Source organism: Copidosoma floridanum, unplaced genomic scaffold, assembly GCF_036245765.1.
Source record: "Copidosoma floridanum isolate Cflo_tuat_1 unplaced genomic scaffold, Cflo_Japanese_pri ptg000006l, whole genome shotgun sequence".
Classification (NCBI taxonomy): Eukaryota; Metazoa; Arthropoda; class Insecta; order Hymenoptera; family Encyrtidae; genus Copidosoma; species Copidosoma floridanum.
Window position 1 is genome coordinate 13,587,359 of NW_028321883.1, and position 66,675 is coordinate 13,654,033.

General features: G+C 32.7%; 3 protein-coding genes across 4 annotated transcripts; 1 reads left to right on the forward strand and 2 right to left on the reverse strand.

Moving 5' to 3' along the window:
- Nucleotides 1-37,908: 37,908 nt before the first annotated feature.
- Nucleotides 37,909-39,632, forward strand: LOC106645336 (uncharacterized protein CG1161). The gene is made up of 5 exons (XM_014361180.2): nt 37,909-38,131; nt 38,327-38,448; nt 38,532-38,646; nt 38,724-38,864; nt 39,236-39,632. Exons 1-5 carry the CDS (start codon nt 38,066-38,068, stop codon nt 39,383-39,385), a joined length of 594 nt encoding a protein of 197 aa, XP_014216666.2. The 5' UTR covers nt 37,909-38,065; the 3' UTR covers nt 39,386-39,632.
- A 33-nt stretch (nt 39,633-39,665) lies between these two features.
- On the reverse strand, nt 39,666-40,918 carry LOC106645334 (ADP/ATP translocase 3-like). The gene is made up of 4 exons (XM_089598720.1): nt 40,720-40,918; nt 40,361-40,619; nt 40,008-40,242; nt 39,666-39,926 (listed from the first exon to the last, which is right to left on the reverse strand). The coding sequence occupies exons 1-4, from the start codon at nt 40,916-40,918 to the stop codon at nt 39,666-39,668; spliced, it is 954 nt and encodes a 317-aa protein (XP_089454846.1).
- A 1,752-nt stretch (nt 40,919-42,670) lies between these two features.
- LOC106645337 (flotillin-1) lies at nt 42,671-47,646 on the reverse strand. 2 transcript variants are annotated; one of them, XM_089598195.1, is made up of 11 exons: nt 47,079-47,646; nt 46,209-46,284; nt 45,966-46,056; nt 45,720-45,863; nt 45,489-45,608; nt 45,193-45,201; nt 44,295-44,510; nt 44,034-44,221; nt 43,726-43,936; nt 43,497-43,661; nt 42,671-43,359 (listed from the first exon to the last, which is right to left on the reverse strand). In XM_089598195.1, the coding sequence occupies exons 1-11, from the start codon at nt 47,131-47,133 to the stop codon at nt 43,342-43,344; spliced, it is 1,293 nt and encodes a 430-aa protein (XP_089454321.1). In that variant the 5' UTR covers nt 47,134-47,646; the 3' UTR covers nt 42,671-43,341. The 2 variants fall into 2 exon arrangements, with proteins under 2 accessions (XP_089454321.1, XP_089454320.1); XM_089598194.1 differs by lacking the exons at nt 42,671-43,359; nt 45,193-45,201 and having other exon boundaries at nt 43,476-43,661.
- Between the last annotated feature and the right edge of the window lie 19,029 nt (nt 47,647-66,675).

Genomic DNA, 66,675 nt, shown 5'->3' on the forward strand with positions numbered 1-66,675 from the left:
TTGGCAACAAGCAGATCTACTTCTGCTTCTGCATCCATCGGTGGGTCTAATCGACGCAACATCGCCGTAAGTTGCGTTAGATAGCCCCGTACTGGCTCGCCGTCGTATTGTCGGCGCATTAACGTGTCCTGCTTCAGCTTGTGCTGCAAACCCTTGCCGATGTCAAACCATTTCCTTGCTGCGGTCACGAATTCTGCCCAGGTTCTCCATCTCCATTTCTCGTTGCGAAACCAGAGGAGCGCATTGTCGCTTAGGAGCGCGGGCACCGCTCGGAGCATTTCGTCGTCCGAAAGGTTGACAAACTCTCGGCATTCCTGTACTTTTGTGTAAAAGCCGTCGAAGCTCTCTTTGCCTTCCCCTCTGAACTTGAGATCCCACTTACGCACTACTTGGCCCAGATCGCGAATTTGTTCTCTGTTGTTGAAGCTGCCGGCCGCTTGAGCACTACCTGTAGTCATCTCCCCCCCCCCCCCAGGCTGGACGGAAGTCCGATGCCAATGGAGTGGAGCGGCCAGAAGGCTTCTGTTTGCCTAAGTCTGCTGTTTGATGACCAAAACCCTCGCTATTAAAATAGTGCTGTGTAAAGGTGTCCTGAAACTGTACTTTATTGCTTTCGCAATTTGTGAGGCACGCTTGATTTGCACCTAATATCGACGAATTTCTAACAGGCCTGGTGCTACTCTGCAACTCTTTGTATCTTTTCAACTCTCTTTCTTGGTATTCCCGGTTGAGATGCAAATCATCAATTTGCTTCCTCATCTGTAGAACTTCGTTGGCAAATTCCACAGGCACAACAAACGGTTTGCCACTGCTGGTCGTGAGTTTAAAGACTTCTTCATTTTCTTCTTCTACTGAACTTACGTAGGGCGTATCTTTTAGGGGATGGCCTGGAGCTCGCACAGCTGGTGTCTTCCCTTGTTTTCTTGTTTTGTCGTAGACGTCGGCCGATTCCTCGTCGTTGTCTCTTTCAGACTCCTCGGAGTGATTCTCTTCTATTAAGCAGGTGCGGTGTAGATTTTGTTGCACTGCTTTTTCGTCTAAAAGTTGCAGCGGGTGGACATCTTCGCCGTTCTCTCCCTCGCTTTCTTGAGGCATTTTGAGCTCTTCATCCACTGCAGTCTCAATGAATGAAGAGCGAGTGGCACAGCGTCTAGTCCTGTCTTCGACTGGATTGATTTCCCTAGTAAAATCTTGGGGAATATATTTTCCGGACAACCAGCGTGCAAGTCTGGCAGCTTTATCAATCCTCGATCCGTCCGAACGCAGTTCTAAATTCTTCATTATCCCTTCGCAGGTTAGTCGACCTGCGACATCTAGGCAATAATTTTCTATGATCTCTTCGGCCTGTGGCCCGAGTTCGCTCATCTTCCTGTAAAACGGCGGCGCAACAAATATATACAAAAAAAAAATTGGACGTGTAGCTGAGTGTAACTCGCTCTGAGAAGAGAAAAGGATCGGGGAGCTACAATTAGGGCTGACTCTACGCTCAACTGTTAGTTTAACGTAATTGAGAGCTCTTTTAAGCTTTACAGCTTGTCGTAAAAAAAAAACAAAAGATTTCAGAAAGAAAAAAAAAATTTAATAGAAATTACTTCATCAAAGAAAAAAAATTTTAATCCAAACTTGAGCACGACAACTGTAACTCCCTACTAGTGTAAAGTGTATGTAGTACAGGAACAGATAAATACAACTATGTTTTTGTGTACCTGCCTACACACAGCTACTCGTCTCCGCTTTTACGCACACGGTCAACAAGGCGTTCAGCCAAGCGCTATGTTGCTTGAAGCCGAAAAGCAAGCTTGTACGCCTTGACTTGGGCTTTGTCAACAAATCAAATGTAGTATTCTAAGTATTTATCGAAAGACACACGTAATGCAAGATAACTTCTAAAGATATAATCTATAAGAAAATCAAAACAATCTATTGCTACAAAAAGCCCAAGCCGAGGAACTATCCACGGATTATGTGTGTTCACAATACATGTAAGTCCTCATTGACTGACAACAACGTGACACGCTCTCGTGCCCTTAGCGACCTATCGACTCTCTCTCTGGCCACGCGCGAGTCGAGGCACAAATGTAAACACACGCAGTCTTGAAAAATCCGAAGCGCACACACACTACACTAAACTGCATTAAGTTGTAACTAACACGATAAAATAAAACGCTGATTTACATAAATATCACCTAGGGAGTGTAAGGCCTCTGCCGAGCATCTCATGCAAACCACAAGGTCGGGCGCCAGTTGTAACGGGGTGTCCGTGTTCACTTATGGCCTTGATAGCCACAAATTATTACGAGGGATACTCTGACCGGGACTGTGTTTCCCGGGCACCCACGGAGACACACTCGCGTTACAACGCGGACAGCGAGTCCGCTTTTCCTCGTTCACGTCTGCTTGCTGAGGGGCCAACTCAGCTCTAGCTCAGCTCAGGACGCTCGCGCGTTGGTGTTCACGCGCGAGCCCGCGGAGGCGGCAGGATAAGGCCGATGCCCGGCTTACAGCTCCCTTCTGGACGCCAAGATTGCTATAGATAAAACCTGTAAGGAAAGAGTAGCCGAAAGGGCTTCGTGCAGGGAAAGGCTCACGCAAAGCAAAACAAACATTTAATGAACAAAAGAATGGAAACTATATTGTCTGCACTAGTACAAAAGCATACGCGTGTGTGTGTGTGTGTATTTCGCTCGATCGCGTTGACGGCAAAGCCTGTACGGTCGAGGAAGGCTTTCCTCTCGGGGCCGACGGCCTGCGATAATTCGACCGGGCACAGAGAGAGATTACGCGGCTATTATGATTCTCGCGCACGCACTGCGCTTACCTGGCTTTTCGCAGCCTCTTATTTGCACCTACTCGCCTAGCAGTTGGCCTCTCAGCAGGAATATTCGACCTGGTGTCTAGCCGGTAAGCCTTCTCGTCGACGGTACGTGGCTGCAGGGGCGGGCGAGGCGATGGCGAGGTTGTCCTCTCGTGGTTTGACAAACGTAGCGGGTGAGAGACGCACACGTGTTTTCCCTACCTATACCTAATCCCTTCTGCCCTCATGGCCCAGAGCGTCCCTCGCTAATACTCATATCAAGACGCTTGTCCCTCCTTTCTCTCTCTCTTTCGCACGCATTATCGCGCTCCCTTCCCATCTCGCTCTTTCTCTGGCCTTTCTTCCTCGCGCAGTCTAGATGAGTGTAAACGGCGTTTGAGTATTAACCGCCCGTTACAAAACATACTCTAAGCGAAAAAAAAGTTGTTTACTTATTAAACAACAACTAAAAATTCATAGATTTTATTAATTATACTATCTGAAATCAGCATGAATTTTTTTACTATTTTTTGTTGAGTGTTTTTAGGGTACATACAGGAAAATATTGAGAAATTGCAGCATGAGCTTTTATGGCAATCCATATTTTTCGACGAGACGTATTTCCAAGAATAAATACTTGTAGCGAAGTAAGTTATTAATGATACACCAATCAAAAAAAAAGTTCGTGCAATTCGGGACAGATTAATGTATTAAACAGTGTTGCTTACCGACTATAATAATGTAATAGTGAATTGCATTAACAATGATCAAGACGTGTCGTTTGGTAATTTTTAAATACTAAATAATACTTTAATTATCATTGCTCGACGCTTAACTCACTAAATATTAATGTTTTGATTTCCTTAATAAGTGACGAATATTTTGTTTTATAATTTTACTTACCTTGTCTTGTAGATAGTATTTTTAAAAATTATGTCTTAGTATTATAATCGAGTATGCAATAGTATAATATTGAAAATTATGTAAATATAGTGTGCCTAATTAATTTGCAATGAAAAAATACTAGGGTCGATAATTTTATTTTTCAGAAAATTGCTACTGAAGATTCGCCAATTCAACACGTAGTCTTATGGGATTTATGACTAAAATAATGACAACTGCAATAGTAAATAACAAACCTCTACAGATAAAAATTGAATTTGTACCTTTTTTTTATAAAGAATCTTTTAGAATTGTGAAAATTTTATGTAAACCACTTAGATTCCAAACAAATTAAGAGGTAAGTAATTTGTCGTCTTCTGCGCATGCACAGATTAAAATGCTGAGTTTTTATTACTTTTTTTATCGATTTTTATAAATTTTTAGGCAAATAAAACTTTTAATACTATTGTGAAGGTATGTAAAAATAAAATTAAATAAAGTTAAATAAAATCATGTCTTACGTAAAATCTTTTTTGCTATTAAGTTAGTTTGTCATGATTTCACCTTTCTTGCTTGAACTTATTTCATAGTAAAAGTTTTGAGATCATCGCTTTGATATTAGACAAAACCACTCTTGTAAAATGCAAATGAGTGACAATTAAGAACAATTCAAACTAAAATTAATCAATTAAGCAATAACCCAATAACCCTGCTAATATATGAATCAAACAACTTATTAATACGCAATTAAGTATACCTCACAGCAAATGAGACAAAGTTTTGTATAAAAATTAATAAAAGTTAATAAAATGTCCCGTCATCTCATAATGAGTGACTACTAGATAAGATACTTAACACTTAAGAATTTAAGGGTCACAATAATAACACAGGTAAACAATATGAGTAAATAATAAATAGTTACTTATATAATAAACTTTTTTTTTCATAATGCGAAATAGGTTGTTCAGCAGCAATGTCTGCTTTCTCAATAGTTTTAATTTTCCAATGCATGAAGATGATACTGTGAGATCACATATCGTTTATCGTAGAGGCTTCATTTCACTCATTTATTTTATTAGAGGAGATAGTGCATTCTAACGCTGTAGTGGGTATACCTTATATTTATCTTACAAAGTTTTCTTATCCCTCGAAAAATATGTGTTCCTTATTCTCTTGCGTTCCAGATTATTGCCTCAAGATTGACTCGAAGCATATTGCAGTTCTTTACGTATAATAATTACTTTTTTTGGAATTTTTAATTCCTATGCGATGAACAGTCTGTTAAGTTGTAAGCCAATGATTATTAGAGTTTTTTTTTTGGTAATATTTAATTAACGTATAGTACCACCAAAACTTTAAAAAATAACTTATTTTAAGTAACTGTCCTATATTATATGTCAATTCACTGCGATAATTATGAGTCTATTAGTCATAATTCACGTTTCATTTATAGTATGCAAGGAGTTTCGCAAGGAGTAGTTAATGCTCAAAGACAGTGCACTGGCCGATCGCCTTCAAGATAAAAAAAATAAGAAATCATACGCATTTTTCTTAATCTTTTTTTTTTTTACTATTAATATGTAAAAATTTTATACTTTAAGTTAAACATCACTATACACTTAATAGAGTCAGAAATGTACAAGTGACAGAAGCCTTCCAAAGGCCAAGGTTGAATAATAATTAGCTAAAGATGTTGAGGTTTGTTGACGATCTCCATGAGTTTCACGAGTTTCTTTTACTTCGTCTGATCTTTTCAATGTTAAAAGGATTTAGGAGGTTCCTTATAAATTACTGGACTCATATTTTTATTAAATTACCATGGTATATTTATACATTATTTACAAAAGTATTTTACAAATGGCTTTTTTGTCATAAATAATAAATAATTTATATCAAACATTTTTTCAAAGCCCTTAGTAGTGTGTACTTACTTATAATAAACTATTTTGAACAACATAATTTACTTAGAATATTTTATTGTAATTAAACTACTACACAAAAAATAACTTTTCTGATCATTTTCCTTGCTGGATTTACTTAAAAAAATTTTTAAAAACCTATGAAAGACAAATTTAGGCATTCAAATAATCTAAAGATCTATAGAACTAACCGCAATGGTTATTGCAATTGTCATAATAGTTTAATTACAAAATCCGAGGAACCAACGAAATGACAGTGTTTTAAACTTGGTTATTAATAGAAGAATGCGAAAAACCGACAATGTAGCACAATTTTTCATAATTAACAAATAAATGATCTAGATCTATAATAAGCATGCCTAACTTTTTCTTTTTTTGCCAGCTTGCATTGATTTTCTGTGTAGAATGGTACTTTTAGCTGAAGTTTATCTACAATTTTTATAATTTTTTTCCCTTAGTGTGGCTCTTGCATGGTAGAACATTGTATCCCTAAAGGTGACCTCTGCATGTTGAGCTGTTTTCGCACAATTGTGGTTGTTTATAAACACAGGAATGTTATTGAAAATTCATTTTATATGCCTGTGGCCTGAAAAATGAACATTTCCGTCCACTACGCAACCAACAATATTCACTTTCCGGCCGCTGAGGCATTGAAAATCTTAAAAACCCGAAAAAAAGTCTCATATCGTCCAATTGTCATCGTCGGCTCTGCCTTGAACGTCAATACACAGACGATCTGAGACTTCTTTTACTTTTCCAGCCTAGGATCGTAATAAACTATTCCTACTTAAGGGTGTTATTCATGAAGTTTGGACATTGAGAGCACCCTTGGTAGGAAAAAAAGTATTCGTCGCACAATCACCATGCAACTGGGGCTACCCTATGGACCACAAGATGGCCCCTATGATGATGGCACTTGTAGGACGAAAACTACTTTTTTCTACCTCGGGCGTTTTTGAGAGGCTGGTGTGCCCTTGGTAGGAGAAATAGCATTCGCCTCATGAGCGCCATCGCACCCTGGCAACCTTCCCTGCTTCGCGAGTCCCTTGGGTCGCAAAATAGCCCCGAGACGATAGCACTTATCCGACGAAAACTACTATTCTTACCGTGAGTGCAAAGCGATTAGCGGGCGCAAAGTGTGCTCACAGGCACCAAGTGCAACTTAGCGCCTTCAGAAAGAAAAACGACGTTCGCAATTTGGTCACAAACTTACAGAAGCCCAGCCTTTTGGTCAAGATTTTCTTAGTTTACGCCCATGATACGAAAACTACTATTTTTGCCCGAGAAAGCCCTACTAAAAGTAAAGATATCTTTAAAAGTGTCTCTGATAACGTCACCAAAGACGTTCGTACCTAACAACGTAGCTATCTACGTCTCTTGTAGGTTGTCAGAGACGCTGATAGCTACGTCTTTAGAGCTGTTATTTGAGACATCTTTAAAGGCATCCAAGTATGATCAGAGATGTCTTTTAAGACGGCTCTAATAATGTCACCAAAGATGTCACAAAAGACGTCTTTACTTTTGGCAGGGCAGGTCTCGAAATTCTCTAAATAATCTAACTATCTCTTTATGTTCATTAGAAGTTGTACTTTTTTTATTTTATTTTTTTCTGGATTACCAGGACAGCTTAGTCACCGGGGCCCTCGCCGGGGCCACCCTCTCAACAACTAAGTGTAGGGATGTATTGCCACACTAATTTCTACTGATCTCTGCACCCATTTATGCAATAACTTAATTGTCACCATCCCTGTCTACGAGCATCAGGTGGCATCTATCTTAGTTAAGACCTAGGTGACGCCAAAAACTCACCTGAGATTTCTTAAAAAATATTCTTTCTAAAATAAAAATAAAAATAATAATTTTACAGTATTCAAGGCTGCCCCGTCTATATTATCATTTAAATGGCACATGAAAAATACATCTTTTAAAATGTTTTATGTCAATTTATTTAGTCCTTAAAAAATTAACATTATACACTTTTATAGACGTGTTTTTGATACACCATTAAAATGATGACGCCAACGAGGTGAACTTGAAAACTGTTAAATTAATTTTAATGTTTTTGTTTTAGTAAGAATACTTTTTAAGATATCTCAGCTAAGATCTCAGGTAAGTTTTTGTCATGAAATAGTTACTTGAAATCTCGAATAAGATTTCACCTGATGTGAACATAAATTTGCTAGTTAGGCTGGTACTCACTACACGAATGGTGAATTGAGTCAATTAATCACTGTGAAGGTATTCTCTACGAAGAATACTCTAGATCACAGGTGATCACATTCTTTGCCAGTTACACCGGTGCTCTCTACCGAAGCATCCCGGTTGCTGAGCGTCAGATGATAATCACCTGATATTTTGGCATGATATTCACCTGATATTCACTCGATTTTCTCAGAATAATCACCTGATTATCAGCTAATTTTCATCTGATGTGTAATTAGTGATAATCAGCTGATTATCAGGTAAAAATCAACTGAATATCATGAAATTATCAGGTGAGTTTTGGCTTGAAGCTTACTGAACAGAGTTTAACCGATATTTACATGATGTTTACATAATATTCAGCTGATTTTTACCTAATAATCAGCTGATTTCACCTAATAATCAGCTGATTATCACCAATTATACATCAAGTGAGAATCAGCTAATAATCAGATGATTATCATGAGAAAGTCGGGTGAATGTCAGGTGATTATCAGCTGATTATCATCTGACGCTCAACAACCGGGATCAGATTCAGGCTGTTTAACATCACCAGAAAAAATTTCACGTTTCAGAGATCACTTCCGACTCCATACTTATGAGGTCCACACTCCCGGTACTACCTGGTCGGCGCCTTGCATCGGATCCACTAATTTCTACACTAAAAAGCCCTGACACTGTTTTGCATTCACCCTAGCTCAAAGTCCCGTGAGGCAAGTATTCAAATCCTGGAACTACACTGAAGAAAAATCCACGAGAAACCCTCTCTAAAATAGCCGGGATTCATAGGAGCTTTTTCCGATGAAAACAGCTTTTTGAAAAAATCTGCACTAATTAAAAATCAAGTTCATGCCCCCTAGTAAATACGATGTTGTATCTGTACCAGAGATGACTATAGACTACTCATCTCTGTCAGTACCAAGCACGCTTACCACCGAACCAAACACCGCTCCTTGTTAAAAGTTGTACTTGAAATCTCTGATTTGAAATAAATGAATTTTTGCAAAAGACGACATGTTAACCTGTATTTTACGAAAAAAATTATTCGACGATTTATAATTTTTTTTTTTCTTGTTAGTTGATAACTTTATGACAAACATGTTTGATTTCAACGTAAATCCGTTTGACGTAACATAGTAAAAAAAAAGTCAAAAACGGTCCATTGCATTTTACAAGAAAACTTTAAATCGTATAAAAAAAGAATTAATGTACAAAAAATGCATGCTTATTGATAACGTTTCCACGAACGTATTTGCGTTGAAATAAAATGTGTCAATCGTGACGTTGTCAGATAACAGTTAAAAAAAATTAAAGTTTTCAAATTTATGATCTATAGACCTATTTTTCACGACTTCTATCCAACTATAAAAGAGTAACTATGTATTAAGTACACGCACACACACACAGAGAGAGAGAGAGAGTCTTAACAACAGCCTCAGCGCATCCATGGTGTAAAATATGTTGCATACGGCTAACCAGGATTGTCTTAGCCTTTGTCTTTGTGGTTGGCCTTATGTCACTAAACTGTGACTACGGTTTGTCGTATTAAATATGTTTTTTTATTTTGTGTTTTTGAATCTGTATACTCGAGAACTGATGATTTGAGGTACTGTTGAAAAAACCACAGAGGTACTCGCGAAAAAATGACGGAGAGGGGTCTTAAACTCGAGCCCTTCAGACGGAAGGCCAGCACTCCATCACCACTTAGAGTGCAGACACATGAAACCGCGAAAAGCGTAAAGCGTATCAAATATCGCGTAAAAGTAAGGAAGGTTAGGTATTGGGATTCCAAAAGGTCACGTGACTCTCACGGTATATATAGTCACTTGGGGAAAAAATAACACAGGCTTTATGGGTGCAATTCTATTTTTATTTTTTGTACACAGTCAACAATTGTAATACGATGAAAGCAATTCAATTACATATTTTTGAGGAGATGACAGTACCTTAGCTATTTTTTCCTAACTCAATTAGTTTTTTGCAGCTTACAACTTTCCTTTGAGAGTGTGAAAACGCACATTTAACCTGTACAAATTTCTCCCACCGCTGCTTGTACATAGGTGTATAAACATGACTTTTGTGCAGGTTAAATGTGCGTTTTCGTACTTTCAAACGAAAGTTTTAAGCTGCAAACGACTAATTGAGTAGAGAAAAAATAGCTAAGGTATTGTCATCTCCTCAAAAACATGTTATTGAAAGGCTTTAATCGTATTACAATCGTTGAATGTGTAAAAAAAAGTAAAAATAGAATGGCATCCATAAGGCTTGTGTTATTTTTCCCTCAAGTGACTATATATACCACGAGAGTCACGTGACCTTTTGGAATCCCAATACGCCAGTATGTGGTCATATAAAAAAGCATAAAAGCCTTTGCATATGTCTTGAAAATTTTCCACAACTTGCATAAAGTTCTTACAATTTGGTTTTCTATCCATGTTAAAAATCCAATTAATTGTACAATTAACACTTTATTTGTTACTGTCGACATCAGGTGCTGACTGTATTCACAGGTTCATTATCTTACTGTACGCTCTACGCGAAATAATTTATCATCAGGCACATGGGTAAAAGAATATAATTTTCTGCGATACGCTTTACGCAGTTCCACGTGCCCACACCCTTTAGCCAATGCAGGGAGCTCTCCTACCAGGTTTTTCATCTTAAATGATGCCATGTTGTAAATCTACCAAATATAACAACCAAAGGAGTATTTAAAAATTCAAATAAATTCAAGTCAAAAAATTAAAAAATAATCATTTTTATTAGTAACTTATTGAAAAAAAAAAAAAAAAAAAAAAAAAAGAATTATAATAATTCAACATAAAAAAGGGTTTTTAATTTTTTTGAATCATTGATTATCAATAAATGTATGTAGTTTTATTTATGAGACTGTATGAGGCTTCGTTTCATTTCACGTTTGGAAATTTGTATGTTCTTGTACTTATAATCTTCATTAATCATAACATGACGTCATTTTGGATGTGTGTTGAACAGGACAAAAATTAAACGTTACATTGACACACCTTATGGTTTTACACCATGATTATAGCCAAAAAAACTGGTATCGATTGTAAATATAATAAAACCAATAAACTGACATGATATTACAAGCTCTTAAGCCTTGAACTCTTTACTGCCCTTATCCTTTAAACCCTGTATTTTAAACAATTTAAGCCCATTGACCTGAGGCATGAAGTTTAATGATAAAGTTGTTAAATTTTCTCATTAACAATAAATCAGCTAATTAGTTAAAAAAATATACATGGATTAGCTGTTACAAAATAATGATCAACACATTGAATTGCTTATTCTTCTACTTTTAAGGTAGAAAATCTGTGGACCGAGTTAATCAAGCGAGAGAAGTTCGTCATTTATCGTATTGTGACAGTTTTACAGGTTATGGCCGTATGCTTTTGTAATGGGAAAAATATTAATCAATAAACTGATTTTTATTTAGTGCCGTCACACCATAATTTCAAAAAACTAAAATAAAGTACAAATTTTTAAGATTTGCACAGTATTTTTTATAAAAACAGTTTGATTTGTTACGTGTGCCTTCAAAGCTGTTATTGGCATAACCCATTTAACCTATGTTAAAAAAGGCACTTTTTTTAACTTAACTCTTTAAACTTAAATATCTCAAAAATTAGTCCCGATACCCAAGCTTTAAAAAATTTTTGATAACATGAAATAATTTGATGTACAACAAACTTTAAATTCAAGAAAAGTTTGATTTGTTAGTGACAACGAATTTTCTACCTAAAGCTCTTTAACCCTTTAACCCAAAGGGTCTCACCCCATAACTGTACGTTGTAAGGGATTCGAAGAAAATCATCCAAGGCTGGGACTTATATTGCTTGTTAATTTAATATTATAGTAACGATTGAAAAACAAATTATAGCAATAAAACTTTTAATTACTCTTGTAACATAAAATTATCCCAAAACATGATTGCGTTAAATGTTTATCGTTATTTGGAATATACGACTTTCAGTGTTTAACTCCGTAAACTTTCAATACTGTAAGTAACTAGAATTTTTCACAAAAAATTTGTTAAATTAATTATTTTTATTAAAATCTATACCTATACAGTGGCTGTCATACGGGCTAAGTATGGCTAGTATCCCTGATACAGCTAAGGTACTATCAGATAAATTATGAGTACTGACACAAAACGTCGCTAGATCTCTTCGAATTTCGAAGTTCGAAATCTTAAAAAAAAAAAGTAGTAAAATAACATAAGTATATATATATATATATATATATATATATATATATATATATTTCATTATAGTGCTCTACGTCCGGCTCCTTTAATAAGGGCACTACTATGGGCACTTAGCACTTGGGAAAGGGACAAGAAAAGGGATGGGAGGCCTCCCATTACTGGGAGGGGGGTAGGGGGAAATTAGGCAATTTTTCTGCGAGAAGGTCACCTAAACCCTCCTCGAGAAGCATTGCGTGGTGAAAAAGCACCTGTGAGAATCACAGAGGTACTTGCTCGAAAAGTCGCACTGGCCGGGAATCGAACCACGGTCTCCCGCGTGCCAATCCACGACCTAGCCGACCGAGCCAGCGCGCGCTCAACATAAGTATATATATATATATATATATATATGTATGTACGTAAATAAACGTGCATAATGTATTACATATGTATAATACGATAACCTAACCACTTTCATCGTGGTGACTCTGGAGAACCGAAATAATTTTATCGTAGGGTAACTTTCTATGAAAATGATTTTCACAAAATATATTCAATTTTTTTTCTTCTTAAACTTTATGACATTGTGATGTTAAATCGCAGAGTGTGCTGACGTGATTAAAAATCGCTAATAATGAAGGATCTACATATGAACTATAAACGAGCTAAGTGTTACAATAGCATCACCTACATTTCAAATTTATAGCAAAAATATAATTTTTATACTTTTTGAGAACGATATTTCTAGTTATAAGTAGAAGAAATAAAGAAACATATACAAAAACTTTGAGACCTACATCACACGTGCTGCATACGTTACATTAAGGGGATCTCCAAGTATTTGAAAGTCGAGCGAATTGAGTAGAGAAAAAATAGCTAAGGTATTGTCATCTCCTCAAAAACATGTTATTGAAAGGCTTTAATCGTATTACAATCGTTGAATGTGTAAAAAAAAGTAAAAATAGAATGGCATCCATAAGGCTTGTGTTATTTTTCCCTCAAGTGACTATATATACCACGAGAGTCACGTGACCTTTTGGAATCCCAATACGCCAGTATGTGGTCATATAAAAAAGCATAAAAGCCTTTGCATATGTCTTGAAAATTTTCCACAACTTGCATAAAGTTCTTACAATTTGGTTTTCTATCCATGTTAAAAATCCAATTAATTGTACAATTAACACTTTATTTGTTACTGTCGACATCAGGTGCTGACTGTATTCACAGGTTCATTATCTTACTGTACGCTCTACGCGAATTAATTTATCATCAGGCACATGGGTAAAAGAATATAATTTTCTGCGATACGCTTTACGCAGTTCCACGTGCCCACACCCTTTAGCCAATGCAGGGAGCTCTCCTACCAGGTTTTTCATCTTAAATGATGCCATGTTGTAAATCTACCAAATATAACAACCAAAGGAGTATTTAAAAATTCAAATAAATTCAAGTCAAAAAATTAAAAAATAATCATTTTTATTAGTAACTTATTGAAAAAAAAAAAAAAAAAAAAAAAAAAGAATTATAATAATTCAACATAAAAAAGGGTTTTTAATTTTTTTGAATCATTGATTATCAATAAATGTATGTAGTTTTATTTATGAGACTGTATGAGGCTTCGTTTCATTTCACGTTTGGAAATTTGTATGTTCTTGTACTTATAATCTTCATTAATCATAACATGACGTCATTTTGGATGTGTGTTGAACAGGACAAAAATTAAACGTTACATTGACACACCTTATGGTTTTACACCATGATTATAGCCAAAAAAACTGGTATCGATTGTAAATATAATAAAACCAATAAACTGACATGATATTACAAGCTCTTAAGCCTTGAACTCTTTACTGCCCTTATCCTTTAAACCCTGTATTTTAAACAATTTAAGCCCATTGACCTGAGGCATGAAGTTTAATGATAAAGTTGTTAAATTTTCTCATTAACAATAAATCAGCTAATTAGTTAAAAAAATATACATGGATTAGCTGTTACAAAATAATGATCAACACATTGAATTGCTTATTCTTCTACTTTTAAGGTAGAAAATCTGTGGACCGAGTTAATCAAGCGAGAGAAGTTCGTCATTTATCGTATTGTGACAGTTTTACAGGTTATGGCCGTATGCTTTTGTAATGGGAAAAATATTAATCAATAAACTGATTTTTATTTAGTGCCGTCACACCATAATTTCAAAAAACTAAAATAAAGTACAAATTTTTAAGATTTGCACAGTATTTTTTATAAAAACAGTTTGATTTGTTACGTGTGCCTTCAAAGCTGTTATTGGCATAATCCATTTAACCTATGTTAAAAAAGGCACTTTTTTTAACTTAACTCTTTAAACTTAAATATCTCAAAAATTAGTCCCGATACCCAAGCTTTAAAAAATTTTTGATAACATGAAATAATTTGATGTACAACATACTTTAAATTCAAGAAAAGTTTGATTTGTTAGTGACAACGAATTTTCTACCTAAAGCTCTTTAACCCTTTAACCCAAAGGGTCTCACCCCATAACTGTACGTTGTAAGGGATTCGAAGAAAATCATCCAAGGCTGGGACTTATATTGCTTGTTAATTTAATATTATAGTAACGATTGAAAAACAAATTATAGCAATAAAACTTTTAATTACTCTTGTAACATAAAATTATCCCAAAACATGATTGCGTTAAATGTTTATCGTTATTTGGAATATACGACTTTCAGTGTTTAACTCCGTAAACTTTCAATACTGTAAGTAACTAGAATTTTTCACAAAAAATTTGTTAAATTAATTATTTTTATTAAAATCTATACCTATACAGTGGCTGTCATACGGGCTAAGTATGGCTAGTATCCCTGATACAGCTAAGGTACTATCAGATAAATTATGAGTACTGACACAAAACGTCGCTAGATCTCTTCGAATTTCGAAGTTCGAAATCTTAAAAAAAAAAAGTAGTAAAATAACATAAGTATATATATATATATATATATATATATATATATATATATATATATATATATATATATATATATGTACGTAAATAAACGTGCATAATGTATTACATATGTATAATACGATAACCTAACCACTTTCATCGTGGTGACTCTGGAGAACCGAAATAATTTTATCGTAGGGTAACTTTCTATGAAAATGATTTTCACAAAATATATTCAATTTTTTTTCTTCTTAAACTTTATGACATTGTGATGTTAAATCGCAGAGTGTGCTGACGTGATTAAAAATCGCTAATAATGAAGGATCTACATATGAACTATAAACGAGCTAAGTGTTACAATAGCATCACCTACATTTCAAATTTATAGCAAAAATATAATTTTTATACTTTTTGAGAACGATATTTCTAGTTATAAGTAGAAGAAATAAAGAAACATATACAAAAACTTTGAGACCTACATCACACGTGCTGCATACGTTACATTAAGGGGATCTCCAAGTATTTGAAAGTCGAGCGAATCATGGGTCAAAAGAACTTGCACTTTTTATTTTGAATTTTCAAGATGAAACTATTTTAAGGATTTTTACATAGTTTTAGATACATCTGGACACTAATTTTCTTTTACTTGCGTTCGTGCAAAATGACGAATGGTCTAAGCTTTTGGTAAGTACTAAACAAGCTTTTTGCAAAGAATAAATATTTTATGTTTGGCTAAGTTCTTTTGTAATAAAATATTGAATAAACTTTCTGCCATATGTAGTAAAAATCATTTATGCTCCACAAGAGCAAAGTATGCCATTAACTTAGGCGTGAGGCAGGAGGGAATGGCATATTTTGCCTTTTTGATGCGTAATACACTATTTTTTATTCCTGTATAGATTTTGACCTCCTTTTACACATCATTTTTACTTAGAGCCACCTCCCCCTTCAGTTAATACATTACATCTCAAAAACAATCATGTTTTTACAAGCTCTTATTAAACGCCAGCTCGCATATAATAAAGCATTCTTTCATTGTTATAATAATATTACTTATATCCTATTCAGTAGTATTGAACTCTCATTATTCACGCAGTATCATTTCTTTCCCAATATATTTTTCAGTCTCTTTACACAGCCCCATATGCTTTAGGCTCTTCTCTCTCTTAGTACAAAGCCTACAGTCTAACACTTAAAGATCTGTATAAGAGATGTGTTATATTTTATACATAGTAGTCTATTTAATTCGCTACATAAATTATTTATTTAACTATCTATTTTTTTAATTAATATCAATTTACTGTTTCCTAAAAATTGTTTTCATGACCACCTACGTTTTACCAATAGCCGCAATTAAGTGACAGTAAACTCTGCGCATCGATTGGTAGAAAATCCTATGAGAAAGGTTGCAAGATCTAGCCTCCCAATTGGCTCATTACATTGACAAATGTTAAGCCCTCCTCTAATTAATTCTAGAACTTGTTATACCACGGGCAGTCTAAGGTCACTCGTCACTAATTGAGATTTTGGGTCAGTTGAAACTATTCCCATATGCACGGCTGACACATAAAACCACTCGCAATTGAAAAATCGTCAATATCTTGGATTTCATGGGTCGTAATGCAAGGTTTTTTATTTTGAGCTGATGTAATTTGTGAGAATATTTCATTCTGTGCGTTTTATTGTTGTTTTTAGGTCATTTACAGACTTTGAGGTGGTTTATGCACGACTCCCGAGTCAAATGTGCAACTGTAAAGATAATTTCTATTGAAGCTGTCAATTCATGAATATGTTTTTAAATATTCTTCATTGAATGAAATAAAGCATCCACGTCATATTATAGATCACAATATCCATTGTAATTCCGATTAATTTAAAAAAATTAGCAGTCGACTCTCGCCTATGCTTTTAACATAGTAAATGGCAAAGCATGATTGCGTTTTAATCGACATCTTTTAATTTTGTCCTATAAGATAAATTTTCAACGAACCATTACAAATGAGATGACTTCTAGTTTATTACTCTAGTTTTTAATCATCCTGGCCCAGTCCTACAAAAAGTAATCGCATGACATACGGCGACAAAATTGTGAACGTCGATAAGAGCCCCCGTTATCCCAATGTAGTTTTGCAGTAACATTGGTGTGAAAAACATTAAATAATACAATTTTAAAATGATAGTATATTTGTCTCTTGTTTACGCTCTAGTATCTTTAGTTCTGCTCATTTCTGACTACTGACTTATATTTCGTCATAGCTTGCACAGTGATCTGAACCTTTATTCACATCACAAATAATATCGTTATCTTATTTTTTAAATATCTAATCTTGTTCCGTTAAACTCAATAAAATTTTAAAAAACAAACAATTGTGTCATTGCTTAGTTCCTATACATTAAGTTTGTTGCTCTGACGCATTGAAGATGATTATAATAAAAATAATAGTAATAATAATAATTATAGTAATAATAATCATTATAATAAAAACTATAAAAATAACAATGATAAAAACAACGATTAAAATAAGACAATAAAAAATACATCAGTTAATATGTGCTATTATTTTTACAGGGAAGTGGCAAAGAAACCATGAGGGGGAAATGGAGGAAAGTAGAAATTCTTGTGACAGTGTGACAAACAAAGAGGAAACAAACTATTAGGTATGTGTGACGAGATGGGATTGACAATAAGAAATGGAGCAACGGAAGGAGACTGGGGGGGGGGGAGAAATAACGTTTGTGGGGGATGGAGGTAGTTCAGTGCTTGATCTGGTACTGGAGCTTGAAAGTGAACAAGGTAGCATGATAAAAGAATTGAGAGTGGGCATAAAGATGGAATCGGATCACCTCCCAATAGAGGTCAAATGGGTCGGAGGAGGAAGTAAGAGGGAGGAGACAGGGAAAGAAAACGGGGGCGATTTAAAAAGGTTAAAACGGGATAATAGGAAAAAGGAACAGTATGAACAAGAAATGTTTAATAGGGGGGAGGACCGCGAGATGGGGGACTAAAGTGCACAAGAAGTATGGAACGAGTTAGTCAATGAAATTTCGGAAATAGGAGGAAAGTTAGGGATGGTGAAAAAGGGCATTAGTGAAAATTTCGGCTGGTCAGTAGAGTGGGATGAGGGGGTTAAGAATAAAAAAAAAGGTCTGAAAAGCTTTAAAAAAGTGGGTGAAATCTGATGGGGGTGAGGATAAGGAGGAATTAAAAATAGAGAGAAGATTGTTGAGGGAGTTGAAAAAGAGAAAGGTGGAAGAGGAGAAGCAAAGGGAATGGAAATTAGTGGAGCAGAGTAGGATAGTGACAGAGTTCTGGAAAGCAATAGCCCAATTCAGGCCAAGGAGGAGAAATAGAGAAGGAGACATAAGAAAGGAAGAGTGGGTTGCACATTTTAAGGAGATCTTAGGAGCGGAGAAACGAAGTGGAACAGGAGGGGAGGGACGGGAGAGAGGGAATGACCCAGAGGAATGGGAAGAATTGAACACAGAGATAAACGAAATGGAGGTGAGTAAGACGTTAAGAAAAATGAAAAATAATAAAGCAGTGGGAAAGGATGGGATATGTGCAGAATTTGTAAAAGAATTAGCGGAATCTTGGTTAAAGAAATTAACTTGGGTATTGAATACGGCTTTTGAAGAAGCAGTACTGATTAAGGGATGGGAGATAGCAAGAATTTTCCCAATTTATGAGGCGGGGGACAAAAAGGATGCTAAGAATTACAGGGGAGTGTCATTATTGGATATGGGGTAAAAAATATTGACAAATATGCTGGCGAGTAGATTGAGGGGGATTTAGAAGCAAGGGATATTATTCATAAGAGTCAAGCAAAATTTAAAGTAGGGAGAAGTACAATGGATCACGTATTTGTATTAAATAGCATCATAAACAATAATTTAAAGATGGAAAGGGGGAAGGTGTTTGTGTGCTTTATAGATTTTGAAATGGCTTTTGATAGGAAACATAGGGAAATACTGTTTGAAATAATGAGAAAATTGGGTATTGAGGAAAAGTTCCTGAAGATAGTTAAAAGCATTTATGGAAAAACGAAGAAGTTATTACAAGGGAAGAGATCTCGGAAACATTCGAGACAAAGATAGGCGTAAGGCAGGGGTGTTCCTCAAGTCCGTTTTTGTTTAACATCTACATTAACAATATTGAAGACAAGTGAAAAGAGAAAAATGAGGGAGGAGTTGTTATCGGGGAAGGGGGGAAAAATTTTCAGTTTGAAATTTGCAAATGATGTAGTTGCGGTGGCTAGCAGTAAGGAGGGCTTACAAAGCATAATGAGTGATTTTCAAAAGTATGAGAAGAAAAATAAGATCAAAGTAAACACAGAAAAGACAAAGGTAATGGTATTTAAGAAAGGGGGCAGGGTAAAAAAAAATGAAAAATTTCGACTCGAGAGAAAACGACACGTATTGTAAGTCAATATAAGTATCTTGGGTTTTGGTTCTCGACGAAAAATGTGCTGAGTACGCATGTAAATAAAACTGTAAATGAAATAAAGAAGACAATAAACACAGTTTGGGGAGTATGGAAAAGGGTAAAGCTAGATAGTTAAAAGGAAGACTTTACCTATTAGACACAATGGTGAAGGCCGGCTGTTTATATGGAGTAGAGGTGTGGGGATGGAAAAGATGGGAGCAGATCCAGAAAATACAGGAAAAATTTGTTAAAATGGCATTGGAGGTCATTGGGAATACTCCGGTATACATTTGGAGAAGGGAAGTGGACAGAAAAAGTCTAGAAACTGAAACAAGGAGAGGGCAGGAGAATACTTGATAAAAAAAGCAGAGATGAGTGACAATAGATAGTCTAAAATATGCGTAAAAGAGGAAATAAGAGGGCTTGGAAATAAAAAAGCGTCAAGCTGGGAGAAAATGGTACAGAAAGCCTTTAAAGACGTAGGCGATAGGATAGGTATGAAAGAAATGTTTGACACGCTAGAGAGATAGGATTTAGTAAGGAGAATGACAGAGGGGCTAAAAGTCAAGGAAAACCAGGAAGTACAGTTGGATTGGGGAAGGATTGAGAATTCTGAGTATTGCAATTATTATAAATACACCAAACTAAAGCTAGGAGTAGAAGATTACTGAGAAAAAAAGTGGTGGAGAGAAAGTGCAAAGGAGCAATAGACAAAGATTAGATGTGGGAGTGTAGGAAAGGTGGGGTTTTCTCTTAATAAAATGTTAATCTAACCTTAGTTAAATTTTCGTATATCTAATTTCTTTATAAGTATCCTAAAAATGTATTAGAAAATAGTGTTGTCCATAAAATACGAGTGGCAGCGCTACATTAGCATGGCACTGCTAGGAAGAAAGCGCCGCCGCTGGTATTTTGCGAAAAAATACTATTTTCTGATAAATTATTAGAGTATACTTACGACAAAGTTAGGGATACAAAAATTTAACAATCGTTACATTAACATTATATTAAGAAAAAACATTTTGAAAAATGGCTCTATGTGATCTAACAACTTTTTTAGAGCCATTTTGCGGAAAGGAAATTTTGTAGGGTTATTAGGAATTACATAACCTATATTTTGTTAAAATTTGTAGTCAAAATATTAATTAGATTGCAAAAATGGCACTTTTTCGCAATTTGTCGAAAAACAGCACGGTCGGTTTAGGTCCACCAGAGCTCATTTTGCTGATTTTGAAATTGCGCATTTTTTTATGCAGAACGTTTGTTTGTTCGAATAACAACTTCGTCGGTAGAAGTAGAAAACCTGTTTTGGGTATTTTTACCATTTTTTGGACCTGTTGCTAACATATTTTTTGTCCAAAACTAATTACGTTTGTTGTCGGGCTCGAGATTTATACAATAAAATTTTATCTGGTCTATTCTGAATTTCTCAGTCACTAATTTAGTTTGCTCACACTACGAAGGGTGGTGATGGCTCGGTTGTAAGCGTACAACACAGTACGGATACAACATTGTTCTGAATCAATGGGTTCGATTTTCGACGAATGCGAATTTTTCAGAAAGCTATTTTCAAGGGAAAAACTACCTATGAGCCCTGGCTGTCTGAGGTGGAATTTTCCGTTGAATTTCCGTCAGGTTCCAGAACTTTTTCCTTCGCCCACAGAACTTCGGGTCTAGGTGAATAAGAAACAGTGCGAGGGATTTTTAGTATATTGATTAGCGCGTCTGACGCCAAACGCCGATCAGGTAGTACCAGGAGTGTCGGCCTCACAAGTGAGGAGTGGGGAGTGACATCTGAAACGTGGGGTTTTTTCTGGGGATGTTAAATAGCCTGAATCAGCAGATGCTTCGGTAGATAGCGCCGGTGTAATTAGAAAGGAGTGAACACCTGTGATCTGGAGTATTCTTAATGAGAAATACCTTCTCAGTGATTAATTAACTCAATTCACCATTCGTGCAGTGAGTACCAGCCTAACTGGCAAGGTGTGACTTTATGTGTGGAAAAAATACAACTCTTAACGGACAAAATGACATTCTCTCATACCGATTACCAAGCAAAAAATGAATTTCAACAAACATTAATTTTTTTTAAACAATTGAAGTTAGACATAAATAGTTTGCCAGAAAACGATTACCTTTGAGTATACTGTATTGTACCATGAAAGAGCTACAACTGGATCATACTTATAGACGTTCCAGATAATTTTTAGAATTAATTATAAAGAATTTAAAAAATCCGCTATTTCATCAGATTTTCGCATTTCTCACTAATAAATATGATACACATAATGCCGTTTTGTTAGTAAAGCAAACGGAAAAAACTCTACGATCACGTTTAAAAATGTTATACAATACTGAATGCTAAGTATTATAAGGAATTATTAAGATGCAAGTTTTATGCTAAATCATTAAAATTAAAGTAAAATACATCACAAACTATTATAAATATGTTAGGACTAGATTTTCCTTAAAAACAAACGAAAGATAAGTAAACTAATTAATTATTCCTTTAATAAATTAACAAACAGTTATTTTTAATGCAGCTAACATCAAAATTGGCACATAATTTTTCTTTGTCTTTCGTCTTTTTACGCGTTTTAATATAGATTTGCAGTTGCCCTTGAAATTTTTACAAGAATTTTTAAATACATTTTTAATCTCACCTTGATTTACGACGTTTATTGTCTCATCAGAATACTCGTCATCAAAGCGAATTAACGTAGGAAAACTTATAATATTAGTACGAATTTCAAACATCGAAAATGTTTTTGCTTTGATCAAAAGTATTCAAAGAACTTTACTTTGAGTTCGAAAGGGACTTACTTTCATGATCTGGTTAGATGTAGAAGTCCAGAAGTTGGCGTTTGATAAACATCTGAAAAATAAAGTTGTACTTGTTGGCAGAAAATTCATTTTTAATTAATTTCAAATAGTCAGATAAATGTGCTTTTTTTATCACTAACCTTCACAGATGATCTTTACATTTTCTAGTAATAATTATGATTTCCTTGGTTTAAGCATTCTAATGCTTGAGTTGACGGTTTACTTCAATTTTCTTAGCTTTATTTTAATTGGCAAAAGTAGCTCGCTTTCTTTTTCTGGGCTGTTCCACTGTTGCTGGCACTCCCAGATTGACGCTCGTCGATCTACAACCTTACCTCTATCGCGGTTTTCCGCTAATCTCTTAGATTTTCTGATGTTCCGCACATTCGGAGTTTCCTCTCGAACTTTGGTTGTATCTTTTACGGATACTTGGCGACTGCAAGTTATAATTGGTGGAGTGGAAATGAAGGGTTTTGAAGGAGGTGGTTCTGCCCTTGTTGGTGTTTTCAAATGGGACCCTCTACTCTCCTCTAAAATTGCTTCTTTAAGGAGTTTTGATGAGCTTGGAATCCGTTGCGGCCTCGTTAATTCTATGAGTTGAAATAAAAAATTTTTGGTAAATAAAAAAAAAATTTTTTTTTCAAATATTATGATGAAATCAACTTACTTCTCGATTTTTTTTTTATTGAAGACTTGCTACGCTTTGTAACTGTCTTCGTGTGCCTATCTTTTTCTTGAATCTCCAGAGGTTTAACTTTTAAGATGGAGGACGCCCTGGTTAATCTTCTGTCTACGGTGATATTAGTGACGTCCGATTTTAACGACGCTTGGTTCGTCTTAGGCTGTTTTTTCTTTTTTTTTTCTGTAGGTTGTTGATCATCACGAGAGGCTGATGTTTCTCTTTTTCGTTTTATTGGTTTGTTTTTTTGAACTTGTTCTTCAACCTTTTCAGCTCTTGTTTTTTTACAAAGCTCTGCAGTAAGCGCCTTGATTCTGGCAGATGCCCTTGTCAGACGCGTTATTGTTACAGCTTTTTTAGGTCGATCTTTTCGAGCTATTTCAGCTCCTGGTGTCGTTTCCACAGATAATTGAGGCACATTATCTTCTTTGTCTGACTCGTCGTCAGTGATAACAAACTTATCGTCCAGGAAATCAATGACACCCTGACCTATTGTCATAAATGCTGACTTGGATAGATTGTTGCTGATACTATCGTCCCCTTTGACTGTCATTAGATTCTCTATAAAAAGACTCTCATCAGTTAAATTATGGTTTCCATGTTCTTCGATCGAACGATTTTGAAATGATCCATCAATATTCAGATCAATGTCCAGCTCTACAAGAAAAAATTGAACGAATCAATTACAATTGGTATTGAAAAAAAAGATCAACGTATATGTTTGCAGGTTGGGTATGAATCATTCGATTTTGTGAATCACTAATACGGTTGTTTGTGGAAAAAAAAGTTTTAGATTTACCTTTACTTGACAAATCGTAGGCCAAATGTGCAAAATCTCCTTCGTTGCTACGTGAATCTTGCATTGCAAGCAAAGAAATTTTGTCAACGATTTTTAATGATGGGGTAATGGGCTTTCTGTCGTGGCATGATTTTGACCACGAACCACTTTTGATGTTTATCATGATGTGCTGAGCGACAAAAATCAACACTTTGTTATTAGGCAAAGTTGTATCTGGCGTTGTTCCTCTGAAATCTTTCCAGTCTTTTCTTCCACAGATCACTTTTTCAACACCAGCAGATACCTGTTGAATTGGTTAATAAAATTCATTAGAGTTGACATCATTCAACCTGATAAAAATCCCTCATTATGCGCGTGCCCTGACGTAAGTCAGTAGACTAGTAACTCGAATACGTTTAATATTTCCGTACCTATTTCGCTATGGGGACAGGTTAATTAAATAACTGATTATGTTTTACCATTTCATGCATGTTAAACTTGAGGAAAATTTTTGACATCTTCATTACTAGCCATTTTTAGACTGAAATAAGTTATTTTGAACGGTAATGAGTATGTTACTCTTAATATTCTAACATTCCCATTCCCACAGAACTATCAGCTGGCATAACAAACTATAATATGTTATAGTTTGATTACAATCAGACTCAAGAAAAAATAATGGGAATCAGGCAACTTACCGTTTTTGGGGACTCACTTAAGTGTTTTTTTTGCGTTGCAAAGCACGTAAACTGATTAAATTAATGTTGCTGCCCCTGTTTTTTTTGCAAATTCCCTATATGAAATGTAAACACTGAAAATTTGTAATAGTTGCGTGTTCAAAGTCAAAGAAAATTTTCAGAACCATAGATTAGAATTATTTTAAGCATATTTGAAGGTAAATTTACAAAAATAATACTTTTTTATTAGTAATGGAATAAGTTGCAGTTTTTTTCCGTGCAATAAATTTTTTTGGAACTGTAATAACATTAACTTTTTATAGCACCTACTAGGTTAAAATTTTGCATTTACGATTAAGGTAATAATAATTTATAAATCTATTGTAATTACACTTGAGAAAAAATTTTAGCATGAAAATTTTCATATTTTTTAAATCACTATTTTATAAGGTTCAGAAGTATATGGTATATACACTATCCATGTTCTATCCTGATACGATTTTCGCGTAGAAAATACTTATTACATGTATCTATTTATTTTATCACTTAAAAAGTCTGGAACTTTAGGAAAATCATTTTCGTTATGATAACATGCACTTGCGTAGGTGGGAAATTGGGCAAATAATTAAAATATGGCAGTGCTTCGAGAGCGCCATGACCATTTTTCTGTAGGTAGGTATAGTCTCTTCACTTGTATTTAGTGAGTCTGCTCAAATTTTATTTTCTCATGCATACGGTTAATATACATAAAGCGCATACAATATTACTTGTGGACCGCAAAAAATTTTCGGACTTTAGTTTTTCTGAACTTTTTGATTTTACTATGTGCTACTTAAAATTATAGTGCATCTGGCTAGTCAAACATGTTGTCAAGTATTTTTAAAAAATTTTTAAATAAAATAAAATATTGTCTTCTACTTTTATTTTTCTACTCGACAGATTTCAGTAAAAAATACCCAAAGTTCAAAGAAAATCGAGTAATTCAAGATTTTTAGCACTAAAAAACGATAGGAAAGAGCAAATTTTTTAATGCTACAAATTTCTTAATATTCTATGGTATTTGTGAAATAATGTCCTGAAGAGATATTTATTAATTGAAGTATTAAAGTCCCTTTACTGCATTTTTTACATAACAAATTTTACTAGCCGTCGTGTACCTTTAGGTGCAAATTGAACCGTATTAACTTAGAACCATATACTAAATACAGACTGGTGTACGTAAAATGGTATTCAAAATATAAAAAAAGCCCTGAAACACTTGAATGCACAAATATTTTTCCAGGTATTCATTATTAACAGAATATTAGTAAAAGACGTGTTATACAGAGGTCTGATGAAATGGTCAATACGCCTACAATAGTTCAAATCTACGATGTTAAAAATTTTCATTAAGTTCGATTACGATAACACAGAAAATATGTATTGTTTGAGGTGTCTTCCTACCACTACTTAATACATAATTTTTATACATTTATAAAGTCGCCTCATTTACCATAATAATCACCAGATAATGATATAGGAAAAGGGGTACTTAATGAGATGAAAAAAATATTATACAAAATTTTATATGTTGCATTTGAGTATAATCCTCAGTTTTAGAATAACTCTTTCAAGGTAGAAATCTGTTTGGTTTTTTATTTGATTTCAACTTTCTTGAGCTTGTTTACTTTCTGAACAGTTGAACATAAGATCACCATAGAAAAGTTTTTGAAATATTCGATGAATAATAAGTTACATTCGATAAATCATAAAAAATATCGGCTTTTTGCGATTTTAAGAATTCATGCAGTTAATAATAGCATTGATGTCATACGTTTAATACTTTTGAAAATTTTACATGGTGACATTATATTAAATTATCAAAAAAGTTCAACAAGTTTTTAAGTATTAAAATTGCTTAAGAAGTCGAAAAGATTCCGGTCATTTTTCATTGCGATTGGAAAACTTAGGATTGTACGAAAACATAAAATTGTAAATGTTATAAAAGAATTTGTTTCCATCATATAAAGTACAATTTTTTGTACAACACTGTTCGTACATCACTGTACCACAACAAACGGCTATATTAATAATTGACAATTTTGTACTATATAGTGGTCGGAAGGTACCTCAAATCATAATTAAACAGTTTTTGAAATGATGAAAAAAAAAAATTTTGTCAGAGTTATGTGCCTTACAACTTATAAACATACAAAATATATCGGAAAAACGGTAAGTTATCTTATTGCCGTACTTTTTAGCATGAAATAAAAGACAAATTCAAATCAATTAAAGCTGATAAAATATAAATCGACTTGAATACATCGAAACGGCGTAAAATATATGACCAATTAAAGAGAGTTAACTTCAATTGATTTCTTGGATATTTTCATTTTCAATCGACTCCAATAATTACGTAAGTAGTATTGAAGTTTATCGACTTGCAACGGTATTTTGAATCAGATCCAGTCCATTGAATTCTACAGTTAAAAATGACGTTGAAGTTCATCGACGTGAATCGGCACTTTGGACCAGAGCAAATTAATCGAATTTAATAGCTACTCTTCCTATTTTAAATGATTTCAATTTCTTTATTTTTCCTCATTTTCTTAGCAACCAAAATAATAACACTGTTTAACGAAATTGATCTGATTTATTTGTTATTTTTTTTTTTTTTTTTTTTTTAGTTGTGGTGTAAAATCAGAAGTACAGTTTAAAATTTATTTTCTATCATAGTAAAGGTAATTTAGCATACAATACGAGGTATGCGGACGAACACAAGAACCGAATTTCTTCGAAATATGCGGCGTTTTCGATGCGCTGGAAATACATCGAACATAACAAGCAGTTATTTCACGTATACGGCGCTATCAACACATTAGAAAGCACCCATGAAGTAGTAAAACCAAGCAATCATAAAATTACCTAGACATCTCTCGTATCACACTTAGAATCCAAACCCTCAGGCTACTACTGATTTTGATTTTTCATTTTGATCTCTATCTAGATTTCAAACAAGTAATAAAATTTTTTAAGTAACATTTTTTATTATAAGTTATCATTATTTTTTTTTTTGTCATAAATACCACTCTAGAAAGATAAAGAAAAGTATTAAATAGAAGGACTTTTATTTTTAGTTATTACTATCTAATACTTAACTTTTAAATTTTATCAAAGACTCATACTTATTAGTAACTGTTAATAACACCTTATTTTTATTATATTATATTATACATCATTTACGAAAAATAATAAAGGTAAATAACTTTTGTAGGCACTTGTCGTATGAAGCGATCTCGTGAACAATAACATAGTAACAAATAATAATTATAAATAAGTTACAATAATAACTTGTGACGTATCATTGTACATAATGTATTTTATTAGTTCAAAATCTATAAAATCTATTTCATAAACTGTTATTACTTTTTTTAACTTTTTACTTATTGTTTCAAATATTTATAATAATTGATCAAATAAAATTTTTTCCGCGTAGGTAAGAAAAACTGATACAAAAACTGTACTAAGGCAACGTTAATAAAAATACAAAAATTAAAACGCAATAAAATGTGTTATAAAATATACGAATATAAATACGACAAAATACAGTCGTGTTAAACACGCTTTACTGGGGATGGTAAAAAAAAATGTATTAAACTATTAGAAAAAGTAAGTTCCAATTCTATAATAATATACAATTTTCACAAAATCAGCTCCACACATAATTTAGCTCCAATCAGAATTGGATTATCCATTGTCCTCTTATAAGGTTTAAAATAAAAATTTTGCATTTATCAGCAAACAGTAAATAGTAAGTCACTTGATTATAAAACAAACTTAACACTCCCAATAGATTAACAAAATTTAAAAAAATGTTTTTTTTTGTACTTCATGTACTTTTACGTATTTGTTATACTATTGAATGAAAATTTCAAGTATAGTAATTAAATTAAAATATGATACAAAAATATTTAGAAAAACAAGTTAGCCGAGTGTGAGTATAGATAATCATAAGAATACAAAAAAATCACTACCTATGTACTTTGGAATTTCATCTGTTACATCAAAATTTTTCTTATACTTATACATATTATCATATAAGCAAATTTTTACGAGTCCTGTCAAATTTTCGTCTTTCTTTGACTCGTTTCCATTAGATTACTTTTAATCAAATAAGTATTTTGTTCGAGTACAGTATCTCTTAATAATTTTATATCATTCGAAAAGTAATGAGCCAAACTGTTTTGTGGATTGGTCGAATGTTTACCAAGATAACGTTATCAAAAAAAGGTATTTATTTTTACTTATTTATTTGTTTGTTGAAGTAGTTTTTAGTGAAAACTACATATGAATTGACAGTTCTACTTTACCTTCTACCTTATGTTAATTCAATGATTTATTAACGTTTGTCTAATAAATATCTGTTTTCTCAAAGAAAAAAGTTGACTTTACTGATTCGTAATAGTTATAGTCCCGAAAGAAGAATAGCTTAGATCAGAATTGGTCAAAAAAAAGCCTAGCGCACATGGTTGAACGAAAACTAGCTTACTTCACCGATTTCAAACAAAAAAAAGCTTTGCTTGTGAGATCAAACGAAAACTAGCTTAATATTAACTGCTTGCCACGTTCGGACGAAGCGTTAGAGGCTTCGAAAAATTAACACCTTACGTTTGTATTTCTTGATTCTTGTGTTTCTTGCTGCACCTTATGTAAATTTATACTGATGGCGTTACCTTGCAGATACTCTTATTACGCTTTTTATTGGTACTTGGCACTTGGATAGAACGAAAAAAAAATAACTTACTCAAAATATAGCGTATGGCTTGAGTTTTGATCTTGTGTCTACACATAATGAACACTACACAGGAGTAACTCATGCATACCTCCCGCTTATGAAAGTAGATAAGATACATTAAGTGAACTGAAAGTATATAAACGATAACCCATTTAATAGTTCTCAAAACAATCGGGTTACTCATCACCGATTCTCTTTTGCTTAATGGCTTGATTTACGCGTAAATTACGTATTTCTGATTCTCGCGAATATAATAATTAATTTTTTTCTTAAACAAAAACGCTAACAGATGATGGAGTATATATCACCATTGCTTACTTACCCGCTTATCTATTTTTATATTGAATATCATTTAAAACAGTTAGGTTACTGGTTTCTTTTCGTCCGATTTTGGTAAGTAAAGCTTAAGTTTTCGTTCAAACGCAGTGAGACAAGCTAATTCATCCGGCCTCGTAAGCTGAACTTTTTTTTCTTTCGAGTTGTCGATTATACATTGATAGACGTTACAACTTTGCTATATTTTTTAATAACTTTAAAAATGTAATTAGTAAATTTAAAAATTCGAAAAACGCCAATTAAGCGTCATGGCATCATTTATAAAATATAATTGATTTTTTTTTTATGTATAATGTCAATTCCTTACATTTTCTAGAGAAAAAAAACCCTGTCAGACTAAATTACTTCACATTGGGATGGATTAATTTAGAGCTTCTAGATAAAAGAAAAAAAACTTGTATTCTGTATGCGATAATACTTTCTCACACAATAATTGAAATTTCTTCCAAATAAAAAATGTTTTAAATTCAAGAAATGCTTTGCCCATTTTTTTGTTTAAAGTTTTTCTATCTTTGATTTGGAAATCTTCCTTCGTTTTTTTTTTTTTTTTTCTACTTCTCAATTCTATACGAATACATATATTTCTTTCTTATAAATTTTATGATCTCCAAAAGTTTCAGTTGTAAAATATCATTTTAAAAAATCGATTTATTAAAACTAACAAAGTCAAAGTAAAAAAAAAGTAATCAATTCTAACTTGCTACCCGCTCATTGTAAGAAAATTAACTTTTTCACAGATTTCTTTTTAATTGAAGTATGTTTTCAATCGGTATTAAAATAAATAGTTTGTTTTGAGAAAATTAATAAAACGGTTTATTGTTCGGAGATAAGAATTTTTACATTATATTTAACCGTTCGATAATGTTTGTTATATATTCATAACATACGTTACACGTGTATTATTCTTCAATTGTTTTACAAATATTATTCATTCAGCCTATTCCATGATGGTTGCATAAAAGTCATTAATAAAATTTAAATATAAATTTTAAATTTGCAAATTTAGTACAGGAATTGAATGATAACTTTATTTTTAGATAGTGCAATGTATAAGTTTTAACAACTAACTTTGAAAACAGACACTATAAAAATAGAGAAATGGCATGCTGCAGGATTTAACCAACTGATATACTTTTAATCGCTAGAGTGATGTTAAATGAACGTTTATCGACTGTAAAATCATCAGTTGTTAGTAAATGAACAAAAAATAATTTTTCTTGAACATCTCAATCAAGCTGTCTTTCACATTAGTATCCTATCACTATGAGGTATTTACACTTTGTCCGAAGACGTTGTTTCACTAGATTTAAATAAGTTGTGTCCGAAATATTTAGCAGACTACGATGCCAATTAGTTACTGAGCTTATTGCTATATAAAATTTATTTGTGAATGATCATAATTCTTTAAGCAATACCAGGAAATCCATCAAAAGTTATTAAAACGTATGATAATATTTTACTACAAAAAAGTACTACCTCCAATTGAAAGTGTCCAATAAAAACTAATAAAAAATATTATTGTTAGCTTCTAGTCGGTTTTTGCACCTGGAAAACCTAACAAAATACAATAACGTTCAACAGTCGATTTTTCTAATATCTATTTTTTTACCAGCACCAGTTTCGACGCTGTCAGTTCGTAACCATAAGATGAATTATAAAATTAAAAAATTAGGTTAGTTCTGATTTTTGTATACCCGTAAAAATCGAACAAACCTTAAAAAGTTTGAAATTACTAACGTCATATCATGAGATACTGGTTTAAACCTATGTGAAAATTTCATTGAATTATTATAAATTTAGAATGTAGTACAAAATAGAACTACGTACGTTCTTAGTTCCCTATTCATTATTGAAGACTTATCAATTAATAAAACACGCTAGTTCTCTATTAAATTGTTAAAAAAAAATCTTAAGACTCATTATAAAAAAAAAAAATCTAACATACAATCCACTGAGAGTAAGACTTTAATTTTAACTATATTATTGACGAACAAAGCAGATGTAAATCTAATCAAGAGAACAAAAAAGGAAGAGAACAAAAAATAGAAAATTTAAAGCAACCGCACGTGACCGGTAACTGCAAAATTCTTACTTTAAATAGAAGAGACAAAATAACTGTCAAAAACTTTTCCGTTACCCTCATCTTTAAAAAGGTAATTAGTTTTTTTTTGTGATGAACAGTATAATTTTACAACACATGAAAAAATCTTTTAAAAAGTAGCATTAAACATTGTGCGTAGTGACTGTATGTAAAATATGTAACAGAAATTTCATTTTATAAAAGAATGTTTTAAAACTGCTTTAATGTTAATTCATGCCAAAAAAGCTATTATATTTTTAATACAAAAGAAAGTAAAAATTTTAATAAATTTAAAAAATAGTTTCTAATTGATATGGTTTTTATAATAAAGTTTCTTAAATACATTAAAAATAAACTGCACGTCAAATGTCAAGAAAAATATAATTTCAAGAATTAAAGTATGACTGCTTACTGTAGCAAAATGTCTTGAAAAATTTTGGGAAAATAATATTTTAATGCAAGTTCATCTTCATTTGCTATTTTTCTTATATAAAATCTTGGTTACTAATTTTTTAATTCGAATATATTAGAAAAACCAATTTAAATTTGCACTTATAAGTCCAAACAAAATTAAATATTTTTTCAAGGCACACCTTTGAAATAAATTTTTTCTTTTTCTGTGTACCCTCCGAAAAAGGGAAAATCGTGTACCAGAATTTTAGGCTTCGAAACACGGGTTTTTATGACGTAGAAGATATTAATATTGGATTTTTAAAAAATACTGGCTTAGCTAGGACTTGAACCGCCATATTAAACTATCTTCCCGCTTTTATAATGTACATCAAGTATTTGATTTGTAAGTATTCTGTCTCAATAAATAAACAGGACTCTATTACACATTAGGAACTAACTATTGCTTAGGTAAAGACGCTCATGAAATTTTTAACTGAAAAATATGCAAATAGTTTCCAATTTATTCAAGTTAAAAAAAAAATTCCTCTGAAAAATTACGTTAATAGTACATAACCTTAAATAAAATAATTTACATAATTACTGGCATCACCAAATCTTATAATAAATAATTATGGATTCTAAGTAATACATGAATCAGACATTGCCGTTTTTTTTATATTCTCGATCGCTAATTTCAAAAACATTTTTTTAGCTGTACTATTTGGCTTATCTGTTTTACATAGTCCTACGTCAAAAATTCAGTGTTAACTTGACTATTCTTCGGCCATTAAATATATTTTCCTTTTCTAAAAAAATAGTTGTTGAATTTTTCTTAATTTTCTTAATTTTTCTCCGATATCACTGATTGTAAATTACTATTACCCATTGTCCGGTTTTGAAACTTTTGATTGATTGAAATGGTTAAATATTATGATTTTTATCAACATTGATCATACTTACTATTATGTTATATGTTACTGTCCAGAAAATTTGATGATAATCACAACTAGTTGTAATATTACAAGTAGGGCTCGATAAGTAACAGTTAAACGATGAACTTCCACTGTTATATTTGGAAAACTTAACAAGTTGTTGATTTGATGACGTGGTCTATTCGATAGAAAATACGGTAGTAAGCTTTCTCTACAACTGCGCGCATAACTCATTCGTGTGCTACGTGTGTGATGTGTGATTCGTGATACTTAATGGCTTAACAACAAATAATGTGATTACACGCTTCCACGTGATAATGGTATCGTTGTCTCGCTTGCACATTTGAAAATAAATACCTTAAGGCATGCGCTCTTCGGAGCCACCGATACTATCAGCTCATTAGAGGAGGCTCTCTGTCTATATGACCTTCCGCATTAGGTTTTTCACCCACTATCCCAATGAGCGCGTCATTTAATTCTGGCTAGTGGTAACCGTAATTTATAATTAAAACAAGCAAGTAAATTCATACAAAACACTTTGTGTTGCATGTGAGGCATTACCAATCTGCGAGGTGTCGGAGGAAGAAGTGTTACTTGAATAACAAGATTAAATTTTGGTATAATTTCGTTTCGATATCCAACTGAGTTTTAATTTCATGTGCTAATTTGGATTTTAATATAAAAAATTTACGTGCTACATACACTATTTTTTCAACACTTTTAAAACGTTTTCCGTTATCAACCGTACTATAGATGAAACCGCTCTGTACAAAAAAAGTGTATTTCTAAATGATCTACAATTTTTTTACTCTAAATTTTGTCTAAAGAGGTAATTTACATAAATTAGATGACGTAAAACGATAATTTTCTATTTTAAAACGATTTTTGCTGATTAAATCGTTATGAATATAACTTAACAGAACAACTTGCTTCTACAAAAAAGTTTCGTTTTAGTGAGGTTCGGAAATTTTGTACTCAAAACTTTGTTGAAGAATTGGAATTTATTTTCGCAACAAGCAAAACATTTTTTTCACTATTTTCGCATACATTTTTCTCTACAGAGCGTCTGCGTTGCGATCTATAAAAAACAGAATGACACAAAAAAATTGTAACTTACGAGATCTGCAACTCTGTCTTTAGAATCAAACGTATAAAATGTACATGAAATAAGTTATCACAAGTAAATTGATATTTTTTTCTAAAAGAGCTACATTTAAAATGCTGTCAAAATTTTTTTTGTTGATGAAACTTATCCAAATTTGAACTATCAGCTTAGACATCAAACTAGAAGCTACGAACTAAATTTCAGCTTTATTAAAATACAATTACATAAGTTATTCAAACAAGATTTTATCTCACTGTCGAGTTTTTTGAAAAATTTATTCATTTACCGTGAATTATGTTCAATATTCTGCTGTAAATTTCAGAGATATATCAATCAATAAATAATACACAAAGTCCACAAAATTAGCGACTTTTAAGTTATTGAGTTTTTTTATCATGTTACATTTTACATGTAATAAAGGAGAGACACAAAAATAAGCTTTTTGTTGCTATCATTTATAAATATGATTTGTTCCATAACTACAGTGTATGATACAGACATATGTTGTCTCCGTAATAACGCTGATAAATATATTCAGCTGATTCTTGTTGGTTTTTAGGCACGTGTGATACTCAGGAGTTTATTATATTTATGCCAGAGAAAAAACTGTAAATTTCTTTGAAACGTATTGTTTTTGTGAAAAAAATTACGATCGCCGACCTCGGCGTCACAGGTATATGCAGGTTTGGGCGTAATGAAGTTTTTTGAACGAACTCAAGCAATTTCTGTCGTATTGGCCTGGAATTTGACAGAGAGCTTTTGTTTTTATGTCCAACGTAATGGTTTAAAATTGGCAAGGTAAGTTAACTGGGCAACCAACGTACGGCTGACCTAATGCCATGTATATGTCTAATTTTAAAGTCCCATTTATGCCAAGGTTGGTCGAAGGTAGGGTAAGTCAGCCGCCAAGGTATGCCCTACTTAACACCCTCTTAAGCTTCCCGATCAGAATATTAGCCATGCCTTAAATGCAAAAACTGCATAAATTTACCCGTTTTTAAAAAAAAAAAAAAAAAAAAAAAAAAAAAAAAAAAAAAAAAAAAAAAACCGAAAGTATCAAAGAATGAGTACAGTTGAGAATAGTAAATAACTTATCTAGAAAGGAAAAATGAAAAAAGTCTCGGATCACAAGCATTTGACATCAGAGGTGAAGTAAAGCCGAGGGTGACAAAAATTTTATCTGAGGCTCTCTTTGTTTCCTTCCGTGGGTTGTAATTATTTGTTGAATTTAAATCGAATAATATTAACATTAATTTGGAAAATTACATAAGTCATAGTTATTTAAAAGTTAGTGATGGTTGACCGTTTTGAAAAATTGCTAAAATTTAAGTAAAAAAGCATACACTTCAGATTTTCAAAGATTGTAAGTTCATGTTTAAAAAAATGGTTGCTGAATTTGCCTATTTAGCGCAAAAAAGTAACCTTAAATAGATCAATTAAATTACAGGTAGCTATGACTTTGTACTGCTTGTCATGAAAGAATTTTGGAAATAATTTTGGATACAATATTTTTAATACCGAATTTTTTATTTTTTTATTTATTCGGAATAGCAAAACAAATGCCGCACGCAACTATTGATTAATGCAAAAATATTCTACATTTAACAATAAAACATGAGAACTATTTTGTTAATAAAGTGGCATTCTTAATTACGTAAAAAAGTCTCAAAAATTGCACTTGGTATAACATAGCTCGTGTAAAAATTTCTTCATCTGTACATCAAGAATATACACGAATTGAATTTATTTATAAATTTTATAACAGTAGATCGATACAATAAAAATATTTAATCATAAAAGACAATACGTCTTTATTTTCTTATATCTACTGTGAAATCGTAATTTATGAAAAACTTCCCTGAAATTTTGCTGATCATATCGGAGTATATTTTATGTATGTAATTTTTAGGGAATTCATTTAGTGTTTTTTTATTATTTTTTGTTATTCGTAATGGATTTTTTTAGTTTTCTTATTGAATTACTTCATTAACTTATCAATAAAAAAAAAAACTTTTTTTTTGATTCGGAGAACTCTTGAGGAACTCTTCATAAATACAATTCATGAGACATTATTTGATAAAAATATCAATTTGTAATGAGTTCCAACTGTATTCAAACTTCAATAACTTGATGATGAATACAGGTTTTAGTATTTTGGGAACGTGAACTTGTTAAATTATCCTGCGTATTGGATAATGAATTTTTATTGGTCGGTAAATTTGCATTAATAGATTGTAATTTTAACCATCGTTAATTTTTATAATTACACTATTAATAAAGCCGTTTTCATCCCAAGCAATTTTCTTTCATTATGTCTTTAAATAATCTCGAGACATCACAGCTGAAAAAAACAGCTGATTTCGAGATTGCATGCCAAATTGTCGAATTATTTTCCAAAATTCATATTAAGATTGTTTCTGACTTAAAATAATCACCTTTATTGTCAACAGATATTATTATGGCATTAATGAAAGAAACAAATTTCTAAAAAAATTTACGTACAGCAGATGATCGCTTGCAAAAATGCAAGTATCACAAGTGTAAAAAGTATACAAGTCCTGCATGCCAAAAAATGACAATTTTAATAACAAAAATTATGCATTTCGAAAAATTTTTAAATGATTAAGACACACGATTAGAGTCTATCCAATTCGCCTCAACAATACAATTAATTACTTAATTACACGTGAAAACAATCAAAAAATAAATTTTGGAAAATCAGCTGACATTATGGTATGAATACTTTGACCCCATAACCCTGTACGCTCAAGCCATTAAATCAAATAACCCGGGGTGTAGAGTTCCTTTTCTTAAGATAAGTAACTCTCTTATAGTTAATAAGAAAATGTAAGACTTTATTATATTAAAAATCTCATATGTTCAAAATTGGGGGCATATTAAATAATTACAATTTTATATACAGTAGCTGTTTTTTTTTAGTACGAATACAAAAAAAATATGTTGAGCACAAAAGAATTTTTCAAGAGGAAACAAAATATATGAAAGGCTGTTTAAACGAATTCTAACTGAGAAAAAATAATTTTATAATAAATGGTCGAATTACAATATTTAAGTTGATTAATGTTGGAAAATTATATTAAGTTAAAGCAGCGAACGTATGTTTCTCTTGATTTCTCAGAATTTTCACCCTTTGTAAGAAGAAATGAAAAAAAGAGAGGAAATTGGTTTGGAAAAACGCAAATAACAAAGCAGAACACTGCGGTTTTTAACAGAAATGTAAAAATAAAAACAAAAAATATGTGAACACCAGCCAAGTCACCCACGTCCTACTTACCTCACTTACCTGTAGGTACGGATCGTTGAGCTACTACAACGTAGCAAACTATTCAAACCGAGTCCGCCCACGTGAGTGACTGTAGACTTACGTCATGAGCCAGTGTGCACACATCTCTGAACGACTGTTGACAATTTGGTCTATATATACTAACCAGACACTTTTTTCGCCACATGCGGGAGCGAATCATGCCGCCACGCGGTCGGAAATTCAGTCAGCATTCACAATGCTGCAGTGTTCATCTCCATCCGTTGTCGATAACCAAGTCAGCGTGGCCAAACGGGACACCAGCCTAGCGGCAAATTCAAACGTTCTAAAATCAATCAACTCAAATTCAAGTTCTTAAGCCCCTCAAACTTTTACCCCAAGTACAATACTTTAACCCCATAACCCTGTACTTTTCAGCCCTTAAACCAAAGACCGGGGGTGTAGAGTTCAATTGGTTAATAATTTCATTTTTTTATCAATAAAAGCGCTACTTATTACAAAAAAGGAAATAACTTGTAAATCATTAAAATGTTATTGGTATGGTGAAAAAAATAATTAATAATCGATATCTCTTAAACGACGTTGTAATGGACTGCAGGGTCATGAAATAAACCGTTTTTGGTAGAATTACTCATATATGTGTGGGTATGGGTGTATGTGTGCGTGTGCGCGTGTGTGTGTGCGAAAATGGTAGAACGTAGAAATGTCAAAAGCAGAGTGAGCGAGAGGAGGTGGAGTTCTAATGTGGAAGCTCTCGTTGTCAGTAAACAACATGCATCGATGAGATGCTAATTATTTTTTTTATTTTATAAAATCGTTATTGTGGCCGTACATATTAGTGTTAATGAAATTATGATAACAAAAATGAGGAAATTCGTGAGCATATTTTTGCTGTTATTGTACTTTTCTCAATGTGAGGTTAGAATATACTGTTTTTGAGCTTTATTTGATGTTTCTCAAGTATGCCTGTATTATTCTTTGTTAATTTCATGAAGTTTCAGTATTAATCATTAAAATTTTTTTTTTTTAAATCTTTTTATCACTCAATTCATTGTTTCAATGGGTTTTAGTTATAATATCATTTACTTTTAAAAGTTTGATCCCTTTTTTTAGGCCCAGTCATATGATGATAAAAGATGCAAATGTATATGTCCTAATGTTGACTATGTTTTAAATACTACATCAGCAGATAAGAAAGTTATAAATGTTATTACTAATGTTCCAGCCACTATGTGGTAAGTGCCATATCATCTTTGTGAAAATTATTAAGTTTATTTGATTTTTATTACTTTTCAATGGTATTTGATATATTTTGAAGTAACTGCGAAGGAGTAGTGATTCCGAAAATTGGAGATCAAATCAAGGGAAAAGAACAGATATACTGTCCACGTTGTGATTGTAAATATGAAAATAGAAATACCACAATTATAAAAGTAAATATTTGTTAATCAATACTACCTAGCCATCTAATCATTTAAAATATTTATGAATAAATGGACTTCTGTTTCAGATTGTAGTTATAATTGTTATATGGGTGATATCCCTGCTAGTGATATATATGTTATTCCTCATTTGTCTTGAGCCTTTGTTGAACAAGAGACTACACAAAGCTACAGGAGGAGTTGGATATCAAGAACACAACAATGAGGAGGTAGATAATGGTTTTCCTATACCTTTACAAGCATTGCACTCTCATCAGTCTAAATTCATAGACAAACTGCTTTGATGATTTTTTTCATTTTTATCTCACTTTTTTTTGTTCACATGTTTTGTGCAAACGTTTTTACCCCATTCAAAAGCATGTCGTACTGTTAATTTCTTGCTTATTTTTGTATAGCTGTACAAATAAATTTATTTTTGAAAAAAATACCGTTTTAAATGCAAGCTATTTATTTTGGTGCTTTTTATTGACACTGTAGACCATTTATTGCACATTTATTATAACTCAGTAATTGTGTATTTAAGGGTTATTAAGGTATACGCGCAAATGATGAAAAAAATGTTTGTATAATTTTGTCTTAGGATGATACATCTGTTGCACCTGGAATGTCTCATGCCATGGGTGTTAGAGGTAATGTGCTCAATCGCGTTGGTCATCAACAGGACAAGTGGAAGCGCCAAGTCCGCGAGCAGAGGCGTAACATTTATGACCGTCATACAATGCTGAATTGAGCTGTTTTTGCGGTGAAAGTCTCTTTTTTCAAAAATCGAGTATCAATAATAAAACAGTCTATGATTTATTATTCGAAACAAATTACATGTCTACGCGTATTTTGTGCTTTCAATAGATGTAAATATAAACTATTTTTTAAGTTTTAATTACTTTTATTCAAAAACATATAGATGTAATGTATATTGATTTTGTTACTTTAAAACTAACATTACTTAGCAATAAAACATTCTCCAGTCACTTGCAAAACGTAACTTGTATTAATTGCAAACTTTACACATTTTAAATAGACATTGAATCATTGATAAAGTCCTTGATTTTATCGTAAAAAACTAAAACAAGTGCACCACCAGTGCCACGTAAGATGTTCGAAAAGGCGCCTTTGAAAAAAGCAGACGGTCCTTCTGTCTTCAAAATTTTAATCCAGCAATCCAGTGTGTTTTTGTACATCCTTTCCTCCACAGGTCTGCCTGACTGCATCATCATTCTCCTGCGTACAGTGTCGAATGGATACGACACAAACCCTGAAGCTGTTGTCACAGTCTTGACGAGAGTTTTTGGATTATTCGTTTTTGTTATTAGTTATTGTATTAGGTAAGTTAAGGATACTTAAAGTCAGGATACCTCGGCAATTAGGAAACTGACAATGAAAGGTGTGGACTTAGGGTCTTTGATGAAAGATGTTTTTATAGTATCATAGGAACCAAAATAGCATGCTCGATAAATGATGATTCCTTGGACACTGACAAAAAAGCCTCTGTACCAGCCAACTGGACCGTCAGTTTTGGCCACTTTCATAAGGCAGTCAATTGTGCCCTTGAATTCTCTTTGGTCGCCCTTGCCTACGTCCGCACCCAATCTGAATTGAATGAAAACAGCAAAATAATATCCAAATGTATATTTTGTCCCTACGAAATGATAGAAGTTTTCTGAAGATGAAAAAAAAAGTTTTAATTTTTATGAATGAGTGTATAAACCTTGTCCGAGCAAAATCGAGGGGATATACAAAAAGTAAAGAAGTGGCTCCTGCTGCGCCGCCTGAAGCCAAATTACCAGCAAACTGTTTCCAAAAAGCATCTTTTGGTACACCTTCTAAAAATATCTGTTTAAACTTGTCCTTGAAAGCAAAATTCAATGCCTGAGTGGGAAAGTATCTTATGACATTAGCAAGATTGCCTCTCCAAAGACTTAAAAAACCAGTCTCCCTTGGCACTCTGACAAGAACATCAATGATACCTAAAATTTCATCCAAGTAATAATATCCTTTTTTTATCGCATTTCAAAACAAAAAAAAAATGTGGGGCAGAAAATTTATATCTTAACAATTTTTCATTACCTTTGTACTGCTGATCAGATTTGATTTGCTTGGATGCATGTTGTACTTGGAGTAACAGTTTAACTCGTTCGATGGGAGCAACCGCAGTTTTGGCTACAGCTGCTGATATGCCCGCAGACATAAAATCGATGAAAAATGATTTGTACGCATCTCCAGTACCACTTGCACTTTCATCTCCTTTTTTATCCGTATTGACCATTTTTCTTTACAATAGGTAGTTTAACATAATACAAAATTACGATTAAAATCAAACTAATTTTATTTTGGTCAAACTTCTTTTTTGTTCGTTACAAGTTATAAGCTTACAAACTATACAAGATAAATTTTTTTTTGTGGATGTCGAAGCAGTGCTAGAATAGGCTAGGGGACTTTTTTTTTGGATTTTTTTGTTTTTCATTTTTTTTTTTTTTTTTTTTTTTCGTATCATACGGAAGCGGGTTGATTTTCATTTGTTTTTCAAACGCACATAACATATCATATACATGACAATGGTACAATCAACCCACTATACCTATACGCACGCAATGGTTCTCTACGCGGAAATAAGTAAAACATGAGTTGTTTCACACTTTCACCCATATTTTAGTGGCAAACGCATAACGCAGTGGACGTTTTTTCTTAAACACTAGATACTTGTAGGTGTAACGAGAAGTTTTTCACGCGATCCTCAATATTTGTAAAGGAAATAGGTTTCATTTTTTTTCATCCTTAGAAAAGATATAGACTCTTTAAATTTATATTTCATATTTTATTATTTTTTTTCTGCTCAAACTTGAACTCTCCACTATAAGTAAAATAGTGTAAGGCTTCTTGCACACGTTTTTTTCAATTCTCAATAAATCCACAGATTTCTGTTGGCTCTTTTGATACCCAAATAAGAGCTCAGCACTTGCTTTAGTCATCATTGTTCGCCTGTTCATTTACATAATAACGAAAAAATACAATAGCTTTATCTTTGTTTTTCATTTCCTTTGAATTACAAAATATATCGTTATTATTAAGTATGGAGGTGTGTGCTTCTTATACGATTAAGCTAATTAAATAAGTATTATGGGACTAGAGAGTATCGACATGAATGAATGACACCCTGAGCAGTTTTATTTTTGCATGATACTTTCATTCATTGAACGCTTACAATTAAAATGTCGAGTATTAAGGAAAAGTATTGGTGTAGCATTAAAATATCTTTGCAGTGATTTTGGTCTTCGTGCACTAAAGTTGTAGTCAACATTTTTTCCTGAACCTCTTTTGTTTCTCTTCTTTCAGAATCATCGAATTTAATTTTAAAAAGTAGAATAAATTAGACTCCAACCAGAAAATTTTAGTTATCAACTGATTCCGGCCTATATTAATAAAATTAATAACCTCACTTAAAATGGTCTTTAAATGTTTCATGACTTAAAAATAAATTTCATGTAAAAACTGTCATGAAATTGTACTCTTAAAATTTTCTCATTGCGCTTGAATGCACAACTTGTAATACAAATTGAAATTCCTCTACACGCAAAAGCACTATCCCAATTGTTTTCCTTAATTAGGTGTCTGAATAGTAAAATACTGGAAGGAATAATATCTGGCACATCTCGGCATTATAGTCACTCTCGTGCAGATGGTTATAACTCGACATTAATCATCTTTCTTTCATTATTAGACAGAAAGAATTTTATTTAATTAGTTTTTCTCTTCTGCCTTCGCTTCAAATGCCTCATACAGGAATGCAAAATAAAAGTGTATAAATATTCATAAATAGATTTTATAAAAGTTGTGAGTCGATGCAAGATAAATTTTAAAAGAATGCCTTACTGTAAAACACAGAAATATATCTATTTGTCAGTAAATTTCGACAAAGCTCGTTAACTGGATTTATAATATTGAACTGTTTCTTGTGCAGACATTATTATTACTATTTTTTTTAAATCAATTTAAATAGTAAAAGACGCTTGAGATCCTTTGGAATTATTTCTGTGTAATAGATAACTTAGATGAATTTCAATATTGGAAAAAGTCGTAACATCAAAAACATGGCAGTAAATTATTTCAATTGTTTATAAAATTTGAAAGTAACAATAATGACACTACAAGCATTAATTTTTCTACCAAAAAACTTAATTGAGATTTTAGAAGTAAAAATAATAGAAAAATGTTTTGTATGACTGGTTTGACAAGTTGAACTTCAGTTGCGATTTTACAATTTTCTGTAAAAGACTGAGCTTTAATTTTTATCATTACACGTTTTGAAAATAACAGAGTGGAAATTCCTGAGTGTCATAATTCAAAAGCTATTCTCGTAGCTTCTGATTATCATTATAAAAAAAAATCATAATATTGCATTACAATAATAATGAAAATGATGTACAATAATTTAATACTCATATAGGTTAATATTTGTAAGAATTAAAAAAAATTATCCCACCTCATACGACATAACGTGGAAAAATAAGACGCAAATCAAAAAGATCAATTGAGCAAAACGACTTCTTTGATAACTTTTGTAAGGAAGTTTACAACGAGGTAAAAGTAAATCTGCACGAGACTCGCACAAACAGATCCAAAACTAAAGAGTTGCAAGAGACATTCCTCGTTTTACGGAAATTGCATTTGAGATGCTTTGGCACTACTTCTTTACGCTGCATGGACAGACTGGAAAGAAAAAAATGAGACTGTAAAAGAGGCTGTTTTGAAAAAAAGTTTGGCATTGCTCAAGATTGCAAAACGAATTACTTTAGGAGCATAAAAAGCATTGTTATCAAACGGAATTAGTGGCTTTGTATGCATACCTTTGCAACGTCGACACCAGTCATGTTCTTCACGAGCTCAGGTACTCGTGCTACAATGTTGAGGACTTCCTCGGTCAGTTTTTCAGCACCGATCGTACCATTGCCACTCGACACCATTGTAATTTTCTTAGCCTGAGATAAGGGAGCAGCAACTTCGGCAGCAACCTATTTAAAATGAAATAAATTTATTTTACAATCTGTTTACCAGTTAACTCTAATTTTTCTGTACCTTTGGAAGGGTATCGAGCATCATGTCGATCATGGCAGCGCTCTTATACTCGTTCCAAGCTGCAGCTTTTTTGGCCATCTGATCAGCTTCTGCCTGGGCCTTGGCTTCAATGGCATATGCCTCGGCATCTCCACGTATTTTGATAGCTTCAGCCTCAGCCTCAGCTTCCATGACTGTTTTAAGCTTGTTGGCTTCAGCCAGTTTCTCCAGTCTTCATTAAAATTTAATTTAAAATAGGTAAATCCCCAAATAAGCTCGTAACAATATTTAGATTTGTCCTATGTCCAACACCGAGGAAATAATAATACCTGAATTTTTCAGCATTGGCAGGACGGCGCACGGTTGCTTCAAGCTCTCTTTCTCGCCGCATCATTTCTTGCTCTTGTACAGCTATCTCCTGACCACGTTCAACAACTTTGACTTGCATCTGCTCCTCCATGATCCGCTGCTTAGTTTTAGCCGCTTGCAACTCGTATGCCATCTCGGCTTCAGCTTTCTAATCATGAAATTTTTGATGATTCAACTGGGTGGTAATTTCAAGAAATTCGAAGGGAAAAAACACTACGTGCCTTTGTTTGTACTTCCACGTCATAGGCGGCTTTTTTCAACTCAAAATCACGCTGAGCTTTGGCAATCTCAGTGTCGTTGAGGAAACGCGCGGCCATGCGCTGTTCCTCGGCAATAGCTTCTCTAATCTGAGCATCCCTACGCGCCTCGGCTTCGCCGATCCTCGCGTCTCTCTTGACTTCGGCTGTCCTAGCCATGCCCAATGCTTTCAGATATCCCTGGAAAGCAAACAATGAAATCCCATTTGAATTTAACAAGAGCAAAGGGTGTGTGTAGCTGTGCCTAAGGCGTGAGATTTTCCACATATATCAAATATGAAATGACGGATAGTACATAATATGAAATACGTATAGTTTTTATCTCTCAATTCACAGTTATCACAATACCATTGTTTAATACTGAGGTAAATAAGTTAGAGGACAAGGATTCTTTCAAGATGAGATCTTGAAAAATTTTGCATGATAGGGTACATATAGTTTTGGAGGTATAAAGTTGAATACTTTGTATTAGAGAACATAAAAGTAATTTCTTTTGATTTATAAATATTATAAAATTTATTTTGTTTCGCTAAAATATCAAACTAAAGAATTCCGTAAAACCAATGAGTATACAAAAATGTGTATTAAATAGTACATACTATACTAAGTCATAAATGTTATTGACATCTGATGAAAGTAACTTTTACACTCTCAGTAACCAAAGGATTTCAAAATTCTTGCGTAAATGACATTAAATACTACTAATGGAAGACGTGAATTAGGAAAGCACTTGAAGCAAGCATGGAAAAAAATAATACAGCGTTTGTGATGCATTAACTACTCTAATCCCACTTGATAACTAAAGAGATAAAACAGTGATTTGATGTACACTAAACTAGTGAAAAACAAAAATTTAACGTACCTTTGCCACCTGCAAGTAGCAAAACAAAAATATATATTCGTAATCATGAACAACTTAGTAAATTACTAACATTAAAAAAAAGAAACAACTAATTTGAATGTTAAAACACAAAAATAAGTAATAAAGCGGTTTTCGTTAGCTTGTACTAATAAGAGGGACATATTGTTTTTTTATTGTTAAGCTAAGATGTTGAATACCTACTTAGCAATTAAAAAAACAAGGAACCTATGTAGTTTTGAAAAATAATAATAAAAATCTTTGAGTACAGATTCGAAATTTGTAGAAATATTACTTACTTCTTCATCTCTGATATCTTTAAGAGTGTAGGAGACTACAGTTATGCCCATATTAACAAGATCACTGCTGGCAACTTCAAAAACTTCTTTGCTAAACTTTTTACGATCTTTATAAATTTCCTAAAATTTAAGAAAAATATTATAAAGTGTTAATCAAGAATAGCTATACTAATTTTAAGTTGTAATGCATTTTTTTGATAATCGACAGAATAAAATGATAAGATTTATCACCTCTACAGTCATACTGCCCATAATGGCTCTTTGATGCCCTTCTAGCGTGACTAGTGCAATATTGTGTATTTCTTCTTCTGATTTTCCAAGAAATTGTTCGCATGCTGTTGAGAGCATTTCTTCGTTTTGTCCCTGTATTTTGACCTACGAAAAATATGTATCTTAGAAAAAATTTGATAAAACAATGACTTGTTAATTTTATAAATCATTAGAAAATTTCAAAGACATTATCTGTCAATGTATTACCTGTGCAATACCAGTAACTGATATTGGTACACCCTGAGAAGTATAAACAGTGGGACTCTCAACCTGCAGAGTCATGGTGTTCAGTGAAATTCTAAAAAAATAAAATCAGATGTCATACTGCTTCTGTAGAGGCTTGCCAGTAGAGCCGAGTCTAGGCAATTTAAAACTGGCTATTGACTTTATGAGCCTTAATTAACTGCCATATATGTAAGTCCCTTATTGACTAAAGCTACAGATACTCACTTCTGAACTTGCTGTACAATTGGCCAGACAAATACCCTGCCTCCAGGCACTAATAGTGGTTTGCCATAACAACATCCTTTCAAAATAGCATTGATCGAAAACAATTAATGTGTTATTCATTTTTAGCTTAAGTTACTTTTTCATTTTTTTTTTTACAACACAAGAAATAAATATTCTTTATTACAACTACAATTATACTTGAGACAATTTTGATGATATGCAAAATATAACGGAGAGTAAAAAAAAGAAGTGTCAGGAGTGTCAGGAGCGTCAGGATCTCAAAGCAAATATATGTATCTGTATACGTATATACATACACATACACACGTATGGGAACAAACTGACAACGGTGACAACTGATTCGTGGCCATGATTATATCTATAAGTACTTGAATTATTAATATCACATCGATTTCTGTCGTTGTTTCCGAACACCCCACAAGTCATCAAACCTACAATAATCCCGCACGAAAGTACTCAACAAATTTTTTTTTTAATATGACATCATCTGTATTGATAAATGTCCAAATTAAAGTTATTAAGAATAAGTTTATCTACCCTATTTGAATCATCTCCCTAATATATTTGCATTGATTGACATACAAGCAAGTTAAAATCAAACTATCTTAAATACTTAAAAGATATAAAAAAACATAGACAGACTTCTCCCAACTCCCTGTCTGACAGTTGCCTACTTTGTAGTAGTAATAAAAATATGATTAAATGTATTTGTTCAACGATTTCACACATGATCTAACCCAAATAACACAATGAAAAAGCACCCTGTTATCACCCAATTTGAAGGGTTAATTAAATTGACCCATAGACTTTAAGTAATGGATTTAAATGAGCATGTGACTACAAACTTACCCGAGACGACAAGGGCCTCATTGGGACCGCAAGTGACGAAGCCGCAAGTGTTCATGATTATGTGAATCCTGGTCGACTAATTAGGTAGATGATAACACCACCAATGTCACCCTCTGCTGAAACACTTACACCCTTATACGTCTTACTCACAGAGGTCTCGCAGTACAACTCTTCCTCTGGACTTCCCTTTTTTCTTGTGATTGACTAATTCTGATATAATTATACTTAAGTAAGCACAGGTATTTATATATTATACTAAACAATACTATATCCAAATGACAGACATCCAGTTACCAGTATAACCAGGCTCAGACAATATACCTGCGACCAGATACAGATACTATACGACACGCCGATGTCATCCACACTCCACAGTCCACACCCCAAACCCCAACGACCAACGACGACGACGTAATGTGTATACAAAAAAATAAAGTTAAAGGGGCATGCTATCACGAGTTTCTATCCCTTTACTCTGATTGGCCAACCAAAATTCCGTCGCGTTAATTTCTGCAGCTTCTATGCAGCCTAAACCAGCCGTTATATACGTACTCTCGCCAGACTGCTAAAGGATCCTTTCGATTCGTAGAGATCCGAAATTTTTTGTCATAAGTATTTCATGCTGGTGAAGTGAAGAGTAATGTGTTAATTGTAGTAGTCCTATATGGTCTATTTTATAAACCAGCCGCAATATTAATTATTTCACAGAAAGATAAACGATATTAGCTAATCGTGCCATTTGCGGCAAGAATAGAATTATTAATCTATCCGATAATCGACCTCTCTTTTGAAAGAAAATTCACTAGAAATACTTATTGGGATCCCAACTCTTAAAAATCTCTAAGGTGAATTGAACTTTGACAAATAGATTCTTTTTCCGTTGGGCTAGAGTAGATTTGATTGTAGATTCTAATTTTGTGTCCTTATAAGATACAGAAGGCACAGTATTCCATTATTTGTATTTGTACATAACTAGTTGTTTACATATAAACTACAGTAAAATCGCGTGAATTTGTGTATGCAATAAATTAAACAGTGTTAATATAATATGTTTTAAGATATTTGTTTCCGAGATAAAATGGCTACGGCAATTGAACCTTTAATTTAATTTGCTGATTATACATACCAAAATGATACACTTTTCAGTCATACATTATACAATAATTATTAATTATATTTAATTATATATTTAATTATATTTAATAAATAACTAATCAAAATTATAACTGATATTTTTTGGCTATTTATTTAAGAATAAAAAAAAAAGAATAATAATAAGTGATTAAGTATTATAATTTTTGTAAAACTTACCGGAAGATAAATATCATAATATCATGTATTGTTAATAAAAATCCTCAAAATTCATAGATATACATAATACATACGATTTTACTCTAAATAACATATAAAAACAATTTGTGTACTTAAGTATCTCATCCACATGACCAGAGGGGACTTGATGCTGGCTTAGAATTTTTCGTCTTTATAAGCTACAGAAGGTATAGTATTATGTTATTGGTATTTGTACATACTTCTATTAATAATAAATTAATTTCAAGGATTTTCATTTGCAATATATATTTTTAGAATATTAATATTTAAGGGAAATTTTTTTATTGACAACTAAGTAGTGAAACACAATTATTATTGTGATTAGTTGTTCATTAAATATTAATATAATTATTGGATAATGTATGACTGAAAAGTGTATCATTTTAGTACGTATAATCAATAAATTAAATTAAAGGTTTAATTGCCGTAATTATTTTATCTCGGAAACAAAAATATCTTTACAAGTATTATTAATAACCATGTTAAATTTATTGCATACACAAATTCACACGATTTTATTGTAGTTTATTTGTAAAGAACTAGTTATGTACAAATACAAATAATAGAATACTGTGCCTTCTGTACCTGATAAGGACACAAAATTGGAATCTATAATCAAATTTACTCTAGCCCAATGGATAAGATACTCGGCTAAGAATCTGTAAGCTACAGTTCACTTCACCTAAGAGGCTTTTTTTTCTTGTGTTATACTTTTATATTCATTGTTGATGCGTTATTAAGATTTTTAAATAGTTAAATTTAAGTAGAAATAATTCCTTTTATTAATAAATAATAAAGAAAAGCTTGTAAAAACCATATGGTTTTACTTAAAAACCTCATGGTGATTTGACACACGAAACCACAGGAAAACGGAGTGGTAAAACCACGTGTTTTTATGTGGTTCTTTTACATGGTTCTACTATGTGGTTTGTCGATATGGTTTTTTTCACAAGAGAACACGTCGAGTGACATTCGCGATATATATATAGCCGAGTCGGGGTAAATTAACATAGGCCTTACGAGGACAAATCTGTTTTTATTTTTTTTAGGGTGCCTGAATGTATTAAGGTAAGCCAAACCTATGGCGGGTGATTCAGTTCAAACTGACGTTAACTGAATATTGATATAAATTGTTTTAAACAAGGTAATAGGCATCCTGTTCATAATAAAACTATTTTACGTGATTACACTATAATATTGGAAAGATATTTAGCCACTAAAACTAAAAAAAATTTCGTTAACGCTGAGTCGTTAAAAAGAGAGGTTATGTTGAAAAAATTATTGTATTAACATGAATTGTATAATTTATTTACTCAATAAATATAGTCAGCTTCGATTTTAGTGGCTTTGGGTACTCTGCTACTCTACCTCAAATTCAATGCATTCAAATCACTGACTATTTTATTTAAATTTTCCAATGTATCATCATCCTGATTTTTGGTTCTTCTTTGAACACTGTTACCGAGCCACATATAAAAAAAATCTCAAAATTAAGTAAATAATAAATATTTAATGATGATGAGTTGAATTTCTAATGAATCAAGACCTAAAAATGTATAGAAACTTAACTACAATTCATTATCAATTTCAGGGGTTCGGAACTGACATTTCGAGCTTTAAGGCTCTCGGATTGTCCGCGAACGAGACACACTGACTTTTCCGCTTATACAGTATCTGTCATCGCCAAATAGTATAAGAAAGTACAGTTTACGTACCTGTTCAAGTAAACCTAGTGGGTGCTTTAGGGGAGGGTCGAAACTGACCAAAGTATTACACACCAAAAACGAGAAATGATTCACTCGCCAGTCCCGGCGATTTTAATTTTTAGCGGCATTGGCCAGTGCAATTTTTTAGTGCCAGTGTGTAATTCGAAAAGTGAGCGTGAGGGAGTGTTGCAGAACTAAATTAAGTGTTTTCCAAAGCTATTTCTATGCTGATCCTAATATTCATGTAAATCGAGGGACAAAAATAATGAATTATACGTTCTTACTTATTTGCTAAAAGCATGAGTAATTTCAGTATAAATATAATCTATGATACCTATAGTTTATAATGTAGGTGCAAAAATTCCGGAAAAAAGCTTTATTTTGGTATGCAAGAGTCTTTTTTTTTTTAAAGTTGAGTTTTAGACAGGGGTCGGAACTGACATTTTGAGGTGATTTTTTGCAATTTTCTTCGTGAAAGGGACAAGAAATCGGTGACATCTGTAAGTAATCGAGAATTCATAACATTTAACATGTCTCGGCACTGCAAGCATAATTAATTTTAGCTTCAAAACGTTGTACGAGCTCTGGACGCGATTTGAGCTAGTTACGGCGGAATCACTCATGTATGTCTCCCCGGTCACGCAGTATTGATTATCGAGAAAACTCTTCACAATTCTTACTTTTTAATCGCTTTTTATTTTCACCTTAAAATTAAGCCTTATCCTAAGTCAGTTTCATGGATTCGATATCTGGCAAGAACCAGCAGAAAAAATCTGAGTGCCCCCGATCGGGAATCGAACCCACGACCCCTTGAGCTGTGTTGTTTCAATGGCACGCTAACCAACTGAGCCATTGACGACCTCCATATGTATATCTCAAGTGAATATGTTTATATTATGTATTCTCTCGAGAAATATGTAATAATAATAATACTTCATGTTTATGTATAATTACCTCACAGTAATATTTTGTTACCTGTACTTGCATAAATGAAATGTTAAAAAAGCAAGTTAACGTAATCAGCCAAAAAGAATCTTTTAGGAAGATGATTCATTAAAAAAGGAAATCAAGGAAAAGAAAGCGGGTTAGTTAAATCGTTTCAGAAAGCAAAGGGTGACCCAATTACAAATTATTAGGGCTTTCTTTATTTCGTGGTAACCACCTATACACATACTCTTCACACGGGTGAATTATGCTGTCTAGCATATTATACTTCAAATTGGATTCTCAAAAGTTCATCATTGAAGTTTCTTTATACAAGTATAGACCGATCATCGAACCTTATCGAACTGCCAAACTCAACTTCAGCGGACGCAGATTCACATTCAACTCTAACGTGATATATACTTACATAAGCATGAGGTAATCTAGCAGGGACTCGTTGTTTTTCAGCAGTTTCGAAAAGCATTTCTATTTTCCAGAATAAAGATATGACATCATACTAATAATGTGTATAATATACCTATGCAAGAGGCAGTGATATCAATATTATTATTTACGAAGTACAATTACGATTGACCGAGTAAAATTTTAATATGATACTTGAAAAAATATTTTACTAGCAGAAGGTTTTCTTCCATTATCACTGCAAAAGCCTTATTAAAGAGTGAATAACTCACTTTTACGTGCAAGCTACGGTTCCCTGCATATTTTACCGATTAGACGTTATCTAAAGATAAAATTTTTTATCGATATAATTTTCAACCATTGAAATTTACTCGACGTAAAATTGCTTTATCAAAGGTGGATATCATTTGACTACATTATTTGAATAAAAATACGTGTAAACAATAAAATGATCCAATACATGGAAATACCCTACAAATTTCCTCCAAGTTGTTTGACTCTGTTTTGACACATAGTACAACATACAAACTGTATATGGTTTTTTTTTACATTTGTAACAACAAAACATACAATGAATTCTTTTTTGTAACTAACTAACATTTTTTTATTATTTTTAACTATCTTTCATCCATTTTGAAACTTTATGTTACGTAATTACCGAACATACACTCCAACAGGCTTTAGTTCGATCAATATGCCTAAACAATAGGAAAATCAAATGACATAATTTATTGTTTTGTCCCAGTATTTTTGGTAATATAATCATTAAAAAATGATATCATAGATTTTTTGAGAATCAATTTGTTAAAAAATATGGCTTCGATATATATTTATTACAACCAGCACCAGCAAAAATATTAATATCTTCGGGTGTACACAATTCAAGTGTTACACAGGGTGTTACATCGCTTAGGTGGACAAGAAATTAACCGATTTTTCTTTCTTCTAATTCCGTAGCCAAGAAAATCAGAACCTAAAAAGTAATTTTAATGGGAACTCGAGGGTATTCTCAAAGGGATAAAAAAAAAAAAAAAAAAAAATAGTAACGGGTTGATTAATCGAAGTGCCATTATAAATGATCTTCTTGTAGGACATTGTTATTTTTTTGTTGGGATTTCTTAATATTTTCACAGATACACCACGTAATTTCGTAAGCATTCTAGTCAAACCAAGTGTAAATAGTAATATATGTACGACTTTTAATTCACATTGTCTCTTTTTCCGCTCTATACTCGAACAGTTTACATGAAATTTTGTACAATACAATCTTAAGCCAATAATCGACTCAGGTTAAATAAAATTTTTATTTTGACACAGTTTTTTATCCCCACAAGATGGGCAAAAAAATTACGCAGATTTGGGCACAGATACTGTGCACTGAAAAAGTAGAAGTTAAATTTTTGTGGTTATTATTTGTTAACTCACAAAAACCATATGATGTATAGCAAATAATGAACTTATTTTGATTATGAACAATTTATTGTACACAATTTGATGGCCACGCAATAATAATTCATGAATGGATTGTGTGCACAATACACGTGCCTATATCAGTGTAGTTTTTGTGCACACCCCTTTGGAACTAAAAATAATATCGGGAAGATAAAATTGCTCGTTTTTCATGAATATTAAACAAAAAGATGTGTGAAAACTAAACAATTCGTAGTAGTAATTCATTTAAAGACTTTTGTATTTCTTGACATAATTTTGTTTGCAAAATCAAAAGCATCTAAATAACAATTTGTTTAAAAAAAAATGTATTCCTACAGACAGCCTATATAAATGCCCCTTTTTTTCGACTCTTCGTGATTTTACATTTTACGAGGCACACAGACAGCTAAGGCATTCTTTGAGTTGAAAAACACTTTGGCCTCGTCCAAATCGAACTCGTCGGTGACTAGATACTTCTTGATTATTTTGGGTTTGCTACTATCCCCGTCTTGGGCTTCTTTTTTTTTTTCCTCAACTATTATGTTCCTACCAACAACCTACGAGGAAAAAAAAACTTGCGGTTTAGAGGAACTTTCATTTACTTGATGTATCACACTCACTTAACTTTCTTAAACAAAAAAAAAATAAATAAATAAATTAAAAAAAAAAAAAAGTCTTCTTACCTTCACGATAATGCCATCTCATGTGGATCGTGTACAGTTCAATTCTTAAAAAAAAATCTTTCTACAAAAACGCAATAGTATCAAATTTCCATCGATTCTACACAAAATGCAAGATTTGGTCACACCCAAGTATATCATACCGTATCATCCTCTTCGATTATAGTAACAAAATCACTAACTGTGAGGGTCAGAAACCGAGGCTCATTGGAGGTATAGCGGGAACTAATAGACAATCCACTTTGCTCGCCTGGACGGAAACCATTTGGCACCGTAAGATGCAATCCATCATACTCGTAACCGTTTTCAGAAATTTTCTTTGAATGTCATCAAGGAGACTTGGCGAATTTTACGAGGGGCTGTCCACGGGATTCAAAAGATTTGAATCTTTATTTGAATCTCTGTTGAATCTTGTATCATTTTTGAATCTCTAATAAAATTAATGTGAAATTGACCTACGATATATAATAAAATGGTATGATTGTATTAGAAACTTTTCAAGATATTGATGTTTAAACATCGTTTTGATAATCATTGGATCCCACATCATATCTATCATACAAGTTTATTTTGTGTGCCTTTGTAATAGGCACCATTACTTATTTAAAATAACACATGGTTGGTTATATCGGAGTACTTTCATCTCAATTATTAATGTACACACGTTTGTTATTGTTATTTATGTGATGAATAATATTGATAAATATAGTTCAATTAGAACGTATATCACATGACACAAACATCGAACGGTGTAAAAATACTAATTAAGGTAGCTCCCTTGCGAAATCCTACGGAATGAATAAGTATGTTTCATTCAATAGATTTTAATCCATTGAATCCAACGGTGTCCTTGTTTATACCTCAAGTGGAGCCAAATCTCGAGATATTTTAGCTTAAAGTTGAATATTTAAACACGAGCTCAAATGGCAGAGCATAAAAATATCAGCTTTACAGGCATTTCCCAACACACAATAAAAAATCTGAGCAGACAAATTATGATGTACTTGTAGAAAAATCCCTGTTCTTCTCAATCCTGTCATGTAAAATGCTGGTAATGAGGCATTTTTCAAAGATATTTGCCAAGGAAGATGTAAAAATCAGCTTCATCGTTATAAATGACTGTAGCAGAATACGAACACTGATGTACGTATATACGTATACATACACAAGTGAAACTCACCTACTTAACTAGAGCAGTAGACATGGGAGCTACCTTAATAAAGAAACCATATTTACCTTGATTTTTACATCAATTCAGTTCCCTTCATTTCATGAAATGATCAAATAATTCTTGTTTTCAATAAAACTGAACATTGATATGAATCTAATCACGGCTCATCGAAATCATCTTTTTTTCTCAGCGTGTTATACCCATACATTTACCAGCATTTTTCTACAAGATTTTTCTAGTCTAAAAAAAATGCAAACATTTACATTTAAACAACGTTTGTCTGTGAAAAAGTTTCATTGGCGATTTAAAAAAGATTCAAAAGGTATTCAAATGAAATTCAATTGCGATTCAACCATCATTTAATGGTAATTTGAATCTTGAATCTATCAGACTACAGATAAAGGCCCCATTCACTCGAACTGTTACTCGAAACGGTACTAAAGATTCAGGCATTACGAGTAATTTTATTAAATATCCAAGTTAAATTACAACTAAACAACATCGATAGTAGGCAATATGTTTTTTTTCGATGAAACTTCTCATTTATAACTGTTAATGTGTCATTTTTATTTGGCGTGATCAATAAATTTCAATGAATTTAAAAATAGACTTTCACATTTAATCAGCCAAATGAAGTTTTTTTTACTACTGCATTCCAATGCATATACCGACGTGAGCGGTAAAATATTTTGAATCTAAAAATTGAGGTTCAGAGATTTACGTTCAAACAACGGCTGTCTTTGAAAAAGTTTCATTGGCGATTTAAAAAAGATTCAAAAGGTATTCAAATGCAATTCAATTGCGATTCAACCATCATTTAATGGTAATTTGAATCTTGAATCTATCAGACTACAAATAAAGGCCCCATTCACTCGAACTGTTACTCGAAACGGTACTAAAGATTCAGCCATTACGAGTAATTTTATTAAATATCCAAGTTAAATTACAACTAAGCAACATTGATAGTAGGTGAATAGATAGCATTGGTGAATAGAATACCAACCATTTTTTACTGGATTTATTAAAAAAATAATCTCTTGGGCGAATAAGCACGTGCGATTATTGGAACCCAACAAGTTTTCAGTAGATTTGTCAGTAATATCTGCCTTCAGGCGAGTAAGCATCAGTCATGAGAAACCCAACAGATTTGGGGTGATTTTATTAATAAAATAATCTTTTTGACGAGTAACCATCGGCGATTAGAATCCTAAGAGATTTTTTGTGGATTTATCAATAGAACAATGTCTTAGGCAAGTAAGCATCGGTGAATAGAAACTCAAAAATTTATTAGTGGATTTATTATTACAATAATTTTTTAAGCGAGTAAGCATCGGTGATACGAAACCCAACAGATTTTGATAAAATAATCTCTTTGGCGAGTGAACATCGGCGATTAAAATCCTAGTAGTTTTTAGTGGATTTATCAATAAAATAATCTTTCAAACAATTAAGCATCAGGGATAAGACACTAAATGGGTTTCCAGTGGATTATTTAACAACATCTGCCTTTGGGCGAGCAAGCGGTGGTGATACGGAGCCCAACATATTTTTTGTGAATTTATTCGTAAAATAAGCTTTTACGCTAGTGAGCATCGGTGACAAGGAATCATACAGTTGTTTAGTATATTTATTCAGAAATCTCCTAAGAGATTAATTTTGTAAATAAATTCCCTAAAAACCAATTAGGTTTCTGATCCCTGAAGTCTACTCGCCTCAAAGATTTTTTTTTTATTTAATTCCCAAATAAACAGTTGACGTTCTAATCGCCGACGCTTACTCGTTTAAAAGATTATTTTATTACTTAATCCAGTGAAAAACAGTTGGGTTTTTAATCGCCAATGCTTACTCGCCTCAAAGATTATTTTTTTAATTAATTGTCAAGTAAACAGTTAAAGTTCAAATCGCCGACGCTCACTCGTTTAAAAGATAAATGTATTAATAAATCTAGTGAAAAACAGTTGGGTTTCTTATTGCCGGTGCTTACTCTTTTGAAAAATTATTTTATTAATAAATCCAGTGGAAAACAATTGGGTTTCTAATCGCCGACGCTTACTCTTTTAAAAGATTATTTTATTAATAAATCCAGTGATTAATAGTTGGATTTTCAATCACCGATGCCTACTCGCCTTAAATATTATTTTTTTAATTAATTCCCAAATAAACAGTTGAAGTTCAAATCACCGACGCTCACTCGTTTAAAAGATAATTTTATTGATAAATCTAGCGAGAAACAGTTGGGTTTCTTATCGCCGATGCTTACTCTTTTAAAAGATTATTTTATTAATAAATCTAGTGGAAAACAATTGGGTTTCTAATCGCCGACGCTTACTCGTTTAAAAGATTATTTTATTAATTAATCCAGTAAAAAACAGTTGGGTTTATAATCGCCGATGCTTACTCGCCTCAAAGATTATTTTTTTAATTAATTGTCAAGTAAACAGTTGGGTTTCTAATCGCCGATGCTTACTCGTTTAAAAGATTATTTTATTAATAAATCCAGTGATTAATAGTTGGATTTTCAATCACCGATGTCTACTCGCCTCAAAGATTATTTTTTTAATTAATTCCCAAATAAACAGTTGACGTTCTAATCGCCAATGCTTACTCGTTTAATAGATTATTTTATTAATTAATCCAGTGAAAAACAGTTGGGTTTCTAATCGCCGATGCTTACTCGCCTCAAAGATTATTTTTTTAATTAATTGTCAAGTAAACAGTTAAAGTTCAAATCGCCGACGCTCACTCGTTTAAAAGATAAATGTATTAATAAATCTAGTGAAAAACAGTTGGGTTTCTTATTGCCGGTGCTTACTCTTTTGAAAGATTATTTTATTAATAAATCCAGTGGAAAACAATTGGATTTCTAATCGCCGACGCTTACTCGTTTAAAAGATTATTTTATTAATAAATCTAGTGAAAAACAGTAAGGTTTCTAATCACCGATGCCTACTCGCCTCAAAGATTATTTTTTAATTTAATTCCCAAATAAACAGTTGACGTTCTAATCGCCGACGCTTACTTGTTTAAAAGATTATTTTATTAATAAATCCAGTGAACAATAGTTGGGTTTCTAATCGCCGATGCTTACTCGCCTCAAAGATTATTTTTTAATTAATTGTCAAGTAAACAGTTGAAGTTCAAATCACCGACGCTCACTCGTTTAAAAGATAATTTTATTGATAAATCTAGCGAGAAACAGTTGGGTTTCTTATCGCCGATGCTTACTCTTTTAAAAGATTATTTTATTAATAAATCTAGTGGAAAACAATTGGGTTTCTAATCGCCGATGCTTACTCGTTTAAAAGATTATTTTATTAATAAATCTAGTGAAAAACAGTTGGGTTTCTAATCGCCGATGCTTACTGGCCTCAAAGATTATTTTTTTAATTAATTGTCAAGTAAACAGTTGGGTTTCTAATCGCCGATGCTTACTTGCCTCAAAGATTATTTTAATATCTAATTTCCAAAAAAACAGTTGGGTTTTCAATCACCGCTGCTTACTCACCAAGGCAGATATTGTTGATAAATATACTGATAAACTGTTGGGTTCCTTATCGCCGATGCTTGATTGCTTAAAAGGTTATTTAATTAAATTAAATTTTTTTTTGTGATTCAAGATTCAAATCCTAATTGAATCGTAATTATTTCTTAAATCTTTGAATCCCGTGGACAGCCTCTCGCAATGTTATAAGATGATACGTTGTAATTATTTTAAGCAAACACCCACGGCTACGTTTGCACATCATTATGTGTCAGCTGGGCCTCAATCGCGTTGCAAAAACGGCGCCCTCAAACGAGAAATTTGATAACTATGTGGGCCTAGCATGATATCAGTATATCTGTATAACCGATTACAGTCAAGTTGGTCGGGCATATAGATATACTTACCGATACGCCAAGCAATCAACACATACACAAGTATCTCACTTACAGGCATTTTTTTATCTATACCAAACTAATGATTGAAATTTACTATTAAACAAGCCGGGCATTAAGAGCCCAGTAGCTGCGTGGTTAAATGCGTATGAAAGCTTTAGCTATCAGATATTGAGTTGCCAGGAGGTCCGGGTTCGAGACCCAACCTTCGACGTAGTTTTAAGCGGTGTTGGGTAGAAATTAATTAATCTATAAGCCTTAGTCAGTAAGCAAATAGATTTTAATGTAGAATTAAAAATCGTAGATTTAAGGTAAAGTGGTAAGACTAGATGTAAGGTAGAACAATAAGAGTAGATCTTAAGGTAGAATAATTAGAATAATAATTAGAAATAACGTAGAAAAAAAAAAATAGGTGTAAGATAGAATAAGAAAAATAGAAATAAGGTAGAGTTAATCCTAGATCTAAGGTAGAATCATAAGTAGCACATTGAGGGGTTGTAGGGTCAGATAGAAAGTAGGATAGGGAAACTGAGCCAGGAGCCTTACTAGGGTGTTAGAAGATTGTAATAACAACTACTAGGGATGACAGGTCAGCTAATACCTGGCTCAAGCGCTGTTGTGCGCACCCAAATTTTTGCAATTTTTTTTTTTTCAATCCATACCACGTGCTTAATAAACTTATTGATACCATGAAAATCTATTTGGCGATGGTAAAAATATGTTTTAATCAGATAGAAGTCTTTAAATCAAGGGTAATGAAACAAAACTTTTAGTTAGCAACTGGATACATTTTTTTGACTTTAAAAAAATCTTTGAACGAAACATTTAATATTATTTAATTGTACATTTTAAAAAGGATCACCGAGATCGTTTTCAGGCATTATCAGTACACAGTGGCTTTTATTTAAAAATAAAAGTAGTTAGACGCATTACATTACTATTTGACGGGGTTAAAATAATTATTAGCATAAAAAGTCAAGTTTGTCTTGTGCTGCGTATGAAAGTGATTATATACTTGATCATTTGGTCCATAAGAAGAAAAACAGCTTTATTTGTATATTTGTACACAAGATAGTCCTTGAATTAAAATCTTTGGGCTCTGCAAGCATAAAAATATTTTATACATTGCGCTGTTACGTGTGATGATGGCCTTATAATTTATTATATATGACTTTAACATTTCGGTAAAACATCAAAATTTATACTCGAGGAAGAACCATCATTTTTATGCATTCAGTTCATCTAATACATGCATGATTTGACAGACAACCATACTAGAATTATTTAATTATTTTCGTAATAATCACTGATCATTAATTAAAATATTTATATGCCACTAACGTTCTCTGATACTTCATTTTCTAGATGAAAATTGATACTCCTGAATTGCAGAATACCTTGATCGTGCTGATGAATGACTCCGAAGAGATGAAACAGTTTCTTAAAGTTAGCATTATGTTAATTTTGGTTGTTTTGTTTTGATAAAAGATGTTTGTAGTCGTGAACTTGATCAAAGAAACAAGAAGCATTTTTCAGATTTCACGATCTGAAGATAGTTTTTGCTAAGCAGTTTTTATTTATTTGTATACGTTTTTATACTACTTTTGTAATCACAGTAATTGAGTGTGGGATACGCTTTTAGGAAATATCCTTGTGGTTTGTAACGGACAACATTCAATGGATGATTTTTTTAAGTGAAAAAACAAAAGCTGATGAATTTTTCTCCAACAACTACATTCCTTTCAACTGCCTATTTCTCGTAGTGCAGAAAATTACGGGTATAAATGCTCGAGAGCTTAGCGAAGTTTACCAAATTGCAAGGGATCGAGAATTGATTAAAAGTCATTTTGGAACTTGGGATGAAAAGAAAGGATTAAGGGCAACTAATCTGGCTTTTGATCAGCGCAGAAATGATCTCCAAGGACAAATAATCTGAGTTGGTTGTTGTAGGGTGAGTCAGTATGATATGCCCAGCATATCGTACGTAACAACGTGCTGAAATTTTTCTGCATAAAGTGTATCCATTATAAAGTTAATACTATTTCCTCAATAACTTGAAAAATGATGATTGTTTAAAAAACAAAGGACATGCTTGAATAAATGTACAAAATTTTCTTTATTGTATACATGTATACATATATATATATATATATATATATATATATATATATATATATATATATATATATATATATATATATATATATATATATATATATATATATATATATACATACATACATATTTATATACACATTATACACGTATGTTTCTGTTTATCCTGTCTTTCTATACAATATACTATGTCAGTATACTAGCTTTATTTTTCTTATATCCTGTGTTCCTTTTGTCATTATTATTATTATTATTATTACTATCATTGTTATTAATATTATTAATATAGTTATAACTATATTCTCTTATAGTTATATTCTCTTCAGTCAATAGCTTACCGTTGCTTTAAGAATCCGGCGGGGCTGGTGGTTCAGGTGGGGGCCTAATGCGCTTTTTGTTAGGCTCCCAAAAGTCAATCCTCATTCCTGGCCTCCCCTCTACATCTTGCATTTTTATGCCAATCATTGACAGAGCCCGTAATTCATTGGACCTTTCCTCTAATAAATCATGTATGTTCAGCTCTCCTTGTTTATTTGACTCGATTAGGTTCCTTACATGTTCTTTTTCTTCATGGTTGCAACCAGCTGTATCTACGAGTTGCATTATCTTATCGACCCCTTCTTGCTTCTCTAACTCTTCTTTGTCTTATGTGAAAATTTCAATTTTTTCCTTGTCATCTCTTTTTTCTTTATTAAATAATCTTATCATTGCTTCCCCCAAGTTTTCGACGTCGTCCCCTTCGACGTCTTCTGCGTGCTTCCGGTAAATTTCCTCATATTCTAGCAGCTCTACTTCCGGAACAGGCACGTATTTTATTTCGTTACTTGTATTAATGCACTCTGCGACTATTTCACCATTAACATTCCTGGCTATAAAGATCCCGAACAATATTTCTTCCTCCATTTTTTGGAGGGGTATCCAGCCATTTTCTGAATTATTTTTGCTTTTTCTTATTCGCGCATAAATTATTTGCCTCGATCTAGCAGGTATTTTAAAACACTCCGGCCTTACCCGTGGTATCTCTACGCTATCCAATTTAATGGTATTCTCGGCGGCGCTTATGTGGCCCTGGTATCGCTTAAAAATATCCCACCCTATGATTCCTTCCGTGTCAATTGGGAAGTCATGGGGGACTACATGTAGTGTGCACTCTAATCCGTGCAACTGGGCCTGTACTCAACGTTTTGCGTGCTCCGTGAGTCACGCCGAAAATAGCTACTCGATACCTACTGTCTATTAGCATGTCTGTGCTTAGAAAATTAGCCTTTACGATCGAAATCTCTGCACCTGTATCCGCATAAAAAGTCGTCTTTCCATTCTTTAACTATGGTCCCTGTAACTGGACCGATGGTGGCATATGCCCTGTTCTCGCGAGTTTTATAGTTATCTTCGGAAGCTGCTCTATTTCTTCGTCACGCTCTGAAAGCGCGAAAAAAAAGCTGATCTGTCACGTCATGGATTTGTTATTTATTCATCGATTGTTACGCTACTGTTTTAATATCGATAAATTTTCTGCGTTAGATTGCGTGTGCTATACATGTATCGTATTACAAACTTATTCGTTTTGAGCTAGTTTGGAACGCCAAAATCAGTTACGTCAGCTAATATAGGTAGAATGCGATCAACGTTCGGTTAGAAAGATTAAACAACATAACTTTATCACTAGAACATAAATCAATTCTTTATTTCACACAATTTGATAAATACATTAATACTATTTATCAAACTAAATATTATAAGATATATAAAATTTTACTACACATACAATACAAAGTTTTTTCTTTTATTTACAATGCTGATAAGAATACTAGAGCTTTGTACTATTTTAATAAATTACAACTTACAAATAAAGTAAAAAAGGTCTTATACAGAAGCTACAGAAATTGCGTTTGGTAGATTTTATATATATATTTACATGATATTTCTATAATTATTTTAAAGTTACAATGTAGAGTTTCCTCTTAATTAAGAGGAGAATAAGGACAACCCAATCTCTGCGGTTACACTAAGTAAGCAGTAGTATCTGATAATTTAGTGACATTACAAATTTCTACTCATTCCAGCATTATTTTATGTGTTAACTATTATGTTTGGATATATTAATTTTGAATGCAATTTTTTTGTTTAAATATAGTAAGAAAAAACAAGCCCTTTATTTGGATTCTTGTGAATAGAAGCACAATTTGTTAAACGCTCTCAAAAATTAGAATTATGCTTTCGTTGGGCTCTTTTAAAAACTATAAATTGTAGCTTACAAAAATCAACGAGTGCGTACAAAAAAAAATTATTATGCAGCGTACAAGGAACGGTACTACATCAACGTATTGTTGAAATTTAATCGCTTCAACTTGTCCTTACTACCCCTCTGAAGATGATACGACAGTGGCTACAGAGAGGAAAGGAAGTTCAATTTGAATATAACATAAACTGTGGAATCTTCTCTGCTCAGTATAAAACACTAATGAAATGCTTATCGTATTGGGCATCAATAAATGACATTTGATACTAATTTATATTAATAAGAGTAATCGTGCTTTAATTAACATCAGAAATAAAATTGCAGCATCAAATAAAATAACAAGAACTATCCATGACACATAGTGTCGTAAGATTGTGTTCTGACGTACTCTTCGTAAAATTAGCGAAATACTTAATTGATAAAAAGAAATTACAAATCACATTTGACTTTTGTATTAATAGTATATGTTAATTTTATTAATTTTTAAACTTTTAAATGGTATTGTTTTTCAATTAGTAATGCTTAATGATCGATGATAACATTAATAAAAATTTTTTATCATCTTTAGGAGATGATACATTGAATCTGCTATTGCTTGAGGTTATTGTTAAAAATATAGCTTCTAAAACATGCACATACTTTTGTGAAATTATCGATTTAATTTAATTTAATTAAAAGTTTTAGACAGCGATAATCAGTTTTTATCATGTTCCTTATTTTCTTGATTCGAATATTAATTTTTGCTTATTTTCTAAATATAGGGTTCAATTTACTACGTATAGATTTCTACCTGAAAAATATAGCTTGCAAAAAGTAATATGGTACATTACGTCACTAGGGCACAAAGTACAAACATGAGCGCCCAAAGGGCGCGCTTGTTTTAGGTTGGTGCCCGAGTTGCGTAAGTATAATGTTTTTCTTACCAAGAGCGCAAAGTGCGATTTTGCGCTCGTGTGCACACTTTGCGCCCAGTACATCACTTTGGGCCCTACGACAGAAAAATACTTTGGGCCCGGAGGGCGGAACAAACTTTTCTGCCTGTGGGCCCAAAATTATTACAAGGGCGCAAAGTGTGACCCGAGGGTGCAAAGCAGCAGTTGCACTTTGGGCCCATGGTAAGAAAAGGTTTTATTAAACAAAATGCAGTAATAATGTTAGAAATTTCATTCTACTACAACTTTAGTAATTTATAGTTTAAAATTATTATTATTAAAATATGTTAATTATAGTCAGTAAGGGAATTGAAATCCAAAAAGGAGACTTCTTTAAGAAGTTGTCCAAATTGTAAAGTCATAATGGATATTAAGGTGGTTGGTGCGTAAAGTTCTCAGTGTCGCACGGAGTGAGGAGAATTTCGGTCTTTTTGTTTTACTCACTACATTTTTCAGTTACTTTTTTAGAATTTCCCTTGTATGTCAATCGTAGCAGTGACTGCTATACGTATTATTTTAATTTTTCTGTGCAAGTCTCATGTTTATTTTACTATCATCGTAAAATTACCATTAATTTTCAGTGCAATAATTGTTTATTCTTAACTTATTAATAACTGATAAAAACAGTTTTAACTCTCAGTTAATTAAGTGATTTCGTATAAGTAAACACGTATTAGAGCTATTCCAAAAGGTAGAGCACGCGTACGTCTGGATCGATACTTTTGGAGCGTTCCAAAAACTATAAATCGCAGGTGCACGCCTAAAGTGCAGATTTTTTGTCACCTGAGTAGATTTTAGGTGACTTGTGTGATGAGTCTGATATCATTAATGTGAAAGATCCTTTATAAACAAAAAACATGGAGTTGAATCATAATCGGTCTATTACTGTAGCATTTGTGAGTATTTAACAACAATTTAATTTAAATAAACTATTTAAGTACATGCCTACATGTACAATATGAATAATTTGTATGAATATTAATTTTATAAAGCTCTTTTCACAATGTGTATCCTCTTATAAGTTAGAGCAGTTCAGGCGCCCGCAATTTCAGCTTTTCGAACGCTTCCAAAGTGTGCGCCCGCGAGCCCTGCCTTTTGAAATACCTTTGTTGTAAGCATCCACTAACTATGGCCATTACTATAACTGTATGCATTTTACTAAACATTTTTTAGAAATAGTTTTAAATTAAAATAAAAACATGTTTGTGTTTAATAAATATACGTTCCGTCGAAAGTCGACTTCACTAGTCGGTGCAGGCGCAACCACATATAGGAAGGGTACAGAAAGAGAGAGTAAGAGCTGTAAGGACACCGCGTTTTTGATTAATTGCGGCAAGCGAGCGTGACCAGCTAACACGCAAGAGAAGTGAGCGAGTATGCCAAGCAGATCCTCGTTGATTCTCGTTTGTTTGGTATGCCATGTACATTTTTGTTTAACTGTACTGGAATTCACTGGCTTATCTTCGGATTTGTGCGTTAATTTCATTCTAAGTACTCATTTAGGAGCATTATATGTTTTGTGTTCAAGGATTAAGGCGTCACGTATCACACTCGATCTCGATTTGATAAGTTTTAACAACTATCATTGCATGCAATTACAAGAATTTCGGTGTCTCTTTGAAGTTCTTGATCAAGACGCGTTTTATAAGTAAATCGTGCGAAACTAAAGCTATTGGCATTGGTGCATCAAAACTTCATTTCAAGTGCGAGAGTCGTTTGCGATTGTAAACGTATGAATAATGTTCGTCCCGATTAATTTCGTGCAGCGATTAACTATAGTGCAATGTTCTTTACGGCCCGCGATTGGAAATTGAATCATGGAATAACGTTAGATTTTATTTGTCAACATGGTGTGTGCTGCAACGACGTCATATATAACTATAAATTGGGACACACGAGTCCTTCTTGTTTACCGAACGCAGAAGCGCAAACGATTCCGCGAATACCTTTGTTAAAACAAGTGCACGTGCATCGGCGTGCGTTTTCATGCAATCAACACCGTTGACTTTTTTTTTACACACACGAGATAACTTATCCAGGCATGAGCTAATACAGGTGTTCAATATTCGATTGTGCATCAAGCTAATATATTTTCTTTGTAATTATAAATAACTAGTGAAAGGACCACAGTTCCTCATTTCATTTCAAGCCCATCAGTGTCAATTATGCAATTGTTAGTGGACAACAGTATACACAATTGAAGCATTCAGCCTACATATTCTGCATAGGGACATCAGTCACTTTAATCAACACAAGCCCATCAGGGTCAATTCCGCAGTTGTTATTGGAGAACAGTCTACACTACTGAATACAGGCCTGCGCGTATGCAGCAAAAATCCATGGTATTTATTGTTCAGCTGTTAAATTCAATGTGTTGTAATCGCGTTTGCATGTTTAATTGCATATACCGTTAATTGTTTATTCATTTCTCATATGATTTTGGGCAAAATAATGCATTATTTCCATCGTTCTCTTCTCTTTAATTTGTAATTTATCAAGCAATCAAAAGGGATTTTTCACATGATTTTCCCTTCAAATACGTTGTATTTGTTTGTTGATAGCTATTACATAATCTAATATTTATTAAAACTTGTAGTCTAGTTTCAAAAAGTTTAACACTTAGAAAGTTTGGGGATTACTTAAAATTATTAAAAAATTAATGTATTGAATAAGAGGTTTATATCAAACAAGTACTTATTTCATAAGAACTATTCGCAGATAGACCGCTTTTGTTTACTGGAAATTTATACAATACATGTACGCGTTTT

Coding starts and splice junctions, on each gene's coding strand:
- LOC106645336 (XM_014361180.2), top strand. CDS start 38,066: ATGATAACAAAAATGAGGAAATTCGTGAGCATATTTTTGCTGTTATTG. Junction 38,132..38,326: donor TGTACTTTTCTCAATGTGAG/GTTAGAATATAC, acceptor CCCTTTTTTTAG/GCCCAGTCATATGATGATAA. Junction 38,865..39,235: donor AAGAACACAACAATGAGGAG/GTAGATAATGGT, acceptor ATTTTGTCTTAG/GATGATACATCTGTTGCACC.
- LOC106645334 (XM_089598720.1), bottom strand. CDS start 40,918: ATGGTCAATACGGATAAAAAAGGAGATGAAAGTGCAAGTGGTACTGGA. Junction 40,243..40,360: donor CTCGATTTTGCTCGGACAAG/GTTTATACACTC, acceptor CATTCAATTCAG/ATTGGGTGCGGACGTAGGCA. Junction 39,927..40,007: donor TCAGTTTCCTAATTGCCGAG/GTATCCTGACTT, acceptor ACTCTCGTCAAG/ACTGTGACAACAGCTTCAGG.
- LOC106645337 (XM_089598195.1), bottom strand. CDS start 47,133: ATGAACACTTGCGGCTTCGTCACTTGCGGTCCCAATGAGGCCCTTGTC. Junction 45,864..45,965: donor CAGTTACTGGTATTGCACAG/GTAATACATTGA, acceptor TATTTTTCGTAG/GTCAAAATACAGGGACAAAA. Junction 43,937..44,033: donor GCCAATGCTGAAAAATTCAG/GTATTATTATTT, acceptor ATTTTAATGAAG/ACTGGAGAAACTGGCTGAAG.